This window comes from Salminus brasiliensis, chromosome 15, assembly GCF_030463535.1.
Source record: "Salminus brasiliensis chromosome 15, fSalBra1.hap2, whole genome shotgun sequence".
Taxonomy (NCBI): domain Eukaryota; kingdom Metazoa; phylum Chordata; class Actinopteri; order Characiformes; family Bryconidae; genus Salminus; species Salminus brasiliensis.
The window spans coordinates 10,991,686-11,063,774 of NC_132892.1; positions in this window are offsets into that span (position 1 = coordinate 10,991,686).

The window sequence follows — 72,089 nt, forward strand, 5'->3', positions numbered from 1 at the left end:
GACTCCCTCTATGAAGGTGGACAATCAAGGGTCTAGGGTCTGACTGTTGGTAAACAGCTGTGATACTGGTAAGTGATTATTCAGTACATATACTGACTTTTTTTTTTCTTTTTTCTTGTACACTTTTGCAGGATCCTGTTACCGACTCCCTCTCTGAAGGTGCACTATCAAGGGTCTAGGGTCTGACTGTTCGTAAACAGCTTTGATACAGGTAAGTGATCATTCAGTTTCTATACACGTACTGATTTTTTTTTTTTCTTTTTTGTTATACAGTTTCCCAGGATTCTATTACCGACTCCCTCTCTGAAGGTGGACTATCAAGGGTCTAGGGTCTGACTGTTCGTGAACAGCTGTGATACAGGTAAGTGATTATTCAGTTTCTATACATGTATTGACTTTTTTTTTCTTTTTTGTCGTACAGTTTCCCAGGATCCTGTGAAGGTTGAAACGACTAACAAGGATTTCTCCATCTGCATCTCCATTCTCTACTATGACTGGCTGGCAGGTATTCTGTCCATCTATAACTGTGTGAGTCTGACTGTTCGTAATAGCTTTGATACAGGTAAGTGATCATTCAGTTTCTATACATGTATTGACTCTTTTTTCTTTTTTCTCGTACAGTTTCCTAGGATCCCGTGACCGACTCCCTCTCTGAATGTGGAAACGACTAACAAGAGTCTATCCATTTTCTTCTCACTTCACAACTCTATATAGGTAAATACAGCTATATTCTGTCCATCTTCAGCTGTGTGAGGCTGAATGTTCGTAAACAGCTGTTATACAGGTAAGTGATTGTTCAGTTTCTATACACGTTCTGACTTTTTTCTTTTTTGTCGTACAGTTTCCCAGGATTCCATTACCGACTCCCTCTCTGAAGGTGGACTATCAAGGGTCTAGGGTCTGACTGTTGGTAAAGAGCTGTGATACTGGTAAGTGATTATTCAGTATATATACTGACTTTTTTTTCTTTTTTCTTGTACAGTTTTGCAGGATCCTGTTACCGACTCCCTCTCTGAAGGTGGACAATCAAGGGTCTAGGGTCTGACTGTTGGTAAACAGCTGTGATACAGGTATGTTATCATTCAGTACATGTATTGACTTTTTTTTTTCTTTTTTGTTGTACAGTTTCGCAGGATCCCATTACCGACTCCCTCTATGAAGGTGGACAATCAAGGGTCTAGGGTCTGACTGTTGGTAAACAGCTGTGATACTGGTAAGTGATTATTCAGTGTATATATACTAACTTTTTTTTCTTTTTTGTTGTACAGTTTCGCAGGATCCTGTTACCGACTCCCTCTATGAAGGTGGACAATCAAGGGTCTAGGGTCTGAATGTTGGTAAACAGCTGTGATACTGGTAAGTGATCATTCAGTATATGTATTGACTTTTTTCTTTTTTGTCGTACAGTTTCCCAGGATTCCATTATCGACTCCCTCTCTGAAGGTGGACTATCAAGGGTCTAGGGTCTGACTGTTGGTAAAGAGCTGTGATACTGGTAAGTGATTATTCAGTATATATATACTGACTTTTTTTTCATTTTTCTTGTACAGTTTTGCAGGATCCTGTTACCGACTCCCTCTCTGAAGGTGGACAATCAAGGGTCTAGGGTCTGACTGTTGGTAAACAGCTGTGATACAGGTAAGTGATCATTCAGTACATGTATTGACTTTTTTTTTCTTTTGTCGTACAGTTTCGCAGGATCCCATTACCGACTCCCTCTATGAAGGTGGACAATCAAGGGTCTAGGGTCTGACTGTTGGTAAACAGCTGTGATACTGGTAAGTGATTATTCAGTGCATATACTAACTTTTTTTTTTCTTTTTTGTTGTACAGTTTCGCAGGATCCCGTGACCGACTCCCTCTATGAAGGTGGACAATCAAGGGTCTAGGGTCTGACTGTTGGTAAACAGCTGTGATACTGGTAAGTGATTATTCAGTACATATACTGACTTTTTTTTCTTTTTTCTTGTACACTTTCGCAGGACCCTGTTACCGACTCCCTCTCTGAAGGTGCACTATCAAGGGTCTAGGGTCTGACTGTTCGTAAACAGCTTTGATACAAGTAAGTGATTATTCAGTTTCTATACACGTATTGACTTTTTTTCTTTCTTGTCATACAATTTCCCAGGATCCCATTTCGGACTCCCCCTCTGAAGGTGGACTATCAAGGGTCTAGGGTCTGAGTGTTCGTGAACAGCTGTGATACAGGTAAGTGATCATTCAGTACATGTATTTACTTTTTTTTTTTCTTTTTTGTTGTACAGTTTCGCAGGATCCCGTGACCGACTCCCTCTATGAAGGTGGACAATCAAGGGTCTAGGGTCTGACTGTTGGTAAACAGCTGTGATACTGGTAAGTGATTATTCAGTACATATACTGACTTTATTTTCTTTTTTGTTGTACAGTTTCGCAGGATCCTGTTACCGACTCCCTCTCTGAAGGTGGACTATCAAGGGTCTAGGGTCTGAGTGTTCGTGAACAGCTGTGATACTGGTAAGTGATCATTCAGTACATGTATTGACTTTTTTTTTTCATTTTTGTCGTACAGTTTCGCAGGATCCCATTACCGACTCCCTTTATGAAGGTGGACAATCAAGGGTGTAGGGTCTAACTTTTGGTAAACAGCTGTGATACAGGTAAGTGATTATTCAGTACATATACTGACTTTTTTTTCTTTTTTCTTGTACAGTTTCGCAGGATCCTGTTACCGACTCCCTCTCTGAAGGTGGACTATCAAGGGTCTAGGGTCTGAGTGTTCGTGAACAGCTGTGATACAGGCAAGTGATCATTCAGTACATGTATTGACTTTTTTTTTTCTTTTTTGTCATACAGTTTCGCAGGATCCTGTTACCGACTCCCTCTATGAAGGTGGACTATCAAGGGTCTAGGGTCTGAGTGTTCGTAAACAGCTGTGATACAGGTAAGTAATCATTCAGTTTCTATACACGTATTGACTTTTTTTTTCTTTTTTTTCGTACAGTTTCCCAGGATCCTGTGAAGGTTGAAACGACTAACAAGGATTTCTCCATCTGCATCTCCATTCTCTACTATGACTGGCTGGCAGGTATTCTGTCCATCTTGAACTGTGTGAGTCTGACTGTTCGTAATAGCTTTGATACAGGTAAGTGATCATTCAGTTTCTATACATGTATTGACTCTTTTTTCTTTTTTCTCGTACAGTTTCCTAGGATCCCGTGACCGACTCCCTCTCTGAATGTGGAAACGACTAACAAGAGTCTATCCATTTTCTTCTCACTTCACAACTCTATATAGGTAAATACAGCTATATTCTGTCCATCTTCAGCTGTGTGAGGCTGAATGTTCGTAAACAGCTGTTATACAGGTAAGTGATTGTTCAGTTTCTATACACGTTCTGACTTTTTTCTTTTTTGTCGTACAGTTTCCCAGGATTCCATTACCGACTCCCTCTCTGAAGGTGGACTATCAAGGGTCTAGGGTCTGACTGTTGGTAAAGAGCTGTGATACTGGTAAGTGATTATTCAGTATATATACTGACTTTTTTTTCTTTTTTCTTGTACAGTTTTGCAGGATCCTGTTACCGACTCCCTCTCTGAAGGTGGACAATCAAGGGTCTAGGGTCTGACTGTTGGTAAACAGCTGTGATACAGGTAAGTGATTATTCAGTACATATACTAACTTTTTTTTTCTTTTTTGTTGTACAGTTTCGCAGGATCCCGTGACCGACTCCCTCTATGAAGGTGGACAATCAAGGGTCTAGGGTCTGACTGTTGGTAAACAGCTGTGATACTGGTAAGTGATTATTCAGTACATATACTGACTTTTTTTTCTTTTTTCTTGTACACTTTCGCAGGACCCTGTTACCGACTCCCTCTCTGAAGGTGCACTATCAAGGGTCTAGGGTCTGACTGTTCGTAAACAGCTTTGATACAAGTAAGTGATTATTCAGTTTCTATACACGTATTGACTTTTTTTCTTTCTTGTCATACAATTTCCCAGGATCCCATTTCGGACTCCCCCTCTAAGGTGGACTATCAAGGGTCTAGGGTCTGAGTGTTCGTGAACAGCTGTGATACAGGTAAGTGATCATTCAGTACATGTATTGACTTTTTTTTTTTCTTTTTTGTCGTACAGTTTCGCAGGATCCCATTACCGACTCCCTCTATGAAGGTGGAAAATCAAGGGTCTAGGGTCTGACTGTTGGTAAACAGCTGTGATACTGGTAAGTGATTATTCAGTACATATACTAACTTTTTTTTTCTTTTTTGTTGTACAGTTTCGCAGGATCCCGTGACCGACTCCCTCTATGAAGGTGGACAATCAAGGGTCTAGGGTCTGACTTTTGGTAAACAGCTGTGATACTGGTAAGTGATTATTCAGTACATATACTAACTTTTTTTTTCATTTTTGTCGTACAGTTTCGCAGGATCCCATTACCGACTCCCTTTATGAAGGTGGACAATCAAGGGTGTAGGGTCTAACTTTTGGTAAACAGCTGTGATACTGGTAAGTGATTATTCAGTACATATACTGACTTTTTTTTCTTTTTTCTTGTACAATTTCGCAGGATCCTGTTACCGACTCCCTCTCTGAAGGTGGACTATCAAGGGTCTAGGGTCTGAGTGTTCGTGAACAGCTGTGATACAGGTAAGTGATCATTCAGTACATGTATTGACTTTTTTTTTTCTTTTTTGTCATACAGTTTCGCAGGATCCTGTTACCGACTCCCTCTATGAAGGTGGACAATCAAGGGTCTAGGGTCTGACTGTTGGTAAACAGCTGTGATACTGGTAAGTGATTATTCAGTAAATATACTGACTTTATTTTCTTTTTTGTTGTACAGTTTCGCAGGATCCTGTTACCGACTCCCTCTCTGAAGGTGGACTATCAAGGGTCTAGGGTCTGACTGTTGGTAAACAGCTGTGATACTGGTAAGTGATTATTCAGTACATATACTAACTTTTTTTTTCTTTTTTGTTGTACAGTTTCGCAGGATCCCGTGACCGACTCCCTCTATGAAGGTGGACAATCAAGGGTCTAGGGTCTGACTGTTGGTAAACAGCTGTGATACTGGTAAGTGATTATTCAGTACATATACTGACTTTATTTTCTTTTTTGTTGTACAGTTTCGCAGGATCCTGTTACCGACTCCCTCTCTGAAGGTGGACTATCAAGGGTCTAGGGTCTGAGTGTTCGTGAACAGCTGTGATACTGGTAAGTGATCATTCAGTACATGTATTGACTTTTTTTTTTCATTTTTGTCGTACAGTTTCGCAGGATCCCATTACCGACTCCCTTTATGAAGGTGGACAATCAAGGGTGTAGGGTCTAACTTTTGGTAAACAGCTGTGATACTGGTAAGTGATTATTCAGTACATATACTGACTTTTTTTTCTTTTTTCTTGTACAATTTCGCAGGATCCTGTTACCGACTCCCTCTCTGAAGGTGGACTATCAAGGGTCTAGGGTCTGAGTGTTCGTGAACAGCTGTGATACAGGTAAGTGATCATTCAGTACATGTATTGACTTTTTTTTTTCTTTTTTGTCATACAGTTTCGCAGGATCCTGTTACCGACTCCCTCTATGAAGGTGGACAATCAAGGGTCTAGGGTCTGACTGTTGGTAAACAGCTGTGATACTTGTAAGTGATTATTCAGTACATATACTGACTTTATTTTCTTTTTTGTTGTACAGTTTCGCAGGATCCCGTGACCGACTCCCTCTATGAAGGTGGACAATCAAGGGTCTAGGGTCTGACTGTTGGTAAACAGCTGTGATACTGGTAAGTGATTATTCAGTACATATACTGACTTTTTTTTCTTTTTTCTTGTACACTTTCGCAGGACCCTGTTACCGACTCCCTCTCTGAAGGTGCACTATCAAGGGTCTAGGGTCTGACTGTTCGTAAACAGCTTTGATACAAGTAAGTGATTATTCAGTTTCTATACACGTATTGACTTTTTTTCTTTCTTGTCATACAATTTCCCAGGATCCCATTTCGGACTCCCCCTCTGAAGGTGGACTATCAAGGGTCTAGGGTCTGAGTGTTCGTGAACAGCTGTGATACAGGTAAGTGATCATTCAGTACATGTATTGACTTTTTTTTTTTCTTTTTTGTCGTACAGTTTCGCAGGATCCCATTACCGACTCCCTCTATGAAGGTGGACAATCAAGGGTCTAGGGTCTGACTGTTGGTAAACAGCTGTGATACTGGTAAGTGATTATTCAGTACATATACTGACTTTTTTTTCTTTTTTGTCGTACAGTTTCCCAGGATTCCATTACTGACTCCCTCTCTGAAGGTGGACTATCAAGGGTCTAGTGTCTGACTGTTCGTGAACAGCTGTGATACAGGTAAGTAATCATTCAGTTTCTATACACGTATTGACTTTTTTTTTCTTTTTTTTCGTACAGTTTCCCAGGATCCCGTGAAGGTTGAAACGACTAACAAGGATTTCTCCATCTGCATCTCCATTCTCTACTATGACTGGCTGGCAGGTATTCTGTCCATCTTGAACTGTGTGAGTCTGACTGTTCGTAATAGCTTTGATACAAGTAAGTGATCATTCAGTTTCTATACATGTATTGACTCTTTTTTCTTTTTTCTCGTACAGTTTCCTAGGATCCTGTGACCGACTCCCTCTCTGAATGTGGAAACGACTAACAAGAGTCTATCCATTTTCTTCTCACTTCACAACTCTATATAGGTAAATACAGCTATATTCTGTCCATCTTCAGCTGTGTGAGGCTGAATGTTCGTAAACAGCTGTTATACAGGTAAGTGATTGTTCAGTTTCTATACACGTTCTGACTTTTTTCTTTTTTGTCGTACAGTTTCCCAGGATTCCATTACCGACTCCCTCTCTGAAGGTGGACTATCAAGGGTCTAGGGTCTGACTGTTGGTAAAGAGCTGTGATACTGGTAAGTGATTATTCAGTATATATACTGACTTTTTTTTCTTTTTTGTTGTACAGTTTCGCAGGATCCTGTAACCGACTCCCTCTCTGAAGGTGGACTATCAAGGGTCTAGGGTCTGACTGTTGGTAAACAGCTGTGATACTGGTAAGTGATTATTCAGTACATATACTAACTTTTTTTTTCTTTTTTGTTGTACAGTTTCGCAGGATCCTGTTACCGACTCCCTCTCTGAAGGTGGACTATCAAGGGTCTAGGGTCTGAGTGTTCGTGAACAGCTGTGATACAGGTAAGTGATCATTCAGTACATGTATTGACTTTTTTTTTCTTTTTTGTCGCACAGTTTCGCAGGATCCCATTACCGACTCCCTCTATGAAGGTGGACAATCAAGGGTCTAGGGTCTGACTGTTGGTAAACAGCTGTGATACTGGTAAGTGATTATTCAGTACATATACTAACTTTTTTTTTCTTTATTGTTGTACAGTTTCGCAGGATCCCGTGACCGACTCCCTCTATGAAGGTGGACAATCAAGGGTCTAGGGTCTGACTGTTGGTAAACAGCTGTGAAACTGGTAAGTGATTATTCAGTACATATACTGACTTTATTTTCTATTTTGTCATACAGTTTCGCAGGATCCTGTTACCGACTCCCTCTCTGAAGGTGGACTATCAAGGGTCTAGGGTCTGACTGTTCGTAAACAGCTTTGATACAAGTAAGTGATTATTCAGTACATATACTGACTTTTTTTTCTTTTTTGTCGTACAGTTTCCCAGGATTCCATTACTGACTCCCTCTCTGAAGGTGGACTATCAAGGGTCTAGGGTCTGAGTGTTCGTAAACAGCTGTGATACTGGTAAGTGATTATTCAGTACATATACTGACTTTTTTTTCTTTTTTCTTGTACACTTTTGCAGGATCCTGTTACCGACTCCCTCTCTGAAGGTGCACTATCAAGGGTCTAGGGTCTGACTGTTCGTAAACAGCTTTGATACAGGTAAGTGATCATTCAGTTTCTGTACACGTACTGACTTTTTTTTTCTTTTTTGTCATACAGTTTCCCAGGATTCTATTACCGACTCCCTCTCTGAAGGTGGACTATCAAGGGTCTAGTGTCTGACTGTTCGTGAACAGCTGTGATACAGGTAAGTAATCATTCAGTTTCTATACACGTATTGACTTTTTTTTTCTTTTTTTTCGTACAGTTTCCCAGGATCCCGTGAAGGTTGAAACGACTAACAAGGATTTCTCCGTCTGCATCTCCATTCTCTACTATGACTGGCTGGCAGGTATTCTGTCCATCTTGAACTGTGTGAGTCTGACTGTTCGTAATAGCTTTGATACAGGTAAGTGATCATTCAGTTTCTATACATGTATTGACTCTTTTTTCTTTTTTCTCATACAGTTTCCTAGGATCCCGTGACCGACTCCCTCTCTGAATGTGGAAACGACTAACAAGAGTCTATCCATTTTCTTCTCACTTCACAACTCTATATAGGTAAATACAGCTATATTCTGTCCATCTTCAGCTGTGTGAGGCTGAATGTTCGTAAACAGCTGTTATACAGGTAAGTGATTGTTCAGTTTCTATACACGTTCTGACTTTTTTCTTTTTTGTCGTACAGTTTCCCAGGATTCCATTACCGACTCCCTCTCTGAAGGTGGACTATCAAGGGTCTAGGGTCTGACTGTTGGTAAAGAGCTGTGATACTGGTAAGTGATTATTCAGTATATATACTGACTTTTTTTTCTTTTTTCTTGTACAGTTTCGCAGGATCCTGTTACCGACTCCCTCTCTGAAGGTGGACTATCAAGGGTCTAGGGTCTGACTGTTGGTAAACAGCTGTGATACTGGTAAGTGATTATTCAGTACATATACTAACTTTTTTTTTCTTTATTGTTGTACAGTTTCGCAGGATCCCGTGACCGACTCCCTCTATGAAGGTGGACAATCAAGGGTCTAGGGTCTGACTGTTGGTAAACAGCTGTGAAACTGGTAAGTGATTATTCAGTTCATATACTGACTTTATTTTCTATTTTGTCATACAGTTTCGCAGGATCCTGTTACCGACTCCCTCTCTGAAGGTGGACTATCAAGGGTCTAGGGTCTGACTGTTCGTAAACAGCTTTGATACAAGTAAGTGATTATTCAGTTTCTATAGACGTATTGACTTTTTTTCTTTCTTGTCATACAATTTCCCAGGATCCCATTTCGGACTCCCCCTCTGAAGGTGGACTATCAAGGGTCTAGGGTCTGACTGTTCGTAAACAGCTGTGATACTGGTAAGTGATCATTCAGTACATGTATTGACACTTTTTTTCTTTTGTCGTACATTTTCGCAGGATCCCATTACCGACTCCCTCTATGAAGGTGGACAATCAAGGGTCTAGGGTCTGACTGTTGGTAAACAGTTGTGATACTGGTAAGTGATTATTCAGTACATATACTGACTTTTTTTTCTTTTTTCTTGTACAGTTTCGCAGGATCCTGTTATCGACTCCCTCTCTGAAGGTGGACTATGAAGGGTCTAGGGTCTGAGTGTTCGTGAACAGCTGTGATACAGGTAAGTGATCATTCAGTACATGTATTGACTTTTTTTTTCTTTTTTGTCGTACAGTTTCGCAGGATCCTGTTACCGACTCCCTCTCTGAAGGTGGACTATCAAGGGTCTAGGGTCTGACTGTTCGTAAACAGCTTTGATACAAGTAAGTGATTATTCAGTTTCTATAGACGTATTGACTTTTTTTCTTTCTTGTCATACAATTTCCCAGGATCCCATTTCGGACTCCCCCTCTGAAGGTGGACTATCAAGGGTCTAGGGTCTGACTGTTCGTAAACAGCTGTGATACTGGTAAGTGATCATTCAGTACATGTATTGACACTTTTTTTCTTTTGTCGTACATTTTCGCAGGATCCCATTACCGACTCCCTCTATGAAGGTGGACAATCAAGGGTCTAGGGTCTGACTGTTGGTAAACAGTTGTGATACTGGTAAGTGATTATTCAGTACATATACTGACTTTTTTTTCTTTTTTCTTGTACAGTTTCGCAGGATCCTGTTATCGACTCCCTCTCTGAAGGTGGACTATCAAGGGTCTAGGGTCTGAGTGTTCGTGAACAGCTGTGATACAGGTAAGTGATCATTCAGTACATGTATTTTTTTTTTTTTTTTCTTTTTTGTCGTACAGTTTCGCAGGATCCTGTTACCGACTCCCTCTCTGAAGGTGGACTATCAAGGGTCTAGGGTCTGACTGTTCGTAAACAGCTTTGATACAAGTAAGTGATTATTCAGTTTCTATAGACGTATTGACTTTTTTTCTTTCTTGTCATACAATTTCCCAGGATCCCATTTCGGACTCCCCCTCTGAAGGTGGACTATCAAGGGTCTAGGGTCTGACTGTTCGTAAACAGCTGTGATACTGGTAAGTGATCATTCAGTACATGTATTGACACTTTTTTTCTTTTGTCGTACATTTTCGCAGGATCCCATTACCGACTCCCTCTATGAAGGTGGACAATCAAGGGTCTAGGGTCTGACTGTTGGTAAACAGTTGTGATACTGGTAAGTGATTATTCAGTACATGTACTGACTTTTTTTTCTTTTTTGTCGTACAGTTTCCCAGGATTCCATTACTGACTCCCTCTCTGAAGGTGGACTATCAAGGGTCTAGGGTCTGAGTGTTCGTAAACAGCTGTGATACTGGTAAGTGATTATTCAGTACATATACTGACTTTTTTTTCTTTTTTCTTGTACACTTTTGCAGGATCCTGTTACCGACTCCCTCTCTGAAGGTGCACTATCAAGGGTCTAGGGTCTGACTGTTCGTAAACAGCTTTGATACAGGTAAGTGATCATTCAGTTTCTATACACGTACTGACTTTTTTTTTCTTTTTTGTCATACAGTTTCCCAGGATTCTATTACCGACTCCCTCTCTGAAGGTGCACTATCAAGGGTCTAGGGTCTGACTGTTCGTAAACAGCTTTGATACAGGTAAGTAATCATTCAGTTTCTATACGCGTATTGACTTTTTTTTTCTTTTTTGTCATACAGTTTCCCAGGATTCTATTACCGACTCCCTCTCTGAAGGTGGACTATCAAGGGTCTAGCGTCTGACTGTTGGTAAAGAGCTGTGATACTGGTAAGTGATTATTCAGTATATATACTGACTTTTTTTTCTTTTTTCTTGTACAGTTTTGCAGGATCCTGTTACCGACTCCCTCTCTGAAGGTGGACAATCAAGGGTCTAGGGTCTGACTGTTGGTAAACAGCTGTGATACAGGTAAGTGATCATTCAGTACATGTATTGACTTTTTTTTTCTTTTGTCGTACAGTTTCGCAGGATCCCATTACCGACTCCCTCTATGAAGGTGGACAATCAAGGGTCTAGGGTCTGACTGTTGGTAAACAGCTGTGATACTGGTAAGTGATTATTCAGTACATATACTGACTTTATTTTCTTTTTTGTTGTACAGTTTCGCAGGATCCTGTTACCGACTCCCTCTCTGAAGGTGGACTATCAAGGGTCTAGGGTCTGACTGTTGGTAAACAGCTGTGATACTGGTAAGTGATTATTCAGTACATATACTAACTTTTTTTTTCTTTTTTGTTGTACAGTTTCGCAGGATCCCGTGACCGACTCCCTCTATGAAGGTGGACAATCAAGGGTCTAGGGTCTGACTGTTGGTAAACAGCTGTGATACTGGTAAGTGATTATTCAGTACATATACTGACTTTATTTTCTATTTTGTTGTACAGTTTCGCAGGATCCCATTACCGACTCCCTCTATGAAGGTGGACAATCAAGGGTCTAGGGTCTGACTGTTGGTAAACAGCTGTGATACTGGTAAGTGATTATTCAGTACATATACTAACTTTTTTTTTCTTTATTGTTGTACAGTTTCGCAGGATCCCGTGACCGACTCCCTCTATGAAGGTGGACAATCAAGGGTCTAGGGTCTGACTGTTGGTAAACAGCTGTGAAACTGGTAAGTGATTATTCAATACATGTACTGACTTTATTTTCTATTTTGTCATACAGTTTCGCAGGATCCTGTTACCGACTCCCTCTCTGAAGGTGGACTATCAAGGGTCTAGGGTCTGACTGTTCGTAAACAGCTTTGATACAAGTAAGTGATTATTCAGTTTCTATAGACGTATTGACTTTTTTTCTTTCTTGTCATACAATTTCCCAGGATCCCATTTCGGACTCCCCCTCTGAAGGTGGACTATCAAGGGTCTAGGGTCTGACTGTTCGTAAACAGCTGTGATACTGGTAAGTGATCATTCAGTACATGTATTGACACTTTTTTTCTTTTGTCGTACATTTTCGCAGGATCCCATTACCGACTCCCTCTATGAAGGTGGACAATCAAGGGTCTAGGGTCTGACTGTTGGTAAACAGTTGTGATACTGGTAAGTGATTATTCAGTACATATACTGACTTTTTTTTCTTTTTTCTTGTACAGCTTCGCAGGATCCTGTTATCGACTCCCTCTTTGAAGGTGGACTATCAAGGGTCTAGGGTCTGAGTGTTCGTGAACAGCTGTGATACAGGTAAGTGATCATTCAGTACATGTATTGACTTTTTTTTTTCTTTTTTGTCGTACAGTTTCGCAGGATCCCATTACCGACTCCCTCTATGAAGGTGGACAATCAAGGGTCTAGGGTCTGACTGTTGGTAAACAGCTGTGATACTGGTAAGTGATTATTCAGTACATATACTGACTTTTTTTTCTTTTTTCTTGTACACTTTCGCAGGACCCTGTTACCGACTCCCTCTCTGAAGGTGCACTATCAAGGGTCTAGGGTCTGACTGTTGGTATACAGCTTTGATACAAGTAAGTGATTATTCAGTTTCTATACACGTATTGACTTTTTTTCTTTGTTGTCATACAATTTCCCAGAATCCCATTTCGGACTCCCCCTCTGAAGGTGGACTATCAAGGGTCTAGGGTCTGAGTGTTCGTGAACAGCTGTGATACAGGTAAGTGATCATTCAGTACATGTATTGACTTTTTTTTTTTCTTTTTTGTCGTACAGTTTCGCAGGATCCCATTACCGACTCCCTCTATGAAGGTGGAAAATCAAGGTTCTAGGGTCTGACTGTTGGTAAACAGCTGTGATACTGGTAAGTGATTATTCAGTACATATACTAACTTTTTTTTTCTTTTTTGTTGTACAGTTTCGCAGGATCCCGTGACCGACTCCCTCTATGAAGGTGGACAATCAAGGGTCTAGGGTCTGACTGTTGGTAAACAGCTGTGATACTGGTAAGTGATTATTCAGTACATATACTGACTTTATTTTCTTTTTTGTTGTACAGTTTCGCAGGATCCTGTTACCGACTCCTTCTCTGAAGGTGGACTATCAAGGGTCTAGGGTCTGAGTGTTCGTGAACAGCTGTGATACTGGTAAGTGATCATTCAGTACATGTATTGACTTTTTTTTTTCATTTTTGTCGTACAGTTTCGCAGGATCCCATTACCGACTCCCTTTATGAAGGTGGACAATCAAGGGTGTAGGGTCTGACTTTTGGTAAACAGCTGTGATACTGGTAAGTGATTAATCAGTACATATACTGACTTTTTTTTCTTTTTTCTTGTACAGTTTCGCAGGATCCTGTTATCGACTCCCTCTCTGAAGGTGGACTATCAAGGGTCTAGGGTCTGAGTGTTCGTGAACAGCTGTGATACAGGTAAGTGATCATTCAGTACATGTATTGACTTTTTTTTTTCTTTTTTGTCGTACAGTTTCGCAGGATCCCATTACCGACTCCCTCTATGAAGGTGGACAATCAAGGGTCTAGGGTCTGACTGTTGGTAAACAGCTGTGATACTGGTAAGTGATTATTCAGTACATATACTGACTATTTTCTTTTTTGTTGTACAGTTTCGCAGGATCCTGTTACCGACTCCCTCTCTGAAGGTGGACTATCAAGGGTCTAGGGTCTGACTGTTGGTAAACAGCTGTGATACTGGTAAGTGATTATTCAGTACATATACTAACTTTTTTTTTCTTTTTTGTTGTACAGTTTCGCAGGATCCCGTGACCGACTCCCTCTATGAAGGTGGACAATCAAGGGTCTAGGGTCTGACTGTTGGTAAACAGCTGTGATACTGGTAAGTGATTATTCAGTACATATACTGACTTTTTTTTCTTTTTTCTTGTACACTTTCGCAGGACCCTGTTACCGACTCCCTCTCTGAAGGTGCACTATCAAGGGTCTAGGGCTGACTGTTCGTAAACAGCTTTGATACAAGTAAGTGATTATTCAGTTTCTATACACGTATTGACTTTTTTTCTTTCTTGTCATACAATTTCCCAGGATCCCATTTCGGACTCCCCCTCTGAAGGTGGACTATCAAGGGTCTAGGGTCTGAGTGTTCGTGAACAGCTGTGATACAGGTAAGTGATCATTCAGTACATGTATTGACTTTTTTTTTTTCTTTTTTGTCGTACAGTTTCGCAGGATCCCATTACCGACTCCCTCTATGAAGGTGGAAAATCAAGGGTCTAGGGTCTGACTGTTGGTAAACAGCTGTGATACTGGTAAGTGATTATTCAGTACATATACTAACTTTTTTTTTCTTTTTTGTTGTACAGTTTCGCAGGATCCCGTGAACGACTCCCTCTATGAAGGTGCACAATCAAGGGTCTAGGGTCTGACTGTTGGTAAACAGCTGTGATACTGGTAAGTGATTATTCAGTACATATACTGACTTTATTTTCTATTTTGTCGTACAGTTTCGCAGGATCCCATTACCGACTCCCTTTATGAAGGTGGACAATCAAGGGTGTACGGTCTAACCTTTGGTAAACAGCTGTGATTCTGGTAAGTGATTATTCAGTACATATACTGACTTTTTTTTATTTTTTCTTGTACAGTTTCGCAGGATCCTGTTATCGACTCCCTCTCTGAAGGTGGACTATCAAGGGTCTAGGGTCTGAGTGTTCATGAACAGCTGTGATATAGGTAAGTGATCATTCAGTACATGTATTGACTTTTTTTTTTCTTTTTTGTCGTACAGTTTCGCAGGATCCCATTACCGACTCCCTCTATGAAGGTGGACAATCAAGGGTCTAGGGTCTGACTGTTGGTAAACAGCTGTGATACTGGTAAGTGATTATTCAGTACATATACTGACTTTTTTTTCTTTTTTCTTGTACACTTTCGCAGGATCCTGTTACCGACTCCCTCTCTGAAGGTGCACTATCAAGGGTCTAGGGTCTGACTGTTCGTAAACAGCTTTGATACAGGTAAGTGATCATTCAGTTTCTATACACGTACTGACTTTTTTTTTCTTTTTTGTCATACAGTTTCCCAGGATTCTATTACCGACTCCCTCTCTGAAGGTGGACTATCAAGGGTCTAGGGTCTGAGTGTTCGTAAACAGCTGTGATACAGGTAAGTGATCATTCAGTATATGTATTGACTTTTTTTTTTCTTTTGTCGTACAGTTTCGCAGGATCCTGTTACCGACTCCCTCTCTGAAGGTGGACTATGAAGGGTCTAGGGTCTGAGTGTTCGTGAACAGCTGTGATACAGGTAAGTGATCATTCAGTACATGTATTGACTTTTTTTTTTCTTTTTTGTCGCACAGTTTCGCAGGATCCCATTACCGACTCCCTCTATGAAGGTGGACAATCAAGGGTCTAGGGTCTGACTGTTGGTAAACAGCTGTGATACTGGTAAGTGATTATTCAGTACATATACTGACTTTATTTTCTATTTTGTCATACAGTTTCGCAGGACCCTGTTGCCGACTCTCTCTCTGAAGGTGCACTATCAAGGGTCTAGGGTCTGACTGTTCGTAAACAGCTTTGATACAAGTAAGTGATTATTCAGTTTCTATAGACGTATTGACTTTTTTTCTTTCTTGTCATACAATTTCCCAGGATCCCATTTCGGACTCCCCCTCTGAAGGTGGACTATCAAGGGTCTAGGGTCTGACTGTTCGTAAACAGCTGTGATACAGGTAAGTGATCATTCAGTACATGTATTGACTTTTTTTTTTCTTTTTTGTCGTACAGTTTCCCAGGATCCCGTGACCGACTCCCTCTCTGAAGGTGGAAACGACTAACAAGGATTTTTCCATCTGAATCTCCATTCTCTACTATGACTGGCTGGCTGGTATTCTGTCCATCTTGAACTGTGTGAGGCTGACTGTCCGTAAACAGCTGTTATACAGGTAAGTGATCATTCAGTTTCTATACATGTATTGACTTTTTTTTTCTTTTTTGTCGTACAGTTTCCCAGGATTCCGTGACCGACTCCCTCTATGAAGGTGGACAATCAAAGGTCTAGGGTCTGACTGTTGGTAAACAGCTGTGATACTGGTAAGTGATTATTCAGTACATATACTGGCTTTTTTTTTTCTTTTTTGTCGTACAGTTTCCCAGGATCCTGTTACCGACTCCCTCTATGAAGGTGGACAATCAAGGGTCTAGGGTCTGACTGTTGGTAAACAGTTGTGATACTGGTAAGTGATTATTCAGTACATATACTGACTTTTTTTTCTTTTTCCTTGTACAGTTTCGCAGGATCCTGTTATCGACTCCCTCTCTGAAGGTGGACTATCAAGGGTCTAGGGTCTGAGTGTTCGTGAACAGCTGTGATACAGGTAAGTGATCATTCAGTACATGTATTTTTTTTTTTTTTTTCTTTTTTGTCGTACAGTTTCGCAGGATCCTGTTACCGACTCCCTCTCTGAAGGTGGACTATCAAGGGTCTAGGGTCTGACTGTTCGTAAACAGCTTTGATACAAGTAAGTGATTATTCAGTTTCTATAGACGTATTGACTTTTTTTCTTTCTTGTCATACAATTTCCCAGGATCCCATTTCGGACTCCCCCTCTGAAGGTGGACTATCAAGGGTCTAGGGTCTGACTGTTCGTAAACAGCTGTGATACTGGTAAGTGATCATTCAGTACATGTATTGACACTTTTTTTCTTTTGTCGTACATTTTCGCAGGATCCCATTACCGACTCCCTCTATGAAGGTGGACAATCAAGGGTCTAGGGTCTGACTGTTGGTAAACAGTTGTGATACTGGTAAGTGATTATTCAGTACATATACTGACTTTTTTTTCTTTTTTCTTGTACAGTTTCGCAGGATCCTGTTATCGACTCCCTCTCTGAAGGTGGACTATCAAGGGTCTAGGGTCTGAGTGTTCGTGAACAGCTGTGATACAGGTAAGTGATCATTCAGTACATGTATTGACTTTTTTTTTTCTTTTTTGTCGTACAGTTTCGCAGGATCCCATTACCGACTCCCTCTATGAAGGTGGACAATCAAAGGTCTAGGGTCTGACTGTTGGTAAACAGCTGTGATACTGGTAAGTGATTATTCAGTACATATACTGACTTTTTTTTCTTTTTTCTTGTACACTTTCGCAGGACCCTGTTACCGACTCCCTCTCTGAAGGTGCACTATCAAGGGTCTAGGGTCTGACTGTTCGTAAACAGCTTTGATACAAGTAAGTGATTATTCAGTTTCTATACACGTATTGACTTTTTTTCTTTGTTGTCATACAATTTCCCAGAATCCCATTTCGGACTCCCCCTCTGAAGGTGGACTATCAAGGGTCTAGGGTCTGAGTGTTCGTGAACAGCTGTGATACAGGTAAGTGATCATTCAGTACATGTATTGACTTTTTTTTTTCTTTTTTGTCGTACAGTTTCGCAGGATCCCATTACCGACTCCCTCTATGAAGGTGGAAAATCAAGGTTCTAGGGTCTGACTGTTGGTAAACAGCTGTGATACTGGTAAGTGATTATTCAGTACATATACTGACTTTTTTTTCTTTTTTCTTGTACAGTTTCGCAGGATCCTGTTATCGACTCCCTCTCTGAAGGTGGACTATTAAGGGTCTAGGGTCTGAGTGTTCGTGAACAGCTGTGATACAGGTAAGTGATCATTCAGTACATGTATTGACTTTTTTTTTTCTTTTTTGTCGTACAGTTTCGCAGGATCCCATTACCGACTCCCTCTATGAAGGTGGACAATCAAGGGTCTAGGGTCTGACTGTTGGTAAACAGCTGTGATACTGGTAAGTGATTATTCAGTACATATACTGACTATTTTCTTTTTTGATGTATAGTTTCGCAGGATCCTGTTACCGACTCCCTCTCTGAAGGTGGACTATCAAGGGTCTAGGGTCTGACTGTTGGTAAACAGCTGTGATACTGGTAAGTGATTATTCAGTACATATACTAACTTTTTTTTTCTTTTTTGTTGTACAGTTTCGCAGGATCCCGTGACCGACTCCCTCTATGAAGGTGGACAATCAAGGGTCTAGGGTCTGACTGTTGGTAAACAGCTGTGATACTGGTAAGTGATTATTCAGTACATATACTGACTTTATTTTCTTTTTTGTTGTACAGTTTCGCAGGATCCTGTTACCGACTCCTTCTCTGAAGGTGGACTGTCTAGGGTCTGAGTGTTCGTGAACAGCTGTGATACTGGTAAGTGATCATTCAGTACATGTATTGACTTTTTTTTTTCATTTTTGTCGTACAGTTTCGCAGGATCCCATTACCGACTCCCTTTATGAAGGTGGACAATCAAGGGTGTAGGGTCTGACTTTTGGTAAACAGCTGTGATACTGGTAAGTGATTATTCAGTACATATACTGACTTTTTTTTCTTTTTTCTTGTACAGTTTCGCAGGATCCTGTTATCGACTCCCTCTCTGAAGGTGGACTATTAAGGGTCTAGGGTCTGACTGTTGGTAAACAGCTGTGATACTGGTAAGTGATTATTCAGTACATATACTGACTTTTTTTCCTTTTTTCTTGTACACTTTCGCAGGACCCTGTTACCGACTCCCTCTCTGAAGGTGCACTATCAAGGGTCTAGGGCTGACTGTTCGTAAACAGCTTTGATACAAGTAAGTGATTATTCAGTTTCTATACACGTATTGACTTTTTTTCTTTCTTGTCATACAATTTCCCAGGATCCCATTTCGGACTCCCCCTCTGAAGGTGGACTATCAAGGGTCTAGGGTCTGAGTGTTCGTGAACAGCTGTGATACAGGTAAGTGATCATTCAGTACATGTATTGACTTTTTTTTTTTTCTTTTTTGTCGTACAGTTTCGCAGGATCCCATTACCGACTCCCTCTATGAAGGTGGAAAATCAAGGGTCTAGGGTCTGACTGTTGGTAAACAGCTGTATTACTGGTAAGTGATTATTCAGTACATATACTAACTTTTTTTTTCTTTTTTGTTGTACAGTTTCGCAGGATCCCGTGAACGACTCCCTCTATGAAGGTGGACAATCAAGGGTCTAGGGTCTGACTGTTGGTAAACAGCTGTGATACTGGTAAGTGATTATTCAGTACATATACTGACTTTATTTTCTATTTTGTTGTACAGTTTCGCAGGATCCTGTTACCGACTCCCTCTCTGAAGGTGGACTATCAAGGGTCTAGGGTCTGAGTGTTCGTGAACAGCTGTGATACTGGTAAGTGATCATTCAGTACATGTATTGACTTTTTTTTTTCATTTTTGTCGTACAGTTTCGCAGGATCCCATTACCGACTCCCTTTATGAAGGTGGACAATCAAGGGTGTAGGGTCTAACCTTTGTTAAACAGCTGTGATACTGGTAAGTGATTATTCAGTACATATACTGACTTTTTTTTCTTTTTTCTTGTACAGTTTCGCAGGATCCTGTTATCGACTCCCTCTCTGAAGGTGGACTATCAAGGGTCTAGGGTCTGAGTGTTCGTGAACAGCTGTGATACAGGTAAGTGATCATTCAGTACATGTATTGACTTTTTTTTTTCTTTTTTGTCGTACAGTTTCGCAGGATCCCATTACCGACTCCCTCTATGAAGGTGGACAATCAAGGGTCTAGGATCTGACTGTTGGTAAACAGCTGTGATACTGGTAAGTGATTATTCAGTACATATACTGACTTTATTTTCTTTTTTGTTGTATAGTTTCGCAGGATCCTGTTACCGACTCCCTCTCTGAAGGTGGACTATCAAGGGTCTAGGGTCTGACTGTTGGTAAACAGCTGTGATACTGGTAAGTGATTATTCAGTACATATACTAACTTTTTTTTTCTTTTTTGTTGTACAGTTTCGCAGGATCCTGTGACCGACTCCCTCTATGAAGGTGGACAATCAAGGGTCTAGGGTCTGACTGTTGGTAAACAGCTGTGATACTGGTAAGTGATTATTCAGTACATATACTGACTTTTTTTTCTTTTTTGTCGTACAGTTTCCCAGGATTCCATTACTGACTCCCTCTCTGAAGGTGGACTATCAAGGGTCTAGGGTCTGAGTGTTCGTAAACAGCTGTGATACAGGTAAGTGATCATTCAGTATATGTATTGACTTTTTTTTTTCTTTTGTCGTACAGTTTCGCAGGATCCCATTACCGACTCCCTCTATGAAGGTGGACAATCAAGGGTCTAGGGTCTGACTGTTGGTAAACAGCTGTGATACTGGTAAGTGATTATTCAGTACATATACTGACTTTATTTTCTTTTTTGTTGTACAGTTTCGCAGGATCCTGTTACCGACTCCCTCTCTGAAGGTGGACTATCAAGGGTCTAGGGTCTGACTGTTGGTAAACAGCTGTGATACTGGTAAGTGATTATTCAGTACATATACTGACTTTATTTTCTATTTTGTTGTACAGTTTCGCAGGATCCTGTTACCGACTCCCTCTCTGAAGGTGGACTATCAAGGGTCTAGGGTCTGAGTGTTCGTGAACAGCTGTGATACAGGTAAGTGATCATTCAGTACATGTATTGACTTTTTTTTTTCTTTTTTGTCGCACAGTTTCGCAGGATCCCATTACCGACTCCCTCTATGAAGGTGGACAATCAAGGGTCTAGGGTCTGACTGTTGGTAAACAGCTGTGATACTGGTAAGTGATTATTCAGTACATATACTGACTTTATTTTCTATTTTGTCATACAGTTTCGCAGGACCCTGTTACCGACTCCCTCTCTGAAGGTGCACTATCAAGGGTCTAGGGTCTGACTGTTCGTAAACAGCTTTGATACAAGTAAGTGATTATTCAGTTTCTATAGACGTATTGACTTTTTTTCTTTCTTGTCATACAATTTCCCAGGATCCCATTTCGGACTCCCCTTCTGAAGGTGGACTATCAAGGGTCTAGGGTCTGACTGTTCGTAAACAGCTGTGATACAGGTAAGTGATCATTCAGTACATGTATTGACTTTTTTTTTTCTTTTTTGTCGTACAGTTTCCCAGGATCCCGTGACCGACTCCCTCTCTGAAGGTGGAAACGACTAACAAGGATTTTTCCATCTGCATCTCCATTCTCTACTATGACTGGCTGGCTGGTATTCTGTCCATCTTGAACTGTGTGAGGCTGACTGTCCGTAAACAGCTGTTATACAGGTAAGTGATCATTCAGTTTCTATACATGTATTGACTTTTTTTTTCTTTTTTGTCGTACAGTTTCCCAGGATTCCGTGACCGACTCCCTCTATGAAGGTGGACAATCAAAGGTCTAGGGTCTGACTGTTGGTAAACAGCTGTGATACTGGTAAGTGATTATTCAGTACATATACTGGCTTTTTTTTTTCTTTTTTGTCGTACAGTTTCCAAGGATCCTGTGACCGACTCCCTCACTGAAGGTAGACTAAACAAGGGTCTGTACATCTGCATCTCCATTCTCTACTATGACTGGCTGGCTGGTATTCTGTCCATCTTCAAATGTGTGAGGCTGACTGTCCGTAAAGAGCTGTTATACAGGTAAGTGATCATTCAGTTTCTATACACGTATTGACTTTTTTTTTTTCTTTTTTGTCGTACAGTTTCCCAGGATCCCGTGAAGGTGGAAACGACTTACAAGGATTTCTCCATCTGCATCTCCATTCTCTACTATGACTGGCTGGCAGGTATTTTGTCCATCTTGAACTGTGTGAGGCTGACTGTTCATAAATAGCTGTGATACAGGTAAGTGATCATTCAGTTTCTATACATGAATTGACTTTTTTTTCTTTTTTGTCGTACAGTTTCGCAGGATCCCATTACCGACTCCCTTTATGAAAGTGGACAATCAAGGGTCTAAGGTCTAACTTTTGGTAAACAGCTGTGATACTGGTAAGTGATTATTCAGTACATATACTGACTTTTTTTTCTTTTTTGTCGTACAGTTTCCCAGGATTCCATTACTGACTCCCTCTATGAAGGTGGACAATCAAGGGTCTAGGGTCTGACTGTTGGTAAACAGCTGTGATATTGGTAAGTGTTTATTCAGTATATATACTAACTTTTTTTTCTTTTTTGTTGTACAGTTTCGCAGGATCCTGTTACCGACTCCCTCTCTGAAGGTGGAAACGACTAACAAGAGTCTATCCATTTTCTTCTCACTTCACAACTCTATATAGGTAAATACAGCTATATTCTGTCCATCTTCAGCTGTGTGAGGCTGAATGTTCGTAAACAGCTGTTATACAGGTAAGTGATCATTCAGTTTCTATACATGTATTGACTTTTTTTTCTTTTTTGTCGTACAGTTTCCCAGGATTCCATTACTGACTCCCTCTCTGAAGGTGGACTATCAAGGGTCTAGGGTCTGAGTGTTCGTGAACAGCTGTGATACAGGTAAGTGATCATTCAGTACATGTATTGACTTTTTTTTTTCTTTTTTGTTGTACAGTTTCGCAGGATCCCATTACCGACTCCCTCTATGAAGGTGGACAATCAAGGGTCTAGGGTCTGACTGTTGGTAAACAGCTGTGATACTGGTAAGTGATTATTCAGTGTATATATACTAACTTTTTTTCTTTTTTGTTGTACAGTTTCGCAGGATCCTGTTACCGACTCCCTCTCTGAAGGTGGACTATCAAGGGTCTAGGGTCTGACTGTTGGTAAACAGCTGTGATACTGGTAAGTGATTATTCAGTACATATACTAACTTTTTTTTTCTTTTTTGTTGTACAGTTTCGCAGGATCCCGTGACCGACTCCCTCTATGAAGGTGGACAATCAAGGGTCTAGGGTCTGACTGTTGGTAAACAGCTGTGATACTGGTAAGTGATTATTCAGTACATATACTGACTTTTTTTTCTTTTTTGTCGTACAGTTTCCCAGGATTCCATTACTGACTCCCTCTCTGAAGGTGGACTATCAAGGGTCTAGGGTCTGAGTGTTCGTAAACAGCTGTGATACAGGTAAGTGATCATTCAGTATATGTATTGACTTTTTTTTTTTCTTTTGTCGTACAGTTTCGCAGGATCCCATTACCGACTCCCTCTATGAAGGTGGACAATCAAGGGTCTAGGGTCTGACTGTTGGTAAACAGCTGTGATACTGGTAAGTGATTATTCAGTACATATACTGACTTTTTTTTCTTTTTTCTTGTACACTTTCGCAGGATCCTGTTACCGACTCCCTCTCTGAAGGTGCACTATCAAGGGTCTAGGGTCTGACTGTTCGTAAACAGCTTTGATACAGGTAAGTGATCATTCAGTTTCTATACACGTACTGACTTTTTTTTTCTTTTTTGTCATACAGTTTCCCAGGATTCTATTACTGACTCCCTCTCTGAAGGTGGACTATCAAGGGTCTAGGGTCTAAGTGTTCGTAAACAGCTGTGATACGGGTAAGTGATCATTCAGTATATGTATTGACTTTTTTTTTTCTTTTGTCGTACAGTTTCGCAGGATCCCATTACCGACTCCCTCTATGAAGGTGGACAATCAAGGGTCTAGGGTCTGACTGTTGGTAAACAGCTGTGATACTGGTAAGTGATTATTCAGTACATATACTGACTTTATTTTCTTTTTTGTTGTACAGTTTCGCAGGATCCTGTTACCGACTCCCTCTCTGAAGGTGGACTATCAAGGGTCTAGGGTCTGACTGTTGGTAAACAGCTGTGATACTGGTAAGTGATCATTCAGTACATGTATTGACTTTTTTTTTTCTTTTTTGTCGTACAGTTTCCCAGGATCCCGTGACCGACTCCCTCTCTGAAGGTGGAAACGACTAACAAGGATTTTTCCATCTGCATCTCCATTCTCTACTATGACTGGCTGGCTGGTATTCTGTCCATCTTGAACTGTGTGAGGCTGACTGTCCGTAAACAGCTGTTATACAGGTAAGTGATCATTCAGTTTCTATACATGTATTGACTTTTTTTTTCTTTTTTGTCGTACAGTTTCCCAGTATTCCGTGACCGACTCCCTCTATGAAGGTGGACAATCAAAGGTCTAGGGTCTGACTGTTGGTAAACAGCTGTGATACTGGTAAGTGATTATTCAGTACATATACTGGCTTTTTTTTTTCTTTTTTGTCGTACAGTTTCCCAGGATCCCGTGACCGACTCCCTCACTGAAGGTAGACTAAACAAGGGTCTGTACATCTGCATCTCCATTCTCTACTATGACTGGCTGGCTGGTATGCTGTCCATCTTCAAATGTGTGAGGCTGACTGTCCGTAAAGAGCTGTTATACAGGTAAGTGATCATTCAGTTTCTATACACGTATTGACTTTTTTTTTTTTCTTTTTTGTCGTACAGTTTCCCAGGATCCCGTGAAGGTGGAAACGACTTACAAGGATTTCTCCATCTGCATCTCCATTCTCTACTATGACTGGCTGGCAGGTATTTTGTCCATCTTGAACTGTGTGAGGCTGACTGTTCATAAATAGCTGTGATACAGGTAAGTGATCATTCAGTTTCTATACATGAATTGACTTTTTTTTCTTTTTTGTCGTACAGTTTCGCAGGATCCCATTACCGACTCCCTTTATGAAAGTGGACAATCAAGGGTCTAAGGTCTAACTTTTGGTAAACAGCTGTGATACTGGTAAGTGATTATTCAGTACATATACTGACTTTTTTTTCTTTTTTGTCGTACAGTTTCCCAGGATTCCATTACTGACTCCCTCTATGAAGGTGGAAACGACTAACAAGAGTCTATCCATTTTCTTCTCACTTCACAACTCTATATAGGTAAATACAGCTATATTCTGTCCATCTTCAGCTGTGTGAGGCTGAATGTTCGTAAACAGCTGTTATACAGGTAAGTGATCATTCAGTTTCTATACATGTATTGACTTTTTTTTCTTTTTTGTCATACAGTTTCCCAGGATTCCATTACTGACTCCCTCTCTGAAGGTGGACTATCAAGGGTCTAGGGTCTGAGTGTTCGTGAACAGCTGTGATACAGGTAAGTGATCATTCAGTACATGTATTGACTTTTTTTTTTCTTTTTTGTTGTACAGTTTCGCAGGATCCCATTACCGACTCCCTCTATGAAGGTGGACAATCAAGGGTCTAGGGTCTGACTGTTGGTAAACAGCTGTGATACTGGTAAGTGATTATTCAGTGTATATATACTAACTTTTTTTCTTTTTTGTTGTACAGTTTCGCAGGATCCTGTTACCGACTCCCTCTATGAAGGTGGACAATCAAGGGTCTAGGGTCTGACTGTTGGTAAACAGCTGTGATACTGGTAAGTGATTATTCAGTACATATACTGACTTTTTTTTCTTTTTTGTCGTACAGTTTCCCAGGATTCCATTACTGAGTCCCTCTCTGAAGGTGGACTATCAAGGGTCTAGGGTCTGACTGTTCGTAAACAGCTTTGATACAGGTAAGTGATCATTCAGTTTCTATACACGTACTGACTTTTTTTTTCTTTTTTGTTATACAGTTTCCCAGGATTCTATTACCGACTCCCTCTCTAAAGGTGGACTATCAAGGGTCTAGGGTCTGACTGTTCGTGAACAGCTGTGATACAGGTAAGTGATCATTCAGTTTCTATACACGTATTGACTTTTTTTTTCTTTTTTGTCGTACAGTTTCCCAGGATCCCGTGAAGGTTGAAACGACTAACAAGGATTTCTCCATCTGCATCTCCATTCTCTACTATGACTGGCTGGCAGGTATTCTGTCCATCTTGAACTGTGTGAGTCTGACTGTTCGTAATAGCTTTGATACAGGTAAGTGATCATTCAGTTTCTATACATGTATTGACTCTTTTTTCTTTTTTCTCGTACAGTTTCCTAGGATCCCGTGACCGACTCCCTCTCTGAATGTGGAAACGACTAACAAGAGTCTTTCCATTTTCTTCTCACTATACAACTCTATATAGGTAAATACAGCTATATTCTGTCCATTTTCAGCTGTGTGAGGCTGAATGTTCGTAAACAGCTGTTATACAGGTAAGTGATTGTTCAGTTTCTATACATGTATTGACTTTTTTTTCTTTTTGTCGTACAGTTTCCCAGGATTCCATCATCAACTCCCTCTATGAAGGTGGACAATCAAGGGTCTAGGGTCTGACTGTTCGTAAACAGCTGTGATACAGGTAAGTGATCATTCAGTTTCTATACACGTTCTGACTTTTTTCTTTTTTATCGTACAGTTTCCCAGGATTCCATTACCGACTCCCTCTCTGAAGGTGGACTATCAAGGGTCTAGGGTCTGACTGTTGGTAAACAGCTGTGATACTGGTAAGTGATTATTCAGTATATATACTGACTTTTTTTTTCTTTTTTCTTGTACAGTTTTGCAGGATCCTGTTACCGACTCCCTCTCTGAAGGTGGACAATCAAGGGTCTAGGGTCTGACTGTTGGTAAACAGCTGTGATACTGGTAAGTGATCATTCAGTACATGTATTGACTTTTTTTTTTCTTTTTTGTCGTACAATTTCGCAGGATCCCATTACCGACTCCCTTTATGAAGGTGGACAATCAAGGGTCTAGGGTCTAACTTTTGGTAAACAGCTGTGATACTGGTAAGTGATTATTCAGTACATATACTGACTTTTTTTTCTTTTTTCTTGTACAGTTTCGCAGGATCCTGTTACCGACTCCCTCTATGAAGGTGGACAATCAAGGGTCTAGGGTCTGACTGTTGGTAAACAGCTGTGATACTGGTAAGTGATTATTCAGTACATATACTAACTTTTTTTTTCTTTTTTGTTGTACAGTTTCGCAGGATCCCGTGACCGACTCCCTCTATGAAGGTGGACAATCAAGGGTCTAGGGTCTAACTGTTGCTAAACAGCTGTGATACTGGTAAGTGATTATTCAGTGTATATATACTAACTTTTTTTTCTTTTTTGTTGTACAGTTTCCCAGGATTCCATTATTGACTCCCTCTCTGAAGGTGGACTATCAAGGGTCTAGGGTCTGAGTGTTCGTAAACAGCTGTGATACAGGTAAGTGATCATTCAGTACATGTATTGACTTTTTTTTTTTTCTTTTGTCGTACAGTTTCGCAGGATCCCATTACCGACTCCCTCTCTGAAGGTGCACTATCAAGGGTCTTGGGTCTGACTGTTCGTAAACAGCTTTGATACAGGTAAGTAATCATTCAGTTTCTATACACGTACTGACTTTTTTTTTTCTTTTTTGTCATACAGTTTCCCAGGATTCTATTACCGACTCCCTCTCTGAAGGTGGACTATCAAGGGTCTAGGGTCTGACTGTTCGTGAACAGCTGTGATACAGGTAAGTGATCATTCAGTTTCTATACACGTATTGACTTTTTTTTTTCTTTTTTGTCGTGCAGTTTCCCAGGATCCCGTGAAGGTTGAAACGACTAACAAGGATTTCTCCATCTGCATCTCCATTCTCTACTATGACTGGCTGGCAGGTATTCTTTCCATCTTGAACTGTGTGAGTCTGACTGTTCGTAATAGCTTCGATACAGGTAAGTGATCATTCAGTTTCTATAAATGTATTGACTCTTTTTTCTTTTTTCTCGTACAGTTTTCTAGGATCCCGTGACCGACTCCCTCTCTGAATGTGGAAACGACTAACAAGAGTCTATCCATTTTCTTCTCACTTCACAACTCTATATAGGTAAATACAGCTATATTCTGTCCATCTTCAGCTGTGTGAGGCTGAATGTTCGTAAACAGCTGTTATACAGGTAAGTGATCATTCAGTTTCTATACATGAATTGACTTTTTTTTCTTTTTTGTCATACAGTTTCGCAGGATCCCATTACCGACTCCCTTTATGAAGGTGGACAATCAAGGGTCTAAGGTCTAACTTTTGGTAAACAGCTGTGATACTGGTAAGTGATTATTCAGTTTCTATACACGTATTGACTTTTTTTCTTTCTTGTCATACAATTTCCCAGGATCCCATTACCGACTCCCCCTCTGAAGGTGGACTATCAAGGGTCTAGGGTCTGACTGTTCGTAAACAGCTGTGATACTGGTAAGTGATTATTCAGTACATGTATTGACTTTTTTTTTCTTTTTTGTCGTACAGTTTCCCAGGATCCCGTGACCGACTCCCTCTCTGAAGGTGGAAACGACTAACAAGGATTTTTCCATCTGCATCTCCATTCTCTGCTATAACTGGCTGGCTAGTATTCTGTCCATCTTCAACTGTGTGAGGCTGACTGTTCGTAAATAGCTGTGATACAGGTAAGTGATTATTTAGTTTCTATACATGTATTGAGTTTTTTTTCTTTTTTGTCGTACAGTTTCGCAGGATCCTGTGACCGACTTCCTCTCTGAAGGTGGACTAACCAAGGTCTTTACATCTGCATCTCCATTTACAACTGTGACTGGCTGGCTGGTATTCTGTCCATCTTCAACTGTGTGAGGCTGACTGTTCGTAAACAGCTGTGATACAGGTAAGTGATCATTCAGTACATGTATTTACTTTTTTTTTGTTCTTTTTTATTGTACAGTTTCCCAGGATCCCGTGACCGACTCCCTCTCTGAAGGTGGAAACGACTAACAAGGATTTTTCCATCTGCATCTCCATTCTCTACTATGACTGGCTGGCTGGTATTCTGTCCATCTTGAACTGTGTGAGTCTGACTGTTCGTAATAGCTTTGATACAGGTAAGTGATCATTCAGTTTCTATACATGTATTGACTTTTTTTTTCTTTTTTGTCGTACAGTTTCCTAGCATCCCGTGACCGACTCCCTCTCTAAAGGTGGAAACTACTAACAAGAGTCTATCCATTTTCTTCTCACTTCACAACTCTATATAGGTAAATACAGCTATATTCTGTCCATCTTTAGCTGTGTGAGGCTGAATGTTCGTAAACAGCTGTTATACAGGTAAGTGATTATTCAGTACATGTATTGACTTTTTTTTCTTCTTGTTGTACAGTTTCCCAGGATTCCATTACCGACTCCCTCTATGAAGGTGGACAATCAAGGGTCTAGGGTCTGAGTGTTCGTAAACAGCTGTGATACAGGTAAGTGATCTTTCAGTACATGTATTGACTTTTTTTTTTCTTTTGTCGTACAGTTTCGCAGGATCCCATTACCGACTCCCTCTATGAAGGTGGACAATCAAGGGTCTAGGGTCTGACTTTTGGTAAACAGCTGTGATACTAGTAAGTGATTATTCAGTACATATATTAACTTTTTTTTCTTTTTTGTTGTACAGTTTCGCAGGATCCTGTTACCGACTCCCTCTCTGAAGGTGCACTATCAAGGGTCTAGGGTCTGACTGTTCGTAAACAGCTTTGATACAAGTAAGTGATTATTCAGTTTCTATACACGTATTGACTTTTTTTCTTTCTTGTCATACAATTTCCCAGGATCCCATTTCGGACTCCCCCTCTGAAGGTGGACTATCAAGGGTCTAGGGTCTGACTGTTCGTAAACAGCTGTGATACTGGTAAGTGATCATTCAGTACATGTATTGACTTTTTTTTTCTTTTTTGTCGTACAGTTTCCCAGGATCCCGTGACCGACTCCCTCTCTGAAGGTGGAAACGACTAACAAGGATTTTTCCATCTGCATCTCCATTCTCTACTATGACTGGCTGGCTGGTATTCTGTCCATCTTCAACTGTGTGAGGCTGACTGTTCGTAAATAGCTGTGATACTGGTAAGTGATTATTCAGTTTCTATACATGTATTGACCTATTTTTTTCTTTTTTGTCATACAATTTCCCAGTATCCCGTGACCGACTCCCTCTCTTAAGGTGGACTATCAAGGGTCTAAGGTCTGACTGTTCGTAAATAGCTGTGATACTGGTAAGTGATTATTCAGTTTCTATACACGTATTGACTTTTTTTCTTTCTTGTCATACAATTTCCCAGGATCCCATTTCGGACTCCCCCTATGAAGGTGGACAATCAAGGGTCTAGGGTCTGAGTGTTCGTAAACAGCTGTGATACAGGTAAGTGATCTTTCAGTACATGTATTGACTTTTTTTTTTCTTTTGTCGTACAGTTTCGCAGGATCCCATTACCGACTCCCTCTATGAAGGTGGACAATCAAGGGTCTAGGGTCTGACTGTTGGTAAACAGCTGTGATACTAGTAAGTGATTATTCAGTACATATATTAACTTTTTTTTCTTTTTTGTTGTACAGTTTCGCAGGATCCTGTTACCGACTCCCTCTCTGAAGGTGCACTATCAAGGGTCTAGGGTCTGACTGTTCGTAAACAGCTTTGATACAAGTAAGTGATTATTCAGTTTCTATACACGTATTGACTTTTTTTCTTTCTTGTCATACAATTTCCCAGGATCCCATTTCGGACTCCCCCTCTGAAGGTGGACTATCAAGGGTCTAGGGTCTGACTGTTCGTAAACAGCTGTGATACTGGTAAGTGATCATTCAGTACATGTATTGACTTTTTTTTTCTTTTTTGTCGTACAGTTTCCCAGGATCCCGTGACCGACTCCCTCTCTGAAGGTGGAAACGACTAACAAGGATTTTTCCATCTGCATCTCCATTCTCTACTATGACTGGCTGGCTGGTATTCTGTCCATCTTCAACTGTGTGAGGCTGACTGTTCGTAAATAGCTGTGATACTGGTAAGTGATTATTCAGTTTCTATACATGTATTGACTTTTTTTTTTCTTTTTTGTCATACAATTTCCCAGTATCCCGTGACCGACTCCCTCTCTGAAGGTGGACTATCAAGGGTCTAGGGTCTGACTGTTCGTAAATAGCTGTGATACTGGTAAGTGATTATTCAGTTTCTATACACGTATTGACTTTTTTTTTTTTCTTTTTTGTCGTACAGTTTCCCAGGATCCCGTGAAGGTTGAAAAGACTAACAAGGATTTTTCCATCTGCATCTCCATTCTCTACTATGACTGGCTGGCATGTATTCTGTCCATCTTGAACTGTGTGAGTCTGACTGTTCGTAATAGCTTTGATACAGGTAAGTGATCATTCAGTTTCTATACATGTATTGACTTTTTTTATTTTTTGTTATACAGTTTCCCAGGATCCCGTGACCGAATCCCTCACTGAAGGTGGAAACGAATAACAAGGATTTTTCCATCTGCATCTCCATTCTCTACTATGACTGGCTGGCTGGCTGGTATTCTGTCCATCTTGAAATGTGTGAGTCTGACTGTTCGTAATAGCTTTGATACAGGTAAGTGATCATTCAGTTTCTATACATGTATTGACTTTTTTTTTCTTTTTTGTCGTACAGTTTCCTAGGATCCCGTGACCGACTCCCTCTCTGAAGGTGGAAATGACTAACAAGAGTCTATCCAATTTCTTCTCACTTCACAACTCTATATAGGTAAATACAGCTATATTCTGTCCATCTTCAGCTGTGTGAGGCTGAATGTTCGTAAACAGCTGTTATACAGGTAAGTGATTGTTCAGTTTCTATACATGTATTGACTTTTTTTTCTTTTTGTTGTACAGTTTCGCAGGATCCCATTACCGACTCCCTCTATGAAGGTGGACAATCAAGGGTCTAGGGTCTGACTGTTGGTAAACAGCTGTGATACCGGTAAGTGATTATTCAGTACATATACTAACTTTTTTCTTCTTTTTTGTTGTACAGTTTCGCAGGAGCCTGTTACCGACTCACTCTCTGAAGGTGGAAACGACTAACAAGGATTTTTCCATCTGCATCTCCATTCTCTACTATGACTGGCTGGCTGGTATTCTGTCCATCTTCAACTGTGTGAGGCTGACTGTTCGTAAATAGCTGTGATACTGGTAAGTGATTATTCAGTTTCTATACCTGTATTGACTTTTTTTTGTTCTTTTTTGTCATACAATTTCCCAGGATCCCGTGACCGACTCCCTCTCTGAAGGTGGACTAACCAAGGTCTTTATATCTGCATCTCCATTTACAACTGTGACTGGCTGGCTGGTATTCTGTCCATCTTCAACTGTGTGAGGCTGACTGTCCGTAAACAGCTGTTATACAGGTAAGTGATCATTCAGTTTCTATACACGTATTGACTTTTTTTTTTCTTTTTTGTCATACAGTTTCCCAGGATTCTATTTCCGACTCCCTCTCTGAAGGTGGACTATCAAGGGTCTAGGGTCTGACTGTTCGTGAACAACTGTGATACAGGTAAGTGATCATTCAGTTTCTATATATGTATTGACTTTTTTTTCTTTTTTGTCGTACAGTTTCCTAGGATCCCGTGACCGACTCCCTCTCTGAAGGTGGAAATGACTAACAAGAGTCTATCAATTTTCTTCTCACTTCACAACTCTATATAGGTAAATACAGCTATATTCTGTCCATCTTCAGCTGTGTGAGGCTGAATGTTCGTAAACAGCTGTGATACTGGTAAGTGATTATTCAGTACATATACTGACTTTTTTTTCTTTTTTGTCGTACAGTTTCCCAGGATTCCATTACTGAATCCCTCTCTGAAGGTGGACTATCAAGGGTCTAGGGTCTGAGTGTTCGTAAACAGCTTTGATACAAGTAAGTGATTATTCAGTTCATATACACGTATCCATTTTTTTTCTTTTTTATCATACACTTTCCCAAGATTCTATTACCGACTCCCTCTCTGAAGGTGGACTATCAAGTGTCTAGGGTCTGACTGTTCGTGAACAGCTGTAATACAGGTAAGTGATTATTCAGTTTCTATACATGTATTGACTTTTTTTTCTTTTTTGTTGTACAGTTTCCCAGGATCCCGTGACCGACTCCCTCTCTGAAGGTGGACTAACCAAGGTCTTTACATCTGCATCTCCATTTACAACTTTGACTGGCTGGCTGGTATTCTGTCCATCTTCAACTGTGTGAGGCTGACTGTCCGTAAACAGCTTTGATACAGGTAAGTGATCATTCAGTTTCTATACATGTATTGACTTTTTTTTTTTTTTTTTTTGTCGTACAGTTTCCCAGGATCCCGTGACCGACTCCCTCTATGAAGGTGGACAATCAAGGGTCTAGGGTCTGACTGTTGGTAAACAGCTGTCATACTGGTAAGTGATTTTTCAGTACATATACTGACTTTTTTTTCTTTTTTATTGTACAGTTTCGCAGGATCTTGTTACCGACTCCCTCTCTGAAGGTGGACTATCAAGGGTCTGAGTGTTCGTGAACAGCTGTGATACAGGTAAGTGATCATTCAGTACATGTATTGACTTTGTTTTTTCTTTTTTGTCATACAGTTTCGCAGGATCCCATTACCGACTCCCTCTATGAAGGTGGACAATCAAGGGTCTAGGGTCTGACTGTTGGTAAACAGCTGTGATACTGGTAAGTGATTATTCAGTACATATACTGACTTTTTTTTCTTTTTTGTCGTACAGTTTCCCAGGATCCCGTGACCGACTCCCTCTCTGAAGGTGTAAACGACTAACAAGGATTTTTCCATCTGCATCTCCATTCTGTACTATGACTCTCTGGCTGGTATTCTGTCCATCTTCGGCTGTGTGAGGCTGACTGTCCGTAAACAGCTGTTATACAGGTAAGTGATCATTCAGTTTCTATACACGTATTGACTTTTTTTTTTTTCTTTTTTGTCATACAGTTTCCCAGGATCCCGTGAAGGTTGAAACGACTAACAAGGATTTCTCCATCTGCATCTCCATTCTCTACTATGACTGGCTGGCAGGTATTCTGTCCATCTTGAACTGTGTGAGTCTGACTGTTCGTAATAGCTTTGATACAGGTAGGTGATCATTCAGTTTCTATACATGTATTGTCTTTTTTTTCTTTTTTGTTGTACGGTTTCCTAGCATCCCGTGACCGACTCCCTCTCTGAAGGTGGAAACGACTAACAAGAGTCTATCCATTTTCTTCTCACTTCACAACTCTATATAGGTAAATACAGCTATATTCTGTCCATCTTCAGCTGTGTGAGGCTGAATGTTCGTAAACAGCTGTGATACTGGTAAGTGATTATTCAGTACATATACTGACTTTATTTTCTTTTTTGTCGTACAGTTTCCCAGGATTCCATTATCAACTCCCTCTATGAAGGTGGACAATCAAGGGTCTAGGGTCTGACTGTTGGTAAACAGCTGTGATACTGGTAAGTGATTATTCAGTACATATACTGACTTTTTTTTCTTTTTTGTCGTACAGTTTCCCAGGATTCCATTACTGACTCCCTCTCTGAAGGTGGACTATCAAGGGTCTAGGGTCTGAGTGTTCGTAAACAGCTGTGATACAGGTAAGTGATCATTCAGTACATGTATTGACTTTTTTTTTCTTTTTTGTCGTACAATTTCCCAGGATCCCATTACTGACTCCCTTTATGAAGGTGGACAATCAAGGGTCTAGGGTCTAACTTTTGGTAAACAGCTGTGATACTGGTAAGTGATTATTCAGTACATATACTGACTTTTTTTTTTCTTTTTTCTTGTACACTTTCGCAGGATCCTCTTACCGACTCCCTCTCTGAAGGTGCACTATCAAGGGTCTAGGGTCTGACTGTTCGTAAACAGCTTTGATACAAGTAAGTGATCATTCAGTTTCTATACATGTATTGACTTTTTTTTCTTTTTTGTCGTACAGTTTCCTAGCATCCCGTGACCGACTCCCTCTCTGAAGGTGGAAACGACTAACAAGAGTCTATCCATTTTCTTCTCACTTCACAACTCTATATAGGTAAATACAGCTATATTCTGTCCATCTTCAGCTGTGTGAGGCTGAATGTTCGTAAACAGCTGTTATACAGGTAAGTGATCATTCAGTTTCTATACATGTATTGACTTTTTTTTCTTTTTGTCGTACACTTTCCCAGGATTCCATTATCAACTCCCTCTATGAAGGTGGACAATCAAGGGTCTAGGGTCTGAGTGTTCGTGAACAGTTGTGATACAGGTAAGTGATCATTCAGTACATGTATTGACTTTTTTTTTTCTTTTTTGTTGTACAGTTTCGCAGGATCCCATTACCGACTCCCTCTATGAAGGTGGACAATCAAGGGTCTAGGTTCTGACTGTTGGTAAACAGCTGTGATACTGGTAAGTGATTATTCAGTACATATACTCACTTTATTTTCTATTTTGTCGTACAGTTTCGCAGGATCCTGTTACCGACTCCCTCTCTGAAGGTGGACTATCAAGGGTCTAGGGTCTGAGTGTTCGTGAACAGCTGTGATACTGGTAAGTGATCATTCAGTATATGTATTGACTTTTTTTTTTTCTGTTTTCTCGTACAATTTCGCAGGATCCCATTACCGACTCCCTTTATGAAGGTGGACAATCAAGGGTCTAGGGTCTAACTTTTGGTAAACAGCTGTGATACTGGTAAGTGATTATTCAGTACATAGACTGACTTTTTTTCTTTTTTCTTGTACAGTTTCGCAGGATCCTGTTACCGACTCCCTCTATGAAGGTGGACAATCAAGGGTCTAGGGTCTGACTGTTGGTAAACAGCTGTGATACTGGTAAGTGATTATTCAGTACATATACTAACTTTTTTTTTTCTTTTTTGTTGTACAGTTTCGCAGGATCCCGTGACCGACTCCCTCTATGAAGGTGGACAATCAAGGGTCTAGGGTCTGACTGTTGGTAAACAGCTGTGATACTGGTAAGTGATTATTCAGTACATATACTGACTTTATTTTCTATTTTGTTGTACAGTTTCGCAGGATCCTGTTACCGACTCCCTCTCTGAAGGTGGACTATCAAGGGTCTAGGGTCTGAGTGTTCGTGAACAGCTGTGATACAGGTAAGTGATCATTCAGTACATGTATTGACTTTTTTTTTTCTTTTTTGTCGTACAATTTCGCAGGATCCCATTACCGACTACCTTTATGAAGGTGGACAATCAAGGGTCTAGGGTCTAACTTTTGGTAAACAGCTGTGATACTGGTAAGTGATTATTCAGTACATATACTAACTTTTTTTTTCTTTTTTGTTGTACAGTTTCGCAGGATCCCGTGACCGACTCCCTCTATGAAGGTGGACAATCAAGGGTCTAGGGTCTGACTGTTGGTAAACAGCTGTGATACTGGTAAGTGATTATTCAGTACATATACTGACTTTATTTTCTATTTTGTCGTACAGTTTCGCAGGATCCTGTTACCGACTCCCTCTCTGAAGGTGGACTATCAAGGGTCTAGGGTCTGAGTGTTCGTGAACAGCTGTGATACAGGTAAGTGATCATTCAGTACAAGTATTGACTTTTTTTTTTCTTTTTTGTCGTACAATTTCCCAGGATCCCATTACCGACTCCCTTTATGAAGGTGGACAATCAAGGGTCTAGGGTCTAACTTTTGGTAAACAGCTGTGATACTGGTAAGTGATTATTCAGTACATATACTGACTTTTTTTTCTTTTTTCTTGTACAGTTTCGCAGGATCCTGTTACCGACTCCCTCTATGAAGGTGGACAATCAAGGGTCTAGGGTCTGACTGTTGGTAAACAGCTGTGATACTGGTAAGTGATTATTTAGTACATATACTAACTTTTTTTTTCTTTTTTGTTGTACAGTTTCGCAGGATCCCGTGACCGACTCCCTCTATGAAGGTGGACAATCAAGGGTCTAGGGTCTGACTGTTGGTAAACAGCTGTGATACTGGTAAGTGATTATTCAGTACATATACTCACTTTATTTTCTATTTTGTTGTACAGTTTCGCAGGATCCTGTTACCGACTCCCTCTCTGAAGGTGGACTATCAAGGGTCTAGAGTCTGAGTGTTCGTGAACAGCTGTGATACAGGTAAGTGATCATTCAGTACATGTATTGACTTTTTTTTTTCTTTTTTGTCGTACAATTTCGCAGGATCCCATTACCGACTACCTTTATGAAGGTGGACAATCAAGGGTCTAGGGTCTAACTTTTGGTAAACAGCTGTGATAGTGGCAAGTGATTATTCAGTACATATACTGACTTTTTTTTCTTTTTTCTTGTACAGTTTCGCAGGATCCTGTTACCGACTCCCTCTATGAAGGTGGACAATCAAGGGTCTAGGGTCTGACTGTTGGTAAACAACTGTGATACTGGTAAGTGATTATTCAGTACATATACTGACTTTATTTTCTATTTTGTCGTACAGTTTCGCAGGATCCTGTTACCGACTCCCTCTCTGAAGGTGGACTATCAAGGGTCTAGGGTCTGAGTGTTCGTGAACAGCTGTGATGCAGGTAAGTGATCATTCAGTACATGTATTGACTTTTTTTTTTCTGTTTTGTCGTACAATTTCGCAGGATCCCATTACCGACTCCCTTTATGAAGGTGGACAATCAAGGGTCTAGGGTCTAACTTTTGGTAAACAGCTGTGATACTGGTAAGTGATTATTCAGTACATATACTGACTTTTTTTTCTTTTTTCTTGTACAGTTTCGCAGGATCCTGTTACCGACTCCCTCTATGAAGGTGGACAATCAAGGGTCTAGGGTCTGACTGTTGGTAAACAGCTGTGATACTGGTAAGTGATTATTTAGTACATATACTAACTTTTTTTTTTCTTTTTTGTTGTACAGTTTCGCAGGATCCTGTTACCGACTCCCTCTATGAAGGTGGACAATCAAGGGTCTAGGGTCTGACTGCTGGTAAACAGCTGTGATACTGGTAAGTGATTATTCAGTACATATACTGACTTTATTTTCTATTTTGTTGTACAGTTTCGCAGGATCCTGTTACCGACTCCCTTTCTGAAGGTGGACTATCAAGGGTCTAGGGTCTGAGTGTTCGTGAACAGCTGTGATACAGGTAAGTGATCATTCAGTACATGTATTGACTTTTTTTTTTCTTTTTTTTCGCACAATTTCGCAGGATCCCATTACCGACTACCTTTATGAAGGTGGACAATCAAGGGTCTAGGGTCTAACTTTTGGTAAACAGCTGTGATAGTGGTAAGTGATTATTCAGTACATATACTGACTTTTTTTTTCTTTTTTCTTGTACAGTTTCGCAGGATCCTGTTACCGACTCCCTCTATGAAGGTGGACAATCAAGGGTCTAGGGTCTGACTGTTGGTAAACAGCTGTGATACTGGTAAGTGATTATTTAGTACATATACTAACTTTTTTTTTCTTTTTTGTTGTACAGTTTCGCAGGATCCTGTTACCGACTCCCTCTATGAAGGTGGACAATCAAGGGTCTAGGGTCTGACTGCTGGTAAACAGCTGTGATACTGGTAAGTGATTATTCAGTACATATACTGACTTTATTTTCTATTTTGTTGTACAGTTTCGCAGGATCCTGTTACCGACTCCCTTTCTGAAGGTGGACTATCAAGGGTCTAGGGTCTGAGTGTTCGTGAACAGCTGTGATACAGGTAAGTGATCATTCAGTACATGTATTGACTTTTTTTTTTCTTTTTTGTCGCACAATTTCGCAGGATCCCATTACCGACTACCTTTATGAAGGTGGACAATCAAGGGTCTAGGGTCTAACTTTTGGTAAACAGCTGTGATAGTGGTAAGTGATTATTCAGTACATATACTGACTTTTTTTTTCTTTTTTCTTGTACAGTTTCGCAGGATCCTGTTACCGACTCCCTCTATGAAGGTGGACAATCAAGGGTCTAGGGTCTGACTGTTGGTAAACAGCTGTGATACTGGTAAGTGATTATTCAGTACATATACTGACTTTTTTTTCTTTTTTGTCGTACAGTTTCCCAGGATCCCATTACTGACTCCCTTTATGAAGGTGGACAATCAAGGGTCTAGGGTCTAACTTTTGGTAAACAGCTGTGATACTGGTAAGTGATTATTCAGTACATATACTGACTTTTTTTTTTCTTTTTTCTTGTACACTTTCGCAGGATCCTCTTACCGACTCCCTCTCTGAAGGTGCACTATCAAGGGTCTAGGATCTGACTGTTCGTAAACAGCTTTGATACAAGTAAGTGATCATTCAGTTTCTATACATGTATTGACTTTTTTTTCTTTTTTGTCGTACAGTTTCCTAGCATCCCGTGACCGACTCCCTTTCTGAAGGTGGAAACGACTAACAAGAGTCTATCCATTTTCTTCTCACTTCACAACTCTATATAGGTAAATACAGCTATATTCTGTCCATCTTCAGCTGTGTGAGGCTGAATGTTCGTAAACAGCTGTTATACAGGTAAGTGATCATTCAGTTTCTATACATGTATTGACTTTTTTTTCTTTTTGTCGTACAGTTTCCCAGGATTCCATTATCAACTCCCTCTATGAAGGTGGACAATCAAGGGTCTAGGGTCTGAGTGTTCGTGAACAGCTGTGATACAGGTAAGTGATCATTCAGTACATGTATTGACTTTTTTTTTTCTTTTTTGTCGTACAGTTTCCCAGGATTCCATTACTGACTCCCTCTCTGAAGGTGGACTATCAAGGGTCTAGGGTCTGAGTGTTCGTGAACAGCTGTGATACAGGTAAGTGATCATTCAGTACATGTATTGACTTTTTTTTTTTCTTTTGTCATACAGTTTCCCAGGATTCTATTACCGACTCCCTCTCTGAAGGTGGACAATCAAGGGTCTAGGGTCTGACTGTTCGTAAACAGCTGTGATACAGGTAAGTGATCATTCAGTTTCTATACACGTTCTGACTTTTTTCTTTTTTGTCGTACAGTTTCCCAGGATTCCATTACCGACTCCCTCTCTGAAGGTGGACTATCAAGGGTCTAGGGTCTGACTGTTGGTAAAGAGCTGTGATACTGGTAAGTGATTATTCAGTATATATACTGACTTTTTTTTCTTTTTTCTTGTACAGTTTCGCAGGATCCTGTTACCGACTCCCTCTCTGAAGGTGGACTATCAAGGGTCTAGGGTCTGAGTGTTCGTGAACAGCTGTGATACAGGTAAGTGATCATTCAGTACATGTATTGACTTTTTTTTTTTCTGTTTTGTCGTACAATTTCGCAGGATCCCATTACCGACTCCCTTTATGAAGGTGGACAATCAAGGGTCTAGGGTCTAACTTTTGGTAAACAGCTGTGATACTGGTAAGCGATTATTCAGTATATATACTGACTTTTTTTTCTTTTTTCTTGTACAGTTTCGCAGGATCCTGTTACCGACTCCCTCTATGAAGGTGGACAATCAAGGGTCTAGGGTCTGACTGTTGGTAAACAGCTGTGATACTGGTAAGTGATTATTCAGTACATATACTGACTTTTTTTTCTTTTTTGTCGTACAGTTTCCCAGGATCCCATTACTGACTCCCTTTATGAAGGTGGACAATCAAGGGTCTAGGGTCTAACTTTTGGTAAACAGCTGTGATACTGGTAAGTGATTATTCAGTACATATACTGACTTTTTTTTTTTTCTTTTTTCTTGTACACTTTCGCAGGATCCTCTTACCGACTCCCTCTCTGAAGGTGCACTATCAAGGGTCTAGGGTCTGACTGTTCGTAAACAGCTTTGATACAAGTAAGTGATCATTCAGTTTCTATACATGTATTGACTTTTTTTTCTTTTTTGTCGTACAGTTTCCTAGCATCCCGTGACCGACTCCCTCTCTGAAGGTGGAAACGACTAACAAGAGTCTATCCATTTTCTTCTCAGTTCACAACTCTATATAGGTAAATACAGCTATATTCTGTCCATCTTCAGCTGTGTGAGGCTGAATGTTCGTAAACAGCTGTTATACAGGTAAGTGATCATTCAGTTTCTATACATGTATTGACTTTTTTTTCTTTTTGTCGTACAGTTTCCCAGGATTCCATTATCAACTCCCTCTATGAAGGTGGACAATCAAGGGTCTAGGGTCTGAGTGTTCGTGAACAGCTGTGATACAGGTAAGTGATCATTCAGTACATGTATTGACTTTTTTTTTTCTTTTGTCATACAGTTTCCCAGGATTCTATTACCGACTCCCTCTCTGAAGGTGGACTATCAAGGGTCTAGGGTCTGTCTGTTCGTTAACAGCTGTGATACAGGTAAGTGATCATTCAGTTTCTATACACGTATTGACTTTTTTTTTCTTTTTTGTCGTACAGTTTCCTAGGATCCCATGACCGACTCCCTCTCTGAATGTGGAAACGAATAACAAGAGTCTATCCATTTTCTTCTCACTTCACAACTCTATATAGGTAAATACAGCTATATTCTGTCCATCTTCAGCTGTGTGAGGCTGAATGTTCGTAAACAGCTGTTATACAGGTAAGTGATTGTTCAGTTTCTATACATGTATTGACTTTTTTTTCTTTTTGTCGCACAGTTTCCCAGGATTCCATTATCAACTCCCTCTATGAAGGTGGACAATCAAGGGTCTAGGGTCTGACTGTTCGTAAACAGCTGTGATACAGGTAAGTGATCATTCAGTTTCTATACACGTTCTGACTTTTTTCTTTTTTGTCGTACAGTTTCCCAGGATTCCATTACCGACTCCCTCTCTGAAGGTGGACTATCAAGGGTCTAGGGTCTGACTGTTGGTAAAGAGCTGTGATACTGGTAAGTGATTATTCAGTATATATACTGACTTTTTTTTCTTTTTTCTTGTACAGTTTTGCAGGATCCTGTTACCGACTCCCTCTCTGAAGGTGGACTATCAAGGGTCTAGGGTCTGAGTGTTCGTGAACAGCTGTGATACAGGTAAGTGATCATTCAGTACATGTATTGACTTTTTTTTTTCTGTTTTGTCGTACAATTTCGCAGGATCCCATTACCGACTCCCTTTATGAAGGTGGACAATCAAGGGTCTAGGGTCTAACTTTTGGTAAACAGCTGTGATACTGGTAAGTGATTATTCAGTACATATACTGACTTTTTTTTCTTTTTTCTTGTACAGTTTCGCAGGATCCTGTTACCGACTCCCTCTATGAAGGTGGACAATCAAGGGTCTAGGGTCTGACTGTTGGTAAACAGCTGTGATACTGGTAAGTGATTATTCAGTACATATACTAACTTTTTTTTTTCTTTTTTGTTGTACAGTTTCGCAGGATCCCGTGACCGACTCCCTCTATGAAGGTGGACAATCAAGGGTCTAGGGTCTGAGTGTTCGTGAACAGCTGTGATACAGGTAAGTGATCATTCAGTATATGTATTGACTTTTTTTTTTCTTTTTTGTCGTACAATTTCGCAGGATCCCATTACCGACTACCTTTATGAAGGTGGACAATCAAGGGTCTAGGGTCTAACTTTTGGTAAACAGCTGTGATACTGGTAAGTGATTATTCAGTACATATACTGACTTTTTTTTTTTTCTTTTTTCTTGTACACTTTCGCAGGATCCTCTTACCGACTCCCTCTCTGAAGGTGCACTGTCAAGGGTCTAGGGTCTGACTGTTCGTAAACAGCTTTGATACAAGTAAGTGATCATTCAGTTTCTATACATGTATTGACTTTTTTTTCTTTTTGTCGTACAGTTTCCCAGGATTCCATTATCAACTCCCTCTATGAAGGTGGACAATCAAGGGTCTAGGGTCTGACTGTTCGTAAACAGCTGTGATACAGGTAAGTGATCATTCAGTTTCTATACACGTTCTGACTTTTTTCTTTTTTGTCGTACAGTTTCCCAGGATTCCATTACCGACTCCCTCTCTGAAGGTGGACTATCAAGGGTCTAGGGTCTGACTGTTGGTAAAGAGCTGTGATACTGGTAAGTGATTATTCAGCATATATACTGACTTTTTTTTCTTTTTTCTTGTACAGTTTCGCAGGATCCTGTTACCGACTCCCTCTCTGAAGGTGGACTATCAAGGGTCTAGGGTCTGAGTGTTCGTGAACAGCTGTGATACAGGTAAGTGATCATTCAGTACATGTATTGACTTTTTTTTTTTCTGTTTTGTCGTACAATTTCGCAGGATCCCATTACCGACTCCCTTTATGAAGGTGGACAATCAAGGGTCTAGGGTCTAACTTTTGGTAAACAGCTGTGATACTGGTAAGTGATTATTCAGTATATATACTGACTTTTTTTTCTTTTTTCTTGTACAGTTTCGCAGGATCCTGTTACCGACTCCCTCTATGAAGGTGGACAATCAAGGGTCTAGGGTCTGACTGTTGGTAAACAGCTGTGATACTGGTAAGTGATTATTCAGTACATATACTGACTTTTTTTTCTTTTTTGTCGTACAGTTTCCCAGGATCCCATTACTGACTCCCTTTATGAAGGTGGACAATCAAGGGTCTAGGGTCTAACTTTTGGTAAACAGCTGTGATACTGGTAAGTGATTATTCAGTACATATACTGACTTTTTTTTTTTCTTTTTTCTTGTACACTTTCGCAGGATCCTCTTACCGACTCCCTCTCTGAAGGTGCACTATCAAGGGTCTAGGGTCTGACTGTTCGTAAACAGCTTTGATACAAGTAAGTGATCATTCAGTTTCTATACATGTATTGACTTTTTTTTCTTTTTTGTCGTACAGTTTCCTAGCATCCCGTGACCGACTCCCTCTCTGAAGGTGGAAACGACTAACAAGAGTCTATCCATTTTCTTCTCAGTTCACAACTCTATATAGGTAAATACAGCTATATTCTGTCCATCTTCAGCTGTGTGAGGCTGAATGTTCGTAAACAGCTGTTATACAGGTAAGTGATCATTCAGTTTCTATACATGTATTGACTTTTTTTTCTTTTTGTCGTACAGTTTCCCAGGATTCCATTATCAACTCCCTCTATGAAGGTGGACAATCAAGGGTCTAGGGTCTGAGTGTTCGTGAACAGCTGTGATACAGGTAAGTGATCATTCAGTACATGTATTGACTTTTTTTTTTCTTTTGTCATACAGTTTCCCAGGATTCTATTACCGACTCCCTCTCTGAAGGTGGACTATCAAGGGTCTAGGGTCTGTCTGTTCGTTAACAGCTGTGATACAGGTAAGTGATCATTCAGTTTCTATACACGTATTGACTTTTTTTTTCTTTTTTGTCGTACAGTTTCCTAGGATCCCGTGACCGACTCCCTCTCTGAATGTGGAAACGAATAACAAGAGTCTATCCATTTTCTTCTCACTTCACAACTCTATATAGGTAAATACAGCTATATTCTGTCCATCTTCAGCTGTGTGAGGCTGAATGTTCGTAAACAGCTGTTATACAGGTAAGTGATTGTTCAGTTTCTATACATGTATTGACTTTTTTTTCTTTTTGTCGTACAGTTTCCCAGGATTCCATTATCAACTCCCTCTATGAAGGTGGACAATCAAGGGTCTAGGGTCTGACTGTTCGTAAACAGCTGTGATACAGGTAAGTGATCATTCAGTTTCTATACACGTTCTGACTTTTTTCTTTTTTGTCGTACAGTTTCCCAGGATTCCATTACCGACTCCCTCTCTGAAGGTGGACTATCAAGGGTCTAGGGTCTGACTGTTGGTAAAGAGCTGTGATACTGGTAAGTGATTATTCAGTATATATACTGACTTTTTTTTCTTTTTTCTTGTACAGTTTTGCAGGATCCTGTTACCGACTCCCTCTCTGAAGGTGGACTATCAAGGGTCTAGGGTCTGAGTGTTCGTGAACAGCTGTGATACAGGTAAGTGATCATTCAGTACATGTATTGACTTTTTTTTTTCTGTTTTGTCGTACAATTTCGCAGGATCCCATTACCGACTCCCTTTATGAAGGTGGACAATCAAGGGTCTAGGGTCTAACTTTTGGTAAACAGCTGTGATACTGGTAAGTGATTATTCAGTACATATACTGACTTTTTTTTCTTTTTTCTTGTACAGTTTCGCAGGATCCTGTTACCGACTCCCTCTATGAAGGTGGACAATCAAGGGTCTAGGGTCTGACTGTTGGTAAACAGCTGTGATACTGGTAAGTGATTATTCAGTACATATACTAACTTTTTTTTTTCTTTTTTGTTGTACAGTTTCGCAGGATCCCGTGACCGACTCCCTCTATGAAGGTGGACAATCAAGGGTCTAGGGTCTGAGTGTTCGTGAACAGCTGTGATACAGGTAAGTGATCATTCAGTATATGTATTGACTTTTTTTTTTCTTTTTTGTCGTACAATTTCGCAGGATCCCATTACCGACTACCTTTATGAAGGTGGACAATCAAGGGTCTAGGGTCTAACTTTTGGTAAACAGCTGTGATACTGGTAAGTGATTATTCAGTACATATACTGACTTTTTTTTTTTTCTTTTTTCTTGTACACTTTCGCAGGATCCTCTTACCGACTCCCTCTCTGAAGGTGCACTATCAAGGGTCTAGGGTCTGACTGTTCGTAAACAGCTTTGATACAAGTAAGTGATCATTCAGTTTCTATACATGTATTGACTTTTTTTTCTTTTTGTCGTACAGTTTCCCAGGATTCCATTATCAACTCCCTCTATGAAGGTGGACAATCAAGGGTCTAGGGTCTGACTGTTCGTAAACAGCTGTGATACAGGTAAGTGATCATTCAGTTTCTATACACGTTCTGACTTTTTTCTTTTTTGTCGTACAGTTTCCCAGGATTCCATTACCGACTCCCTCTCTGAAGGTGGACTATCAAGGGTCTAGGGTCTGACTGTTGGTAAAGAGCTGTGATACTGGTAAGTGATTATTCAGCATATATACTGACTTTTTTTTCTTTTTTCTTGTACAGTTTCGCAGGATCCTGTTACCGACTCCCTCTCTGAAGGTGGACTATCAAGGGTCTAGGGTCTGAGTGTTCGTGAACAGCTGTGATACAGGTAAGTGATCATTCAGTACATGTATTGACTTTTTTTTTTTCTGTTTTGTCGTACAATTTCGCAGGATCCCATTACCGACTCCCTTTATGAAGGTGGACAATCAAGGGTCTAGGGTCTAACTTTTGGTAAACAGCTGTGATACTGGTAAGTGATTATTCAGTATATATACTGACTTTTTTTTCTTTTTTCTTGTACAGTTTCGCAGGATCCTGTTACCGACTCCCTCTATGAAGGTGGACAATCAAGGGTCTAGGGTCTGACTGTTGGTAAACAGCTGTGATACTGGTAAGTGATTATTCAGTACATATACTGACTTTTTTTTCTTTTTTGTCGTACAGTTTCCCAGGATCCCATTACTGACTCCCTTTATGAAGGTGGACAATCAAGGGTCTAGGGTCTAACTTTTGGTAAACAGCTGTGATACTGGTAAGTGATTATTCAGTACATATACTGACTTTTTTTTTTTCTTTTTTCTTGTACACTTTCGCAGGATCCTCTTACCGACTCCCTCTCTGAAGGTGCACTATCAAGGGTCTAGGGTCTGACTGTTCGTAAACAGCTTTGATACAAGTAAGTGATCATTCAGTTTCTATACATGTATTGACTTTTTTTTCTTTTTTGTCGTACAGTTTCCTAGCATCCCGTGACCGACTCCCTCTCTGAAGGTGGAAACGACTAACAAGAGTCTATCCATTTTCTTCTCAGTTCACAACTCTATATAGGTAAATACAGCTATATTCTGTCCATCTTCAGCTGTGTGAGGCTGAATGTTCGTAAACAGCTGTTATACAGGTAAGTGATCATTCAGTTTCTATACATGTATTGACTTTTTTTTCTTTTTGTCGTACAGTTTCCCAGGATTCCATTATCAACTCCCTCTATGAAGGTGGACAATCAAGGGTCTAGGGTCTGAGTGTTCGTGAACAGCTGTGATACAGGTAAGTGATCATTCAGTACATGTATTGACTTTTTTTTTTCTTTTGTCATACAGTTTCCCAGGATTCTATTACCGACTCCCTCTCTGAAGGTGGACTATCAAGGGTCTAGGGTCTGTCTGTTCGTGAACAGCTGTGATACAGGTAAGTGATCATTCAGTTTCTATACACGTATTGACTTTTTTTTTCTTTTTTGTCGTACAGTTTCCCAGGATCCCGTGAAGGTTGAAACGACTAACAAGGATTTCTCCATCTGCATCTCCATTCTCTACTATGACTGGCTGGCAGGTATTCTGTCCATCTTGAACTGTGTGAGTCTGACTGTTCGTAATAGCTTTGATACAGGTAAGTGATCATTCAGTTTCTATACATGTATTGACTCTTTTTTCTTTTTTCTCGTACAGTTTCCTAGGATCCCGTGACCGACTCCCTCTCTGAATGTGGAAACGAATAACAAGAGTCTATCCATTTTCTTCTCACTTCACAACTCTATATAGGTAAATACAGCTATATTCTGTCCATCTTCAGCTGTGTGAGGCTGAATGTTCGTAAACAGCTGTTATACAGGTAAGTGATTGTTCAGTTTCTATACATGTATTGACTTTTTTTTCTTTTTGTCGTACAGTTTCCCAGGATTCCATTATCAACTCCCTCTATGAAGGTGGACAATCAAGGGTCTAGGGTCTGACTGTTCGTAAACAGCTGTGATACAGGTAAGTGATCATTCAGTTTCTATACACGTTCTGACTTTTTTCTTTTTTGTCGTACAGTTTCCCAGGATTCCATTACCGACTCCCTCTCTGAAGGTGGACTATCAAGGGTCTAGGGTCTGACTGTTGGTAAAGAGCTGTGATACTGGTAAGTGATTATTCAGTATATATACTGACTTTTTTTTCTTTTTTCTTGTACAGTTTTGCAGGATCCTGTTACCGACTCCCTCTCTGAAGGTGGACTATCAAGGGTCTAGGGTCTGAGTGTTCGTGAACAGCTGTGATACAGGTAAGTGATCATTCAGTACATGTATTGACTTTTTTTTTTCTGTTTTGTCGTACAATTTCGCAGGATCCCATTACCGACTCCCTTTATGAAGGTGGACAATCAAGGGTCTAGGGTCTAACTTTTGGTAAACAGCTGTGATACTGGTAAGTGATTATTCAGTACATATACTGACTTTTTTTTCTTTTTTCTTGTACAGTTTCGCAGGATCCTGTTACCGACTCCCTCTATGAAGGTGGACAATCAAGGGTCTAGGGTCTGACTGTTGGTAAACAGCTGTGATACTGGTAAGTGATTATTCAGTACATATACTAACTTTTTTTTTTCTTTTTTGTTGTACAGTTTCGCAGGATCCCGTGACCGACTCCCTCTATGAAGGTGGACAATCAAGGGTCTAGGGTCTGAGTGTTCGTGAACAGCTGTGATCCAGGTAAGTGATCATTCAGTATATGTATTGACTTTTTTTTTCTTTTTTGTCGTACAATTTCGCAGGATCCCATTACCGACTACCTTTATGAAGGTGGACAATCAAGGGTCTAGGGTCTAACTTTTGGTAAACAGCTGTGATACTGGTAAGTGATTATTCAGTACATATACTGACTTTTTTTACTTTTTTCTTGTACAGTTTCGCAGGATCCTGTTACCGACTCCCTCTATGAAGGTGGACAATCAAGGGTCTAGGGTCTGACTGTTGGTAAACAGCTGTGATACTGGTAAGTGATTATTCAGTACATATACTGACTTTTTTTTCTTTTTTGTCGTACAGTTTCCCAGGATCCCATTACTGACTCCCTTTATGAAGGTGGACAATCAAGGGTCTAGGGTCTAACTTTTGGTAAACAGCTGTGATACTGGTAAGTGATTATTCAGTACATATACTGACTTTTTTTTTTTCTTTTTTCTTGTACACTTTCGCAGGATCCTCTTACCGACTCCCTCTCTGAAGGTGCACTATCAAGGGTCTAGGGTCTGACTGTTCGTAAACAGCTTTGATACAAGTAAGTGATCATTCAGTTTCTATACATGTACTGACTTTTTTTTCTTTTTTGTCGTACAGTTTCCTAGCATCCCGTGACCGACTCCCTCTCTGAAGGTGGAAACGACTAACAAGAGTCTATCCATTTTCTTCTCACTTCACAACTCTATATACAGTGAGTCCAAGAAGTATTTGATCCCTTGCTGATTTTCTTTGTTTGCCCACTAATAAAGACACTATCCTTCTGCACTTTTAATGGTAGATATATTCTAACATGGAGAGACAGAATATCAAGACAAAAATCCAGAATATAATTTTAAAGAATATATTTTAATTAATTTGTATTTCAATGAGGAAAATAAGTATTTGATCCCTCTTGCCAAACACACTCAATACTTAGTGGCAAAGCCTTTGTTTGCAAGCACAGCGGTGAGACGTTTGTTGTAGTTAACCACAAGTTTAGCACACACACCAGGGGGAATTTTGGCCCACTCTTCTTTGCAGATCCTCTCTAAATCATGAAGGTTGGTGGGCTGTCGCTTGGCAACTCTGACCTTCAGCTCCCTCCATAGATTTTCGATCGGATTGAGGTCTGGCGACTGGCTGGGCCACTCCATGACCTTAATGTGATTTTTCTTGAGCCAATCCTTTGTTGCCTTTGCTGTATGTTTAGGGTCGTTATCATGTTGGAAGACCCAACCACGGCCCATTTTCAGATCCCTGGCAGAGGGGAGGAGGTTGTCCCTCAGGATTGTGCGGTACATGGCTCCATCCATCTTCCCAGTGATGCGGTGAAGTAGCCCTGTACCCTTGGCAGAGAAACACCCCCAAAACATTATGCTTCCACCTCCATGCTTGACGGTGGGCACAGTGTTCTTGGGGTCATAGGCAGCATTTTTCTTCCTCCACACATGGCGGGTGGAGTTGAGGCCAAAAAGTTCAATTTTGGTCTCGTCTGACCACAAAACCTTCTCCCAATAACTTGGTTCATCTTTCAAATGATCATTGGCATACTTGAGGCACGCCTCCACATGTGCTCTCTTCAGCAGGGGTACCTTTCGGGCACTGCAGGATGTGAATCCATTGTTGCGCAAAGTGTTGCCAATTGTTTCCTTGCAAACTGTGGTCCCAGCTGCCTTCAGGTCATTTGCTAACTCCTGCCGAGTGGTTGCAGGACGATTTCTGACTGTTCTCAGCATCATTGCCACCCCACGAGGCGAAATCTTCTTTGGAGCACCGGGCCGAGGTCTGTTGATTGTCATGTTATACTCTTTAAACTTTCTGATAATTGCACCAATAGTTGTTACTTTCACATCCAACACCTTACTAATCTTTTTGTAGCCCATTCCAGCTTTGTGAAGGTCAACAATTCTGACTCTGAGGTCCTGTGACAGCTCTTTGGTTTTACCCATGTTGGAGACTTGAAATCTGTGTGATCTGTCTGATTCTGTGGACAGGTGTTTTTCACACAAGTGATTAGTGAGAACAGGTGGCTTCAGGTCAGGTAACAAGTTGATTGGGAGTGTCTAACTGGTCTGTAAAAGCCAGAACTGCTAATGAATACTAAGGGATCAAATACTTATTTCACTCCATGAAATACAAATCAATTAATATATATTCCTTAGATTTATTTTCTGGATTTTCTTTTTAATATTCTGTCTCTCCATGTAAGAATACATCTACCATTAAAAGTATAGAATGATCATGTCTTTATTAGTGGGCCAACGAAGAAAATCAGCAAGGGATCAAATACTTCTTGGACTCACTGTAGGTAAATACAGCTATATTCTGTCCATCTTCAGCTGTGTGAGGCTGAATGTTCGTAAACAGCTGTGATACTGGTAAGTGATTATTCAGTACATATACTGACTTTTTTTTCTTTTTTGTCGTACAGTTTCCCAGGATTCCATTACTGACTCCCTCTCTGAAGGTGGACTATCAAGGGTCTAGGGTCTGAGTGTTCGTAAACAGCTTTGATACAAGTAAGTGATTATTCAGTTCATATACACGTATCCACTTTTTTTTCTTTTTTATCATACACTTTCCCAGGATTCTATTACCGACTCCCTCTCTGAAGGTGGACTATCAAGTGTCTAGGGTCTGACTGTTCGTGAACAGCTGTGATACAGGTAAGTGATTATTCAGTTTCTATACATATATTGACTTTTTTTTTCTTTTTTGTTGTACAGTTTCCCAGGATCCCGTGACCGACTCCCTCTCTGAAGGTGGACAATCAAGGGTCTAGGGTCTGACTGTTGGTAAACAGCTGTGATACTGGTAAGTGATTTTTCAGTTCATATACTGACTTTATTTTCTTTTTTGTCGTACAGTTTCGCAGGATCCTGTTACCGACTCCCTCTCTGAAGGTGGACAATCAAGGGTCTAGGGTCTAACTGTTGGTAAACAGCTGTGATACTGGTAAGTGATTATTCAGTACATATACTGACTTTTTTTTCTTTTTTCTTGTACAGTTTCGCAGGATCCTGTTACCGACTCCCTATCTGAAGGTGCACTATCAAGGGTCTGAGTGTTCGTGAACAGCTGTGATACAGGTAAGTGATCATTCAGTACATGTATTGACTTTTTTTTTTCTTTTTTGTCGTACAGTTTCGCAGGATCCCATTACCGACTCCCTCTATGAAGGTGGACAATCAAGGGTCTAGGGTCTGAGTGTTCGTGAACAGCTGTGATACAGGTAAGTGATCATTCAGTACATGTATTGACTTTTTTTTTTTCTTTTTTGTTGTACAGTTTCGTAGGATCCTGTTACCGACTCCCTCTCTGAAGGTGGAAACGACTAACAAGGATTTTTCCATCTGCATCTCCATTCTCTACTATGACTGGCTGGCTGGTATTCTGTCCATCTTCAACTGTGTGAGGCTGACTGTCCGTAAACAGCTGTTATACAGGTAAGTGATCATTCAGTTTCTATACACGTATTGACTTTTTTTTCTTTTTTGTCATACAGTTTCCCAGGATTCTATTACCGACTCCCTCTCTGAAGGTGGACTATCAAGGGTCTAGGGTCTGACCGTTTGGGAACAGGTTTGATACAGGTAAGTGATTATTCAGTTTCTATACACGTATTGACTTTTTTTCTTTTTTGTCATACAATTTCCCAGGATCCCGTGACCGACTCCCTCTCTGAAGGTGGATTAACCAAGGTCTTTACATCTGCATCTCCATTTACAACTGTGACTGGCTGGCTGGTATTCTGTCCAACTTCAACTGTGTGAGGCTGTTCGTAAACAGCTATGATACAGGTAAGTGATCATTCAGTACATGTATTTACTTTTTTTTGTTCTTTTTTGTTGTACAGTTTCCCAGGATCCCGTGACCGACTCCCTCTCAGAAGGTGGAAACAACTAACAAGGATTTTTCCATCTGCATCTCCATTCTCTACTATGACTGGCTGGCTGGTATTTGTTCCATCTTCAACTGTGTGAGGCTGACTGTCCGTAAACAGCTGTTATACAGGTAAGTGATCATTCAGTTTCTATACACGTATTGACTTTTTTTTTCTTTTTTGTCATACAGTTTCCTAGGATCCCGTGACCGACTCCCTCTCTGAAGGTGGAAACGACTAACAAGGATTTTTCCATCTGCATCTCCATTCTCTACTATGACTGGCTGGCTGGTATTCTGTCCATCTTCAACTGTGTGAGGCTGACTGTTCGCAAACAGCTTTGATACAGGTAAGTGATCATTCAGTTTCTATAGATGTATTGACTTTTTTTTCTTTTTTGTCATACAGTTTCGCAGGATCCCATTACCGACTCCCTCTCTGAAGGTGGACAATCAAGGGTCTAGGGTCTGACTTTTGTTAAACAGTTGTGATACTGGTAAGTGATCATTCAGTACATGTATTGACTTTTTTTTTTTCATTTTTGTCACACAATTTCCCAGGATCCTGTGACCGACTCCCTCTCTGAAGATGGACTAACCAAGGTCTCTACATCTGCATCTCCATTTACAACTGTGACTGGCTGGCTGGTATTCTGTCCATAATCAACTGTGTGAGGCTGACTGTCCGTAAACAGCTGTTATACACGTAAGTGATTATTCAGTTTCTATACATGTATTGACTTTTTTCTTTTGTCATACAGTTTCCCAGGATCCCGTGACCGACTCCCTCTCTGAAGGTGGAAACGAGTAACAAGGATTTTTCCATCTGCATCTCCATTCCCTACTATGACTGGCTGGCTGGTATTCTGTCCATCTTCAACTGTGTGAGGCTGACTGTTCGTAAATAGCTGTGATACAGGTAAGTGATCATTCAGTACATGTACTAACTAAGTTTCTTTTTTGTCATGCAATTTCCCAGGATCCCGTGACACGTATTGACTTTTTTTTTTCTTTTTTGTCGTACAGTTTCCCAGGATTCTATTACCGACTCCCTCTCTGAAGGTGGGCTATCAAGGGTCTAGGGTCTGACTGTTCGTGAACAGCATTGATACAGGTAAGTGATTATTCAGTTTCTATACATGTTTTGACTTTTTTTTCTTTTTTGTTGTACAGTTTCCCAGGATCCCGTGACCGACTCCCTCTCTGAAGGTGGAAACGACTAACAAGAGTCTATCCATTTGCTTCTCACTTCACAACTATATATATATGTAAATACAGCTATATTCTGTCCATTTTCAGCTGTGTGAGGCTGAATGTTCGTAAACAGCTGTTATACAGGTATGTGATCATTCAGTTTCTATACATGTATTGACTTTTTTTCTTTTTTGTCGTACAGTTTCCCAGGATCCCGTGACCGACTCCCTCTCTGAAGGTGGAAACGACTAACAAGAGTCTGTCCATTTTCTTCTCACTTCACAACTATATATAGGTAAATACAGCTATATTCTGTCCATCTTCAGCTGTGTGAGGCTGAATGTTCGTAAACAGCTGTTATACAGGTAAGTTATTATTCAGTTTCTATACATGTATTGACTTTTTTTCTTTTTTGTCATACAGTTTCCCAGGATCCCGTGACCGAGTCCCTCACTGAAGGTGGACTAAGAAGGGTCTTTTCGTCTGCATTTCCAGGGGGGGGGGGGTCACAGCAAAAACTTTTTAGAAGGGTTACAGTAGGACTGGGTAGGCAAAAGCAGCCAAACACAAATGCACTCGCACCAGCAGACAGCAGGGGGCAGCTCAACACATGGGGAAGAGAGAAGAAATGAAAGAAAAACTAAAAATAATGAAGAAAAGGTTTAGGTTTATATATGAATTTGAACAGTATTGTAACACCGCTGTTTCTTACAGAGTGGGATTGGACTTTGCTAAAAAAAAAAAAAAAAAAAAAACATGTAAAAAAGCCAGCACAGTTCACAGAACAGCTCATGATCCAAAACAGACCACATCCTCTGTAAAACACGACGGAGGCACTGTGATGGCTTGAGCATGCATGGCTGCCAGTGGCACTGGATCACTAAAGTTTATTGATGATGTGACACAGGACAGAAGCAGCCGGATGAGTTCTGAGGTATTCAGAGACATACAATGTGCTCAAATGCAGCCAAACTGACTGGTCAGTGTTTCATAATACAGATGGACAATGACCCAAAACATAAAGTCAAAACAACCCAGGAGTTTATTAAAGCAAAGAAGTGGAATATTCTTGAATGGCCAAGTCAGTCACCTGATCTCAACCCAACTGAGCACGCATTTCACTTGTTAACGACTAAACTTCAGACAGAAAGGCCCACAAACACACAGCAACTGGAAACCGCTGCAGTAATGGCCTGACAGATCATTAAAAAGGAGGAGAAACAGCATCTGGTGATATCCATGAGTTCAAGACTTCAGGTGTAGCAGACTGGGGGCAAAAAAAGTTTAATTATTTTCAGTAACAAGAAATAGGGCCCCTTTAATATTTTTATTTTATTTTTCTTTATTTCATTTGTTTGGATTACATTTAGGCTGGTTTAAACCTCAGTATAATTATCATTCTACTGTTATTAGTTTGGACTAAGGCTAATAGGTCATTTTCGTTTCTCCCAGTAGAGGCGCTTTTAGGCATCAGTGATAAAGGACCTCCAGCCTCTGGCTCGGTTAGTGGTTCAGAATAAAGCTTGTGCCACAGGCTGACGACTCATTAACCTGTGTGCTGGTTTCTTCCTCGTCATGTAGAGGAATGGAAATGTCCCTACATACATTTTAGTGGTGAATCTATACTCTAATATGTTGATGAAGCCTTGTGCCATGTCTTAGTCCAAGTTAAATGTGTTTTGGTTAAGTTATGTCGAGTGAATGAGAAGATGGAAAATATGTTAGCCATTTAGCTTAGCATAGGGGCATGTTCTAATCTGAGAATCCCACTCTTAGTACTTTTATATGTTCTGTAATCCAGTGTTTTTACTAAAAAGTCTAAAACATTTGATACAACACAAGTTTAAGAGTTTAAAGAAGTGTTTTTCCATTATTTTGAGCTTTTTTAACAGCAGCATTTTCTCTCTATCTTAAGCAATAGCTCAGCTGCAGAGCTTAGCTGCTCTGGTACAGTCAGAGGTGCAGTGGAGTTCTTTGGACTGTGTGTTTTGTGTTCAATTCTGTTCCAAGTGTTTGTGTCTAGTATTATATATGTCAGCCACAAAATCTAAAAGGAGCTTTATATTGGAAAGCTGGTTTATTTTCTATAAATATGTTATGATAAAATAACCATTATGCTCAATTTATCTTACCTCAGCTAAACATCAGTGAAGACGTTACTAATCCACTCAGCCAACATGTAGATAAAGAGTACATGTACATAACATTTTTAACATGTTTAAACATCTGGACATTTGATCTTCATTTGAGTATTGAGAGATGGAGGTAATGTAACTAAATGTAACTAAAATGTAATTAATAGAAATGCAATTTACCTGACAAGTTAGGACTCCTCCACATTTATTACTACTTAAAATAACTAAAATCAGCTAAATCAGGAGCAGCACATCAGCTATAGATGATTAGAGCATGGTTAGAGCAATCCATAACATGGGAATTACAGAGAATTACAGAAGAGACAGTTCATAGTTTGGGTTTTCACTAATAATTGTGTTCATATATACAGGAGAGGAGAGCAGGGCACACACACACAGTTTGATATTTTGGATCATTTAATTCAGGAAAGTATTTCAGAAATATGAATAATATTGTTTACATAAACAACCTGCACAAATAGACAAGTTAACAATTCAGCTCAAAGCACTGCTTCTTAAATCACAATACTGCTTATAAAATCAAATGGGTCAAATGAAGAGCCTGTTTGAGACATAATGAAATAAAACAGTAAATAGTCACAGAGAAAAGAACAGTTCATATAAGATGTTGTATAAAAAATGACTAATGAGGTTATTTAGGTGTTAAATTCATACTGATGTGGCTTTACAGGGCTTCTCTGTTCTGTAGTCAGTGTTTCTATAGTTTCTCACTTCAGAAATGGGACAGGTTGTGTGAACACGGCTCTTCTGCAAAGCATACTGTGGATTATTCTAGTTACAATATCCAAAAAGAAGTGTATTCTTTACAGTGTGCTTTGCAGAAGAGCCGTGTTCACTCACCTTTTTTAATACTACTGTGAGGGACGATGTACCTAAATGTTTCACTCACCTGTACACCTGTGTAATGTGACGTGATAATAAAAGTGATTTGATTTTTTTTTTTTGGTGGCTCAACGGGTTGTTAGAAGAGATGTCCACAAGGGGGTGCTATAGTGCCATTATTCCTGGTAACTCTGCTGGTGACCGAGTGCTAAGAAGACTGTGAGAAACTATAGAGAAAGTCTACCAGCTGTATTTCTATTCTTTACAGACCTCTTTCTTTTGGGTTGGTACTCGGTACACCGCACACACCTACATGTGAAATCTTAAAAGACATGATGTTTTAAAAAATGTTTTATTCATTTGTTTATTTATGATATTAATTAACAACTAAAATTAGCATACACATTTTAGACTGCATGCTTTATGAATCGTCTGTTAAGAAATAGAGAGCCTGTTGCAGAGGTGGGTGGTCACTAGTTACCTTTACACATGATAATAGGAGAATGAGGATGGGAGTCTAGTTTTCCTTTCAGTTTAGTCATGAACTCCATTTTTGAGTGTAATGTCATGTTATGTTGGTGAGCATCTGCATGGCTCTGTGATGGATCACGCGTCTAATTTGAGAGATTTTTTAGACCAAAGATATAAGTAAACGAAATCAACCATAACAGACACTGATTGTTATTCAGTATTGAAGTGTTTTGTTTTAATTCACTAATTTTCTACATCTGTCACACTGCCAATAAAACGTGAAGCTCTGGAGCAGCTGCACAGTGACCTAAGGTCGCCGGGATAGAGGGATTTTAGTCCCCAGCACTGGCTTAAGGAGCAGTTGAACTGTGTTCTCGGAGTGATGGAGCTCCATCCAGTACCTTAGGCTGAGTTGGAGTGCATAGACTAATCATCCAGCATCAGTGCATCAGGAATTGCCACGTGAACCAGACCTCACAACCGCAACTTTTGCCTGTGTCCACAGAAGGAGATTTCACTGGTCATCTGTTTGAAATACAGGTGCAGAACAAGTGCTTAAACAATGATGCACCACTGATAGCTAGAACTGTGGCTGTCTCTCCAGATCTGCTGAACGATATTAGGGTCCAGAATGACTTCCCCGCCCCTCCTCAGACAGCCAATGGGCCTCTTGCACACTCATGCCCTGGGGATTCAGCAATGTATGTAGTGCATATATATTAATGGGTGCATGTCAGAGTTCAGCCAGTTCAGAGTGTGAGGGGGAGAAGAGTGTTTGTCAGTCTGGCTGTCCTGGACTTCACACTCCTGTAGCGTCGGCCCGATGGTAGGAGCGTGAAGAGGCTGTGTTGAGGGTGTGTACTGTCCCTGATAATGCTGTGGGCCCTGCTGATGACCCTGGTCCTGTAGTTGTCCTGCTTTACTGTGATTGTAGTGTACTGTAGATGTAGTGTTTCTGTACTGTAAAACAGCATGTTTATGACAATTAACTGTACTGTAAGTATAGTGTATATAGATGACTGTACTGTAAAATGTGTGTACTACAAATTAGTACATTAAATAACAATAACCTATTGTGAATTACTGTTCTGTAAAGTTACCATATGTTTATTATAATTAAGTGTACTGATTATATTTTAGTGTACAATAAATGTAGTGTACTGTAGTTTTACTGTAATGTAGTGTACTGTATATTTATTACAATTAACTGCTGAATTCATTCAATTTATAAATTCATTAAATTCATTAAATAAATCCAGTTTTACATGCAACAGAATGAACTTACAGTGGAGGAAATAAGTATTTAATCCCCCACTGATTTTGAAAGTTTTTACTCTAACAAATAATTAAACAGTCTATGCTAGCTTTATTTTAACAGTGAGAGAAAAAAAAACTGGAAAAGGAATTAATATTTAAATAAAAAATAATTTGCATTTCATTGAGGGAACTAAGTATTTGATCCTCTAAAAACCATGACTAATATTGGCTCCCACAGACCACTGACACATCCTACTCTCAGTGAAGTCGTTACCTGCATGAGAGACACCTGTCCCACATTGTCACCTGTGTAAAAGGCCATCTGCCAAGAGACTCCGTGACACTCCAACATCTCCACCATGGGCAAGACTAAAGAGCTGTCTAAAGATGGCAGGGACAAAATTGTTGAGCTACACAAGGCTGGAATGGGCTACAAAGCCATAAGTAAGAAGCTGGAAGAGAAGGTGACAACTGTTGGTGCAATTATTCGGAAGTGTAAGAAGTACAACATTACTGTCAATCGGCCTAGGCCTGGAGCTCCATGCAAGATATCACCTCGTGGAGTCTCACTGATCATGAGAAAGGTTACAAATCAGCCAAGAATTACATGGAAGGAGCTGGTTAATGATCATAAGGCAGCTGGGACCACAGTCTCAAAAAAAAAAAAAAACATTGATAATACACTGAGACGTAATGGCTTAAAATCCTGCAGTGCACGTAAGGTTCCTCTGCTCAAGATGGCTCATGTCCAGGCTCTTTTCAGCAAACAGTGGCAAGGAAAAACTCAAAAGGGGAACCCATCTTCCTCTGGTCGACACCAGATAGCATGCATGCAGGTAAAGAGTCACAAGCAATCCTTCTAAAGCATTTTGTAAACAAAATGTACATGATGGCAGCATAACTCTGTTCACAGAGAATACAGTAGCAGAACTATTAAAGAACACAGTTGCGTGACAATTTTCATACAGAATACAGTAGCATCAATTTTACCTTTAGAAGTCAACAGGGTCACATTTTTCATACAGAATACAGTAGCATATAATCACTCAAACAGCAGATAGGAGCATGAATCCAAATACAGAATACAACAGTGCTGCTCTTCATATTCACATACAGCTTTAAGCTTCCTCTATTAATTCATTTTCCATACATCATTCATCCACCTTCAGGCTGCAGTAGTTTAGCCCCACTAAGACAATAATGCTTAAGCTGCACTTCAGTAAAAATGCAGCCAATCAGAAGAAAGCTCATTTACATAATGGCACAGTAATAAAAACATCTTATTATTTTAATGGACTAAGGGCGGGTTTTGGTACATAAAGCTCCATAAAACAATGTAAGTAAGACTGAAGAGAAAAGGTCAAATAAAATGTAGACTTGGAGAGTAAGGGTAATACTAGAACTCTACAAAGCCATGGATGTTGTTGCTCACTGTTCAAAAGGCAGCATCACTGTTATTTTATCAGTGACAAACACCTCGACCATGTGGTAGCTCAGACAGAGCAGAGGCAGGAAGTAAAGACCTGGTGTTCGGTCAGAGCAACATGACAGCACAGTAAGACCTTCAGCTCCACCAGATGGACGTTACAACAGTTTACTTGCACGCTCTGATTGATTGTGAGATGTATATGGAGCAATCAGAGAGATTTGAAGGAAAGTCAAATACAGCTGTGAACTGAATAAGTCACTGTATGCTCTTAAACTGTATGGAAGAACCTGGAACAACATGTTGTCTGTTTATCGAGATGAAAATGGCTTTCCGCAGACCATTGTGTCTACGACAAACACACTGAAATCAGGAGGATGATACTGATAATCTGGGTTGAGGGTCTGAGGTTGAGGTAAAAAAGATACCAACAGCATTCAAGATAAAGGATCTAGGAAAACTGAACCATTTTCTAGGTACTGATTTCAATCAAAGTCAAGGCGCAGTAAATAGGAGTCAAAAGAAGTACACATCAAAAGTACCTGAACAATTTGGTAGGTCAGACTATAACCAAGGTCCAACCACAAATCACAATTACAAAGCAGTATGTAGCTTGTTTGTTGTGATGAGGCGCACAAGACCTGATCAAAGTTGGAGCAGTTAAATAGTCGCAGTACTTGTCTGAGCCAAATGAACAACACTGGACTGCAGTCAAGCATGTAATTAGGTACTTAAAGGGTACAACTGATCATGAACCGTTACAAAAAGAGTGGAGAGAAACTGAAACTTGAGGTAAACTTGAACTAAACACGGCCTTTTATTTCCTGCTCTGTCTACACATGAAGCAGAACATATGGCACTGGCTGCAACCACTCAGGAAAGCTTGTACCTGGCACAGCTACTAAATGCCATGGACAGTGATCACCACTATGCACCTGTGAAAATATCTGAAGACAATCCACTCTGTGCATGAACCTGATGAGACTCCACTGAACTCTGTGTGCAAGGCCCCTTTTACCACCCTGTATCCTGTCATTATTTTAAATGTATTTTTAAATAAAGCAAGAGCATTAAACATTTTTGATAATGTAATAGCAGTGATGTGTGAAGATTAAGACACACCTAGGGCTGGGCCTAAATGTCCAAATATTATATTTAAGGACCATAAACTCCATATTTCCTCTTTTCTCTTCAATCCAACTTAGTGTTTGTGGAGTTGTATGAACAAAAAAATCACGCTTCATCCCTTCCAATTGAAACTGGTTGTTTTTTATTTGAGGTATTTTCAACTGTGTGAAATTCTGTTTCAGGTACTTTAAGCTAGATACAGTGGGGTATGAAATGTTTGATTTCTGATATTTACAATATTTTTAGGATTACATTTCAGGGAGGTGAATCATGTTATCTGAAAAATGGGCTACGCTAATCCCCTTATAGAATCCATAGGGGGCGCTACAAGCTCTGTGTTGAATGTAAAGCGCAATGCTGTTGTATCCCGTATTCAGAGCTATGCTACTGAATTCTGTATGAGAAGTAGCAGAACTTTCCTACAGACCACAGTAACAGAACACTGTTCTACCAGAATAGAGTAGCGTAACGATGTCTTACAGAACACAGTAGCCTGAAACTGTTCATTCACAACAGAGTAGCAGAACGCTTTCATTCAGAAGACATTAGAATCATTATTTTGATATAGAATACAGTACCAGTACTCTTTCAACCAGAATACGGTAGCATACCACTACACAACCAGCACAGAGGAGCATAACTCACACAGAATACAGGATTCAATTCAAATGAATTTTATTTATACAGCGCTTTCACAACAAATGTGGTCACACAGCAGCTTTACAGAGATCCGGGTCCAAGCCTCTTTTGAGCAAGCCAGTGGCAACAGTGGCAAGGAAAAACTCCCTCAGATCGAGAGGAAGAAACCTTGAGAGAAACCAAGACTCACAAAGGGAACCCATCCTCCTCTGGTCGACACCGGATAGCACAATGAAAAGCAGAACAGGAATAAAACATGGAATTAAGGGAATCTGGCCAATGTGCCGTCAAGCCATAAAAAGATGAAAACAGGAGTGAAATTAAGTCCATGCAGGTACACGGTCACAAGCACAGCCATGCCGTGAGGCGAGGATGACTCCATTCGAGGCCCCAAAACCGGACAGCGGTCAGGAGGGTGGTGGAGAGAGCGAGGTCTGCCGATGGAACAGTTGAAACTGGGCATCTGAGCACATGGAAACGAGAGAAAAAACACAAAGGGTTAGGAGGAAGGGGGCAAAAACTTTTTAGAAGGGTTACAGCAGGACAGGGTAGGAAAGAGCAGCCAAACACAAATGCACTCGCACCAGCAGACAGCAGGGGGCAGCTCAGCACTTGGGGGAAGAGAGAAGAAATGAAGGAAAAAATAAGAAAAGGTTTAGGTTTATATATGAATATGAACAGCACTGTAACACCGCTCAAGCACAACAAAGCAACAAAACAAATTATACAGAACACAGCAGTGTAACCATTCTCATGTAGAACACAAGCAGGACACAGCAGCCCAACACGGTTCAAGCAGAACACAAGCAAGTGGCACAGCAGCGAAATATCGTTCAAGCAGAAGACAGCAGCGTAACAATTTTGATGCAGAACACAAGCAGGACACAACAGCCCAACACGGTTCAAGCAGACCACAAGCAAGTGGCACAGCTGCAGCCACCTTTAGCACTGTGCTTGCAAGGCAATCTTGTAAAAAAATTGGAGACTGTGGGTGCAAACGTTTTACCTGTTTCTTACAGAGAGTGGGATTGTTGAGGAGAACAACGCGCCACCTTTCCGCACGTCGCTGGGGAAGATGCAGTGAAGGTCTACAACATGTTACAATTCAGTGAGGAAGAAACTGAAAAAAGAAATGTGCTGAAAAAAAGTTCAGGGATTACTGAGAGTCAAGAAAGAACCTACCCGATGTTCGCCATTTGTTCTTCACAACAGCTCAGGATCCAGTTGAAAGCATACGGGAGGAATTTGGGGACCAGAAACGCAGAATTCAGCAAAGTACTCACATACTCTGGCCACCGCATGTCACCGCTGGGAAAGCTACCACTCCAGTTCCAAGCTCTGCACATTGAACATACCCATTGGAAGATACACATTCCTTTGACCTCCTTTTGGGGTGTCCTCAGCTTCAGAGGTATTCCAAAGGTCAATTGCAGACTATTAAAGGCCTGGAAGATGTCGTCAACGTTACAAACGATATCCTAGTCTGGGGTGAAACGGTCAAGGAAACATGATGGCAGACTCATCCTAGTGCTGAAAAGGGAAAGACAGTGGAACCTGAAACTCAACAAAAACAAGTGCAAGATCAGATCATCACAAATCCGGTACATGGCCATATGCTCTCTCTGCAGAAGGTCTCAAGCTAGATAGAGATCAAGTGAGAGCTGTAACACACATGCCTACACCAGAAAACAAGCAGGCACTCATTAGATTAATGGGCATGATTCAGTACCTTTCCAAGTTTATTTCCAGCCTGTCTGAAGTCGGCGCACCCCTCAGAAAACTGCATGACACTCCGTGACAAGTCGAGCACAAAGCTATGAAAAACTGAAATCTCTGCTGATAACTGCTTCCACACTAAAGCTCTATGATGTAAAAATACCTGCTACACCATCTGTAGATGCGAGCTCAGAGGGCTTCGTAGCAGCAATTCTGCAGGAGGGAAAGCCAGTGGCTAAACTACATTCCGAAAGGCAACAGCAAATGATCCAGAGATGCAGCTACTACACACAAGGACCATGGAAGGATGGCCCAATGAGAAAAATCCAAACATACTGAACATTCAAAGCAGAAATGCAAAATACAGATTTAAGACAACTTCTTCCACAGACCTGAAAAAGGCAAAAGATCATGAATTCAGTGAGTTGCATGACTCGTTAATCAGAGACAGAGACAGGACCGTTGTGGTATTAGGGAAGACCTGTTGTGGGCAAGGTTGCTGCTTTTGCACTGACTGCATTTTAAACTGAAGGTCACACTGATGGTCAATAAGAGGAAATATCTCACATACTTTAAAAATGAATCTTAGTGTAGATACAGGAGAGGAAACCTCGGTCTCCTGGTTTAAAAACTGTATGTTGAGGAGTTTAGTCAGTTGTGGATAAATGCTGCGTCAGCATGTTCAGAAACTTCAAACAGCATGTTAGCGTGAGGGTTGATGAGAAAAGGATTTCTTGGATCTCAGGCTCTAATCGCTGTGGCCTCCCAGGGATCAAACTCCCCCCCTCTCAATGACAGGAGCAGCGATTAGATGGTGTTGTGTTGCTGCGTATTTTCTAACTGAACTGACGGTTAGAATCAGTGTAAGTACCGAACCCAAGCACAGATTTTACCTTTGAAGATTTTCTATTCTAAAATGATGAAACCTCCTGGGGTGGTGAAGCTGATCAACAACACATTTAGTTCTTATAAATGTCAGTAGGGGGATTTCTCTGAAGACTGTTCTCTGAAGAAGGCCTGGTAGCTGGATTGGTTCTTGAGAGGACCTGATGCTCCCTGGAACTGAAGTTCAAAATGGAAAGCTGTGTATTAGACATCTCTCCTGTTGTGAAAGACATTAGTGTCATGTAGAAAACATGAACCTTCTTAGGGCCTTTATTCCATCACCTCTTAACTCCCAGACTTTCTAAGGATTATTATTCTGCAATGACATGGAATACAGCACACACTGGCCAAATCCTTCTAAAGTTAGAGGAGTGAGGAATGAGTTCCTGTTGAGTTTCAGATGTTAAAAGGGTTCATGATGTTCACCACAGTTGAAACAAACACTAAAAGTTACCTGGAATCGTGCTGGACATCTTCTCTAACTGGCTACAAGAGGTATAGTCTTCCTTTTCTTCAGGATCTGCTTGAGAGACAACATGACAGATTATCTAGAACATGTCAAGTGATTTGGATAACATCAAATACCTCAGAGTTTGATGCTAGTTAATAATAATAATAATCTGAAGGGGAGTTGAAGCCTCGGTCTCCTGGTTTCCTGCATCACTGTGGGAGCAAAGGTTCCAGCTCAACCACGATACACAGAGCAGGACTTTCCTATCAGAATTGAACCCAGCCAGTAGGACAACACTTAGAGCCATGCTTGAGGGCTACAAGGGGTGTACCCTTGTCGACTTCGTCAGGATCTGTTGGAGGGACACAACAAGAACACATATATACACACACACACACACACACACACACACATTTATGGTATTTATCTGACTCTCTTATCCAAAACGACTGATGTCGCCCACATGATGTGGCAGCTCAGTGGCAGGTAGTGGTGTTATTCGTTGCGCCACACCAACCGTTATTGGTTGGTGCCCACACCAATATATATTTATTCACTCATCACACAACTAACATACCTTAATCTTGGGGAACTTTAGCCTCCTGGTTCTTTGCTTCATGGTGGACTGTGTGAGAACAGCTTCTGCCTCCACCACTGCACAAAAAAGAAGACTGAGACTCTGGATAACTCTGGAGAGGGGACAGAACAGACGTGGAACACAAGTCATTTTTGATTATTTACTTCTTGTCACTGTTGGTGTCACTGTGCATCGTTCAGCTATTCAGCGCACTTTGCACAAGGAGAGGCTGTCTATACATATGTATATGTATATATATGTACTATGGGAGAGTAATGCAGAAGAAGCCTTTTCTGTTCACAAGCCACAAACAGAGTCGCTTGAGGTATGCTAAAGCACATTTAAACAAGCCAGCTTCACTTTGGAATAAGGTGCTGTGGAACTAAAATGGAGGTATTTGGACATAACAAGGGGCGGTGTGCATGGTGGAAAAAGAACACAGCATTCCAAGACAAACACTTGCTACCCACAGTAAAAGTTGGTGGCGGTTCCATCATGCTGTGGGGCTGTGTGGCCAGTGCAGGGACTGGGAATCTTGTTAAAGTTGAGGGTCACATGGATTCCAGTCAATTGACAATTGATGCAGCATTCAACTTTAAAATCTGGGCATAGTTTAGCGAATACATCCTTAATCTTAAAGTTCAGTCTCACGTGATCGATCTTTTCTTAAATATCCAGTGGTTGTTGTCCTCAGCTGATTCAGCTGATGGAATGAAGATTCTTGACGTGCCGTCCAGGTACTGCTTCTAGGAATGTTCATCTTTCTGGCTTCTGGTCCAGGAAAAGTTCCCAGGAAATGTTCGCTTTACCCTCGTTCAGGTCGTGACCACCCGTTCCACCCGTGATTTCAAGAAAGTAGCTGTGTGGGAACACTGATCAGACGCCCAGCTGAAATTCAAAAAGGTTTCTAAGTTGATTCGAGTTAGGCCCATCAAGAGCTGGCTGTCCTTTGTTAGGACAATGGTAGACGACCTCCTTGGTTCCTTTGTTTATCCCTGTTGGGTGTTTGTTTACCTGGCTGGGGAAACAGGTTGGTTCTTTGTTGGGACAGTCTTTTTAATGACCTGTGTAGCCACACCCATTTTCCTCCTCTGGTGCTGTCACCTACTGATGAGCAAGGGTACCTACGTCCCCCGTTGGTCTTCAGGGTATGATTTATCGTACATTTGAAGAGCACTTATGGATGAAATGTCCACTGGGAGAGATAAAGTTCATGGCAGGTCAAGCAAGTCCTTCCAATTCTTAGCAGGTTAGTTTTCCACGAGGTGTTCCTATAAGACTGAAAACATCTGGGCAGCTTTATGCAAACATCTGGGCTGTTCTGGTTGACTAACCAAACTTACAATGCATAATAATGTTGGTCATGTTAAAGCTTTGAATTATATGATTGCATCATAAAAAAATACATAAATAAATAAAAAACACCAAATATGATTTAATATTGTGGAAATGATTAGATAGATGGCTTTTGATGGAAAGGAGGAAGTATCATCATTAAGCCTTATAGAGAGGAAAGTTAGTGAAGGTGTTAGCTTTGTTGACTGGGATGGATACCTGATGTGTCAGGGTAATTAATAACCATGTTGTCTATATAACATGTGGAGCCTTTGTGCTGTCCTGGGAATCAGGTTGTTTTCGATCAATGGCTTGTGACTTTGTTGACAGTCTGTTTTAGACTGTATGTATTACATGTTGCAGGAGGTTAATTAAGAGTTAAGCTGACATTAGGTTGACTAATGCCTCATAGGAAGATATCCCATGATCTTAGTTTTAGACTTTGCTTAGGTCAAGTAATTCCACATTTTTGATTGAGTAATTAATTGTCAGGCAGTGTTTCGGTTATTCACACCAAGACTAGTCTTGCGATGGACTAGTGAGGATAAATGTTTCAGGATCCTAAAGCCAAGCATAGACTTGAGCTTAGTGATTTGAACACATGTCTGCATAAGTAAGTATGTTTATGTAATTATGTTTCAAGAAAAGATAAATAAATATATTGCTGCATTGGTCACCCGTACTCGCTAGGTTTGTACAATGGTGGTAGCAGATATGCTGTCCAATAATCTATGTACATATGCTGTATGCCTTTAAAAGAGTTTGATATGGAAAGGGTAAGCAGAAAATAGTAGCTATGCTGGACACTGCTGGAAGCCTAGTTACCAAAATACTGTGCAGTAAGCTACCAACACCCTGTCACTGCTGTGCTAGTCTATACCCTTTAGTACTAGTGTGTAGTATGCAATTGGGATGCAGCCTAAATCCCCTATCAGATGTTGGAGTGTTTAGTGCGCCCTTCTTTACCTCTGTTTGAGCCATGGAAGCTCAGGTACCAGCACTAATGCATGGCCTTAATAGCTGATATGACCAAATACGATCAAATAAATAAATAAATAAATAAATATATATATATGTATATGTGCTTTTACTGTGCGTTTACCTCAGTCTGGACACTTTTCTGTCAGAACTATTTGCTGAGTACTCGAACCGTTTCGCCTCAGCCAGCTCTCGACCGGCTGATGAAATCCTGAAACCCTGCTCATTGGTCCCACAGGACTGATTGACAGGAGTTTAAACCAATAAGATTACAGAAACAATTCGTGTGAACCAATACAGAAAATAAGAGAGTTAAGCTGTAATTGAAAATACTTATTTAATAACGTGTTAATACAGTAATAAGAACTATATTTATAAACAGTAAATACTAGGGATACATATATAATAAAAATACAGAAATAATAAATAATTTTACTGGACACTCATCAGTCCTTCTGGGGTGTCGGACAGGCTGTAAGTGTGTGTGATTAATTTGGTGATTGCTATGATGATTGATCAGTGCTTGATCAGTGTGTTTTGGTTTGGTATCTTAGCTTTTAGCAATTATTTAGTCAATCGCCATCTCCCTGCTCTCTTTCTACGGGCAGAAATTTTGTCCAATGGCTGCATGGAGCTGCAGGATCACAGCTGGCCATAAATGAATGAATGAATGAATGAATGAATGAATGAAGGCCCCAAACCTGACAAAATTAAAGTGGATGAAGCTGGAATCTAGGTGATCAAAACTGAGGCAGAAATGAGCTGTATAGCTGTAGGTCTTCTTAGCGTGTTCTTCTGTGGTGTTTGTGGCCGGTGGACCTCAGAGCAGTACTGATCAAATTTTACGGCTGGCCATAAATAAATGAATGAATGAATGAATGAATGAATGAGTGAATGAATTAATGAATTAATCAATGAATGAGTGAATGAATTAATGAATGAATGAATGAATGAAGGCCCCAAACCTGAAAAAATGCTTAGAAAAAAACCAAATTTAAATCCTTAGTGATTTCCTGAGTGTCCCCTGGTCAGATCTACGATCTTGAGATGAGAAGTTGTGATTCAGGAGGCGTTTGAACTGTGTTTCTGCGCTGTATTATTGCAAAGATATTAATAGAAATGCGGAGACAACATCGTAAAAAAGCACTAATTAGCATTAAACAGTAGCATTTATGAGATTCCGAAAAAAGGACCTGTCCCAGCAAAGGGGGGCATCCGGTCACCCTGTCTGATCACTCCCAAAGGAGCTGGTTCAGTTGTTTGAGGTGTCGAATTACTGGACAACAGTGAGGGTTCCGCCGTTCCTTGTTTACCCTTGTTACCATGGTTACACCATGGCCAGAGGTTTAGTACAGCTCCCTGCAGAAGTCAATGGCAGTGGCCAAGTGGCCAATCAGAGGGCACGGTTTTAAAAAATGTCAGTCGAAGATGTCATAATGGCATCTTTGACATCCCTGTGACATCACGGCCCCCCAGAGCAGTATAAATAGACCCTGCAGAGCTCACCTTCCTCACTCTGAGCCTTTCACTCACGCAGTGCAAAGGAGCAGTCAGTGGCATTACCTCACCTGAACCAAGACCGAAACCGGGGAGATGGAGCAGTGGAAGGCTGAGCGGGAGTCCCTGCTGTTTCAGCTCAAGGAGGCCCAAGAGAGCATTGAGAAGGAGAAGGCAGCCAGGCTGAGGGAGCGGAAAGCCAACACAAGGAGGCACAACCGCTGGATAAAAAGGGTCAACACAACAAGGGACCAGGACATTGAAAAGGAGACGTATGAGCTACGTGCCAAAGTTCAGGACCTGGAGGAGGCCAAGCAGGAGGTAAAGGACTTGCTGGACTTCCAGTCGGAAATCCTACGACAGGTCAGCGAGGAGCTGGCAGACAACAAAACCAGGCTCAGCAGGTGCAGGGTGCTGGCAGAGCAGCTGTACGCCCAAAACATGGAGCTGCATGCATTGAACTGGTACAAGAACCAGGAGCTGGAGGTCCTGCGACAGGAAAGGGCTCTGACAGAGGCACTGGACAAAGAATACAACCTGGTATCGGCTCTTCCTCCAGTGGCAATGCAGAAGCAGAGGGTCATGGAGGAGCTGAAGCAGAAGGCAGCTGCTGCAGAGGAGGCCGCTGCGGAGAGGGCCGCTGCAGAGAGGGCAGCTGCGGAGAAGGTCGCTGTGGAGAGGGCCGCTGCGGAGAGGGCAGCTGCGGAGAAGGCCGCTGCAGAGAGGGCCGCCGCAGAGAAGGCCGCCGCAGAGAAGGCCGCCGCGGAGAAGGCCGCCGCGGAGAGGGCTGCCGCGGAGAGGGCCGCTGCTGAGAGGGCCGCTGCTGAGAGGGCCGCTGCTGAGAGGGCCGCTGAGGAGAAGAGCCTCAGCCTTTTTAGCCTTCTTAGCCTTCTCAGGGCAAGGCTTAAAGGCTTCTGGAGCCAACTCTCTGCTGCATGCAGAAAGAGGAAGTGAGAGAGGGAGACAGAAACCGAAACCGAAACCGAAACCGAAAAAAAAAAAAAAAAAAAAAAAGGAAGGGAATAACAAGAAGGGAACAGAAAGAGACAGAGTGACGATGAAGATGAAGGGAAAGACAGAAGGCATCAGAAAGAGACAGAGTGACGATGAAGATGAAGGGAAAGACAGAAGGCAACAGAAAGAGACAGAGTGACGATGAAGATGAAGGGAAAGACAGAAGGCATCAGAAAGAGACAGAGTGACGATGAAGATGAAGGGAAAGACAGAAGGCATCAGAAAGAGACAGAGTGACGATGAAGATGAAGGGAAAGACAGAAGGCAACAGAAAGAGACAGAGTGACGATGAAGATGAAGGAAGGCATCAGAAAGAGACAGAGTGACGATGAAGATGAAGGGAAAGACAGAAGGCACAGAAAGAGACAGAGTGACGATGAAGATGAAGGGAAAGACAGAAGGCAACAGAAAGAGACAGAGTGACGATGAAGATGAAGGGAAAGACAGAAGGCAACAGAAAGAGACAGAGTGACGATGAAGGGAAAGACAGAAGGCAACAGAAAGAGACAGAGTGACGATGAAGAGAAAGACAGAAGGCAACAGAAAGAGACAGAGTGACGATGAAGAGAAAGACAGAAGGCAACAGAAAGAGACAGAGTGACGATGAAGATGAAGGGAAAGACAGAAGGCAACAGAAAGAGACAGAGTGACGATGAAGATGAAGGGAAAGACAGAAGGCAACAGAAAGAGACAGAGTGACGATGAAGATGAAGGGAAAGACAGAAGGCAACAGAAAGAGACAGAGTGAAGATGAAGATGAAGGGAAAGACAGAAGGCAACAGAAAGAGACAGAGTGACGATGAAGATGAAGGGAAAGACAGAAGGCAACAGAAAGAGACAGAGTGACGATGAAGATGAAGGGAAAGACCGAAGGAACAGAAAGAGAAAGAGTGACGATGAAGATGAAGGGAAAGACAGAAAGAACAGAAAGAGACAGAGTGACGATGAAGATGAAGGGAAAGACAGAAGGCAACAGAAAGAGACAGAGTGACGATGAAGATGAAGGGAAAGACAGATGGCAACAGAAAGAGACAGAGTGACGATGAAGATGAAGGGAAAGACAGATGGCAACAGAAAGAGACAGAGTGACGATGAAGATGAAGGGAAAGACAGATGGAACAGAAAGAGACAGAGTGACGATGAAGATGAAGGGAAAGACAGATGGAACAGAAAGAGACAGAGTGACGATGAAGATGAAGGGAAAGACAGAAGGCAACAGAAAGAGACAGAGTGACGATGAAGATGAAGGGAAAGACAGATGGCAACAGAAAGAGACAGAGTGACGATGAAGATGAAGGGAAAGACAGAAGGAACAGAAAGAGACAGAGTGACGATGAAGATGAAGGGAAAGACCAAAGGAACAGAAAGAGACAGAGTGACGATGAAGATGAAGGGAAAGACAGAAGGAACAGAAAGAGACAGAGTGACGATGAAGATGAAGGGAAAGACAGAAGGCAACAGAAAGAGACAGAGTGACGATGAAGATGAAGGGAAAGACAGATGGCAACAGAAAGAGACAGAGTGACGATGAAGATGAAGGGAAAGACAGATGGAACAGAAAGAGACAGAGTGACGATGAAGATGAAGGGAAAGACAGAAGGCAACAGAAAGAGACAGAGTGACGATGAAGATGAAGGGAAAGACAGAAGGCAACAGAAAGAGACAGAGTGACGATGAAGATGAAGGGAAAGACAGAAGGCATCAGAAAGAGACAGAGTGACGATGAAGATGAAGGGAATGAAAGAGACAGAAGAAGGGTAGAGAAAGAAAGTGTGGGGGAAATGGGGACGTTAATCACAATGACATCATAAAATGGGCTGGATACCCAGCCTCAGAATTCTCAAATAATTAAACAAATCCGTCCCATTAATAAATCGGCCTCAAAAATGAAATTGTCCTCAATAATAAATGAAATGGACCTCATAAATGAAATGGGCCTCATAAATAAATGAAATGGGACTCATAAATGAAATGGGCCTCATAAAAAAATGAAATGGGCCTCATAAATGAAATGGGCCTCATTAATAAATGAAATGGGCCTTAAAAATGAAATGGACCTCATAAATGAAATGGGCCTCATTAATAAATGAAATGGACCTCATAAATGAAATGGGCCTCATTAATAAATGAAATGGGCCTTAAAATGAAATGGGCCTCATTAATAAATGAAATGGGCCTCATAAATGAAATGGGCCTCATTAATTAACGAAATCGGCCTCATTAATAAATGAAAATCAGCCTCATTAATAAATGAAATGGGCCTCATAAATGAAATGGGCCTCATTAATTAATGAAATGGACCTCATAAATGAAATGGGCCTCATAAATGAAATCGGTCTCATCAATAAATGAAATCGCTCTCATAAATAAATGAAATCGGTCTCATAAATTAAATGGGCCTCATTAATAAATGAAATCGCTCTCATATGTTCAAATCATTAATATCTCAAACGCTAATTTCTAACTAGAGTATTACAATAACAGCCAGTATCAAATGATATCAAGACAAACAAACTGGAATAAATAAATGAAGCAGTTATTAACACAAACTACTCTAAACACAATAACACCCTCAGTCAGTATTAGTGATGCACGATGATATATCTGCGGCCGATATATTATTCACCAATATATAGATTTTTTCTGTTATAGGTTCGCTAATTGAGGTGGCGGCTGCTCGTCCAGCTCAAGCGCCTCACCTCGGCACGCCAGCTCTTGCTGCAAACGAGGAGAACGCGG